The sequence below is a fragment of the Marmota monax genome, unplaced genomic scaffold (genome assembly GCF_021218885.2).
Source record: "Marmota monax isolate L192 unplaced genomic scaffold, Marmota_monax_Labrador192_F-V1.1 WCK01_AAM20220418_F8-fsc00029, whole genome shotgun sequence".
Taxonomy (NCBI): Eukaryota; Metazoa; Chordata; class Mammalia; order Rodentia; family Sciuridae; genus Marmota; species Marmota monax.
This window is the reverse complement of record NW_026693024.1, coordinates 11,964,782-12,036,870: the sequence shown is the minus strand read 5'-3', so window position 1 is coordinate 12,036,870 and position 72,089 is coordinate 11,964,782. Positions and strand designations below refer to the sequence as shown.

The following is a 72,089-nucleotide window of genomic DNA, read 5'->3' as shown; positions in this document are numbered from 1 at the left end:
GGAAACAACCTCACACAAGTCTTTTTTTTTTTTTTTATGTGGGCCCTTTAGCAAACCAAATAATAAAAACTTGACCAAAAGAAGAAGAAGAAGAAGAAGAAGAAGAAGAGGAGGAGGAGGAAGTTGGGAGTTGAATATTATAACTGTAGAGAAGTCTCACAGAACCCAAAGTCAGGAATGCAACTGGAGTTCTGGAAGGAAGTGAAACCTGCAGCTGACAGAAGCCAGGAAGTGCTTGTGTCCATCTCTGCTTCTCCTTCCTCTATCTCCTCTTGGTGGCTTTCTCTCTGAAGACCACCTTATTCTGGTCTTCAATCCACAGATTGGGCTCCAGCTGCAGCCACATGAAGAGATTAATTTTACTCTTGGACCAGATTTTGAAATTCCTGGGAGAGATCATAATTGACCCAGTTAAGTCCGGTTGCCAGAACTTGAACAATCGTGTGTGACCTCAGAACAATATTATCTACTGTATATTTGGCTGCCTGGAGACGGCTTCTGTGGTTTTTCTTGTAACAGGATATTTAAAAGTAATGTCGAAATGCTCAGTTTTGTGACCTTCCCTAAATTTCAACAGAGGCAAGGGAAGAACTAAGCAAACAAAGTAAACTAAAAGTGACGAGAGATAACCAAAATAACTTTGTTCCTTATAATCACTTCCTTGAGCTGTGCTTCTTCAACATTGAAATCCATTGTGAAATATGCAATTGCCACAGAAGAAGAGTCTTTATGAGTCTGGCAGATACTTTAGAAATAGATCTCAGCTGGAAGTATGATTTGAATATTGTTTACATTTAAAATTTATGTTGTCAAAAAACACGATCACAAAAGTCATAAGATAGGTTGCAATAAAAGTTAATATTAACATGATGAAAACAAAAGTATTTGAGTCTCAAGAAGTCTCAAAAAATAAAAATTGCATGCAAATTAATATTTGCTTAAAAAAATACATGACACATGTTTTATGACGTCACATTCAGAAGATAAGGAAGACTACTCCAAAATGTCATTTTCATAATTTCTGAGTTGTGTGGTCATGGATGATTTTTATTTATTTTTGTATTATTTTTGGAGCTGTCATTAATGAGAAACTATTAAATTTATAATTTAAAAGTATTATTTTATAAAAAGAGAAAGAATTACCCTGACGTAGAAATATCACTATATTAGTGGAAACAGTACTTTGATTGGCTGATACTACATTTCCAATGTGTAAACAGAAAACGATATCACACCAGACTACTATACTAGATAGAAGGAATGCTGGAAAACCTCCAAACTCCTGATGAGTAAGCCTTTTCCTTTTAAATACCCAATTTTTTTTCCAGCACCTTTTATTGAAAAGATTTTCCTTTGCCTCAGTGGATTTCTTTGTTGCTTCTGTTGAGGTTGATTGACTCTATGAATATGAGTCTATTTCTGGGCTCTCTATTAATTCGTTAATTCTTATTATAGTCCCACGCTGTCTTGATTAATGTAGCTTTAGTATTCAGAGAGCATAAATCTATTCTAGCATAATCTATAATAAATCTATAATAGCATAAATCTATTCTATTCAGATAGCATAAATCTTCAGTTGTCATCATTTTTCAAGCCTCTGTGGTTCTTCTAATCTATGAACATGGTATATATCCATTTATTTTAATTTTCATCACTTTTCTTTCAGCAGTACTTTCAAATTTTTAGTATGAAAGTCTCATATGCTTTTGCTTCATTTGTTTCTAAGCATGTTGTTCTCCTAAATGTTACTACAAATGGAGTTTTAAAAATTTCCCAATTGTTTGCTGTTAAAATCAATTGATTTCAGAACATTGCTTGTGTATCCTGTGACATTGTCAAATCTGTTCATTAGCAAAGAACAACTGATTGCAGAACATTGATTGTGTATCCTGTGACATTGTCAAATATGCTCATTAGTTGCACAAGTAGCTCATAGGCTCCTTAGAATTCTTACATGAACTGGGGCTGGGGCTCAGTGGTAGAGTGCTCGCCTAGCACGCATGAGGCACTGGGTTCGATCCTCAGCACCATCATCACCCTAAGTATGTATGAAGACACAAAGGATGTGACTCTACTTTGTGTACAACCAGAGATATGAAAAATTGTGCTCTATATGTGTACTATGAATCGTAATGCATTCTGTTGTCATATATAATAAATTTAAAAATTTTTAAAAATATATGATTGGAATATTACAGGGGAAAAATGAGAATTCTTACATGAACACAAACTTTACTCCTTACTTCACCTTATTGTCCTATCGCACTGACTAGGACCTCCATTCCAACACTAAAGGGGACATCTTTCCCCTGTGTCTAACTTGGAGGGACTACAATGACTCCTTCATCATTGAGTGTTGTACTAACCAGGTTTTTGAAGATGTCCTTAATCAGGTCAAAGTAGCTCCCTTCTATTCCTAGTTTGCTTAGATGTTCATTTTTTGTTGTTGTTTATTTATCATGGGCAAGTTTTTTGTGTTTTTTTTTTTTTTGCCAGATATGTTTTATGCATTAAGAAGATCCTGTGGAGCTGGGGTTGTGGCTCAGTGGTAGAGGGCTTGGTTATTAGCACATGTGAGGCCCTGGGTTCCATCCTCAGCACATGAAGATAAATAAATAAAATAAAGGTATTGTGTCCATTTACAACTAAAAAAAATATTTTTTAAAAAAATAAGGTCCTGTGGTGTTGTTCCTTTGTCAATATGAGGAGACACACGGACTGACTTTCAGATGTGAAACACCTTGCATTCCTGGGATAAAGCTCTACTTTGTCATGGTTTATCATTCTTATACCATATCGTTAGATTCAATTTGCCGGTATTTCTGTGTTTGGTATCTATGATACCAAGGACACAGCTTTGTAATTTTCTTTTTCAAATCAATAAAACTCACTTTTTATTAAGATTAAAATACATTGCTCAAAGTTTCTTTTCTCATCAAAAACAGCAGCAATAATTTCTGTATTACTCTCATAAAAACAACAAAATTCTCCGGCTGGGGTTGTGGCTCAGTGGTAGAACACTTGCATAGCACTTGGGAAGCACTGGGTTCGATCCTCAGCACCACATAAAAATAAATAAAATAAATGTTGTGTCCATCTACAACTAAAAAATAAAAATGAAAAACAAAACAACAAAATCTCATTTTTCCCCAAGAAAATTTTTATAAATCGAAACAAGACAATGGGTATGGTTATGGAAAGAAAACAGTGAAAAAGGCTGCCAACATCCTTGCCTCTGATTCTGTTTTGACCATGAAACAGAACTGTTCACTGCATACCTTCTAGAAAGCCTGCAACTCCAATACGGTAAAAACTGAGCAAATGAACAGAAACAACAAACAGACATGGAACGACTTTGGATTGCTCTCTACTCAAACCTCAGTCTCTTCGAAGTCACTTAATGGAGCCAAAATCTGGACTACAGCCTCTGTTTGGTTAGGTCAGTTTCGGCTTCTTGTTGGTAATTTCCTTCACCACCCATTACAGATTGTTAACAACGTACCAGATCACCTACAGGCTCATGGCTAAACCTGCCCTTTATGCTGATGTTTTATAAGATAGATTCCTTTCCCCATAGCTCCCCAATACTCCTTCAAAGAACTGGTCATTTAATACCTGATAATTATATTCATGACATTGTGTTTAAAATGAATTAACTAGAATGTCCCCAAAGTGCCCACAGTAGGCGTTACACAGAAATGGAATATTCTTTTAAATCTGTCTTCTGAAAAGAAAGGTGTTCAAAGAGCTAAAGTTCCACTAGAAGACATTTATCACAACATCGTCAACACTTAATGCATTCGGTGGGAGGCCCATAGACAAATATTAAGTGGCCTTACAGCTCTACACATCAAACCCAAAGAGAAAACCTACTTCCATCCATTCTCTGAAGTATGTTCAGTAGTTTCTAAAGCATTTGTGGGAAACTCTGGCTTACACGTATGGTTTGATGTATGTGTCGACCATGAAATAAAGATCACATTTATATCAAAATTTATGTTAAGTTACTTGACCCCCAGTCTATTGAAGTCTTTCTTCATCATGTTTTGAAATGCTTTTGTCCACTTTCGTAGCTTTCTTTCTTAAACTTCATCAAGGAAGAAGACACAAGACCTTTAGTAATAAGAAAGAAAACTCAAAGAGAGACACGTGGGACCTTGAGACATGGCAGATGGAAGCTCCATCTTGTCCTCTTTGCTTCAACCTGGTGGGTGCTCTGCAGTGAAGGTTGCAGAGAATGTGTCAGGTTGGGAGAAGTCACTTTGGTACATATTGATGTGACCTTGTAGGAGTCATTCTATGACTGTTTTAAGAAAATGTCCCTAAGGTCCTGAATGTGCTTTATTATTGGAACCGATATTCTAGATTCTCTTTGCTGAGCCCTCAGGAATTTCTTAGGAAGTTTCATTTCAATATGAAGTTTCATTGCCTAGTCCTGATTTCTCAAATCAGAATTTACAATAAACACCTGATTGTGATCAATGAGAATTCATTTTGAACACAATGCTATTAGAATAATTACCAGGTATTAATAACTATCAGGTATTAATTTCTACCCCTTCGTGTATTGCAGCTCTTAGGATCTGGTTTCAAAGAAATCATCATAGGTGTGGCCTTGGAGAGTTTTTTCCCAAAGGCTATGTTTTAAAAATTGGACACTTTTATGGAACAACAATGATCAAAATTAAATCAAAATCTCCTAATGCCTTACAGACAATAAAAGCTCATTGAACTGTATTCATTTAACATTCATGTCATCCGTTTCATCATCTGTCTTAGTCCATTTTCTGTGGCTATAGCAAAATACCTGAGGCTGGACACTTTATGAAGCAAAGAGATTAATTTATTTTACAGTTCTGAAGGTTAAAAAGCATGGCACCAGCATCTTTTTGGTTTTGGTGGGGGCCTCATGGCAGATGGCATCACAATGGCAGGAGCACAGTGGAAGAGGGTTTTAGGGGAGGTGCCAGGATCCCTTATGACAGCCCATTCTCAAAGATATAAATCAGTGTCACAAGACCTGCTTTAATCCATCCTGAGGTTACTGCCCCATGACCTAATTGCCTCTTACTAGGCCCCGCCTCTTAAAGGATCCACCATCTCAACAACTGCACACTGGGACCAAATTATTTGCAAACCATCACGCCATTTAAACACAAAACAAGCACTTGCTGGAGTTCTATAAACATTTCAAAAGCAGCACACCTGCCTATACATCAAATTTTGGACAGTTCGTTTGCCTTTTTCTTCATTGTTCTGGAAGAGGACGTAAATTATATTGTGGAGTACCAAAGCAATTCTGTTTGATAGAAAAAGAACAGACATTTTTAATTTCTCTCAAAACAGTAAATACCCCCATGACAGAGAACTAAGTTTGATAAATACATGCTTAAGGCAGACTGTGTATGTACCTTGGGGTTATTTCTCTAAAAGTCTGGTTACCATGACTTTCATTCTGGGCAAAAGTCCACTAGACATAATCTAAGCCAAACCACACCAGCATCCCCCATTCATTCCCTGCTTCTCAGTTATTACAGTGTGAAATTTCACAGTCAAAATTCCTGCCTTGGTTTCAGAAGGCAGGGAGCCCACCTTCCTCTCCCTGGTGCTATAAAACAAGTGCACGACTCACGTTTTGCTTTTTCTACAAGCTCCTTCTTGCCCTTCTGCTTCCCGCTATGTAATCAGTGTGAGGTTCTCAGCAGATGCCAGTGCCACACACTCAGTCTCCCCAACCTGCTGAACTGTGGGCCAAGATCAACCTCTTTCCTGTATAAATTACCCATCCTCAAGACTTCTGTTATAACAACAGCAAACAAACCAGTACATGCGCGTGTCATTTGACTGCTTCTTGCCGATGGAACCCTTGTAGACCTCTGGTGCCTATTTCTGTGGTGCTTTCGGATTCAGTGATGTGTTGACAGCTCTCATCCCAAAACTCTCTCACAACAGCCTCACCAGCTTGGACCAGCAATGCTGAACATTTGGGAGAGAAAATAGAATTGGAGGGGATTTGGGCAACCTCGTGTTCATTTGGATGTATGTCTTATAAGAACCAAACTGCAAATAAAGATTTTAAGTAATCACAAAATCATAGAATTTGCAGGGAAATGGATGGCATTAGAGCAAATTATGCTAAGTGAAGCTAGCCAATCCCTAAAAAACAAATGCCAAATGTCTTCTTTGATATAAGGAGAGCAACTAAGATCAGAGTAGGGACGAAGAGCAGGAGAAAAAGATTAACATTTAACAGGGATGAGAGGTGGGAGGGAAAGGGAGAGAGAAGGGAAATTGCATGGTAATGGAAGGAGACCCTCAGGGTTATACAGTGGAGGGGGTAGAGAGAGAGGAGGGGAGGGGAGGGGAGAGGTGGGGAGGGGGGAGGGGGGAGGATGCTTTCATTCTCTTTGCCTTACCCTATATTGTCTTCCTGTACATTGTATTTATTGTTCAGGGAATGTGTCAGGTCCCTCTAAATTTTTAATTTATTAGCATAAAGCTCTTTATAATATCTGTAGGATCTGTAATATAGTCACGTATTTATTCTCATTTTTTTTCCTGATTAGGGTCGATGTAGGCTTTATCAACTCAGCTGTCTTACCAAAGAAACCCCTTAAGTGTTTTATATGTGTAAACTTTCTCTATCATCTTTTTTTGTTTTCTATTTCATCCATTTCTCCTTTTTATTTCCTTACCTCTACTTACTTTGTATTTACTCTTCTTTCTCTAAGTCTTACTGTGCACACTAAAGTTATTGAGTGTGCACCTATCCTAAGCTAACATTTAAAAGCTATATATTTTTCTCTCTTATTTTAGCTTTACTTTACCCCATAAATTTTGATACTATACATGTTCACTGTTACTCAGTTTAAAAATATTGTCTAATGTGTCTTGTGATTTTTTTTTGATACATGAATTCTCCACAAGAGTGTATTTAGTTTCCATGTGTAGAATTTCCCCCCCCCGCCCCGCCCAGATGGCTCATTATTCTTGGTTTTTAATTTAATTCCACTGTTATCACAAAACATAGTCTGTATTCTTTTAATCTTTTCAAATGGATTAAACCTTGTTTTATGGTCCAGCATATGTTTTCTCTTGGTAAACATTACCTGGGAACTTGAAAAATTATTCTGCAATTGTTGGGTGTAGTTTTCTATAAATCTCAATTAGGTAAAGAAGAGTGATAGTGTTATTTAGGGTTTTTTTTTTTTAATGTTTCAGTTGCTGAGGGATTAGTGTTAAAAATCTCCAAGTATCACTGGGGATTTGTCTCTTTTTTTCTTTAACTGTTAACTTTTTCATCTCATGTGTTTTGACCCTCTTTTAAGAGGCACATATACATGTATAGTTCCCGGTCTTTTTGTAAATAGATCCTTTCGTATTATAGCACGTCTGTCTGCATGTCTGGTTATACTATTTGACTTGCATCTCTGGTATCTGATGTTAAGGCAGCCACTCCAGTTTTCTTAGACTGTCTGTAGGGTATACCTTTTACTATCCTCTACTTTCAACATATATGTATTTACATGTTTCCATTTCATCGTGCGGGGATACTATGTTAGGCCTTCTTCTATCTATTCTGAGAATTTCTGAGTTCTGATTGGAGCACTGGGTTCATTTACATTTAACCTCAATACTGATATGTTTGAGTTGTGATCAACCATTTTATTAGTGTTTTTGATGGTCTCACCTGGTTTGTGTTAGCTCGTTTCTCTGCTCCTACTTCCTTAGTTTATCTTGGCTTAATTGGATCTTTTCGAGAACTCCTTTTTAATGGATTCTGGCTTCTTCATGATCCCACTTGGTATTGTCTACGTGGTTGCTTTAGTGATCACCATATACACCCTTAATTTCTCACAATCTACTTAGACTTAATATCAGACGGCTTCATGTCAAGTATGACTGTGTTTCAGAAAATGTTCTTTGGTTGGCATATGAACTTTATCTCTAAATATCATCAATCTCATAATAAAGTGTGGGATTTAAAGCAAATGAAAGTTTTCTCTTTAAAGTAACACTAAATTTTTTTAATTAAAAAATAGTTACATTTATTTATAACAAACTAGGAAAAATAAAGAATATTTTATACTTGGCCACATATTTCTCATCTTTGGCACTTCATTTTTTTTTCTCTAAAGGTTGGTTTATCCACCTGGCATTAGTACCTTTCTTCTAAAGAACTTGTTTTGCATTTCTTTTTTTTTTTTTTTTTTTTGGACTGCAGGTCTGATGATAAAAGTCATCTTTACATCTTTATTTCCGTTTCTCTGAAGATGACAATTTTGCCTTCAATTCCTGAATGTTATTTTTCACTGCATTGAATCAACTGTTTCCTCCTTTCACCATTTTAGAAATGTGATTCCACTGGGGTCTTGTGTCCTTTGTTTCTGACAAGAAACCATTATTAATTCATTTCATTCCACTTAATCCGTGGCTAATCTGTAATTGCTTTCAAAGTTTCTCTTTACCTAGGTTTTCAGAAGTTTGACTCCGATTGTATTTAGATGTGATTTTTTTGGTGTGTGTTTTCATGCTTGGGGTTCATCTGATTTTTTATACCTATTAATGTATGCCTGTCAGCAAATTTGGGGAAATCGTCACCATTATTTCCTCAATTTTTTTTCTCTCTTTTTCTGAGACTAGAATCACACAAGTTAGAACTTTCCACATTGCTCGTAGAGCTCACCAAGATGCATTTCTTCCTTATTCTTTTCCTTTCTATGTTTTAGATTATATATTTTCTATTGTTCTACCTTCAAATGTATTGATATTTTTCTCATTTCAATTCACTATTAAAGTCATCTCATAAATTTTTGATTTAAAATACTTTATTTTTCATTTTGGGGGATTTTAATTTGATTCTCACTCATACTTTTGAGTCACCCACTAAAATTTCCTGTTTGTTCCTCCATTATGAACACGTCCTGGAGATGGTGATAACAGCTGCTTTTAAATCTCTGTGCTAATTCTAACTTCCGGGTCATCTCACTTATTTACCATATGTGACTAGGACTCGGGCAACATGTTTCTGTTTCTTCATAAGCCTAGTGGTTAGGAAGCACTTGGGCACATGGTAGGGATGTGGAACTCTGCAGTGAAGAGTATGATCCCTTTGCTTACTTGTCTTTGTTTTGAAGCAGGCAGTTGATTTGACTTCAGTTCCGACGCTGATTTTTCCTGCAGTAGAACAGCTCAACATTCAGTTTGGTTCTCCTGGACCTAGTAGGTGTGTTCAGAGGCCTCCTGTGGTTTGTCCCTTGGAATGAGCCAGGGATTTTGAGCAGGTTTATGTAGAGTCCTCCTCTTCCCATCCTGCCGGGGGCTTTCACCTCCCAGGAGTTGCTTCCTCACTTCCAGCTGCCACCATGTCCCAAATTCTGGCCTATAGCTCTCAGAGCCAGTAAGACTATTAAAATTGTACCCACAGAGAAGCTGTGACTAGGGCCTATCTTCAGACAAACAGTGACATCCAAACAGGAAAATTATGCTGTGCCATTTCCTTCTTTTAAGAGTGAATTCACTCCCAGCTTCCTTTCGTTCTTCTAGATGCCTTCACATAATTTTATTTTATATTTCTCATGGAGTTTATATTTGTTGTCTGAGAGTGAGTTGGCCTCATAGAAGCTTCTTCTCCACTACTGGAAACCCATATGCATTAACTTTTTGTTCACCAAGAAATCACTGTTTCTTCTTTTTTCCAGTAATCCCATGCAGAGGTGGTCTGCTATTTATATTAAGTAAAGTTTTCCATATTCCACACTGTAAAATGTATTAGTTTACTTGTTTACCACATGTTTCTGAGGCTCTTCTATGTTCTAAGCATTGGACACATAAAAAGGAAGCAGATGTATCTGTGCCCCTGCTGGGCTCAAGGCTACGCTAGGCATTAGAATCATGACTCTAGGCATTAGAGTCATGACTCACCATGTGTGGGCATTTAAAATTAAATTTAAGTTAAATAAAAATAAGTGAGACTTAAAAGTCAGCTCCCCAGGCACAGTAGCCCTGTTTCAAGTGCTCAATGGATAGCCCCATGTGGCTATTGGCTACTAGTGCACAGCACACGAGAACATTTCCAATATCCAAAAAGTTCTAATGGATTGGGTTGGTTAGGAGAAGAGACAAATAAGAAAAATTACCACAAAACATAGTATAATAACATCTAAAGTAGAGTTACACACAAGGAATGGCACCTGAATAAAAGTGATAACTTCTAACTGTTGTTACAGAGATCCTAATGGGAGATGATATTTAAGTTGGATTTGCTCAGTCAACCTAGGGCATACAAGCAGTATGTCAGTAAGACTTAAAACAGATCAGGGACTTCACAACCACCCTGACCCTCATATTTCTATTTTAGGCACTGGATGGGAAAATCATTCTCTGATTTGGTACCACGGGTAGAGCAGCATTTTACAGGGAAGTCTTGAGTTTGTTAGGGCCATATTGAATTTGAGATGCTTGTTGAGTGCTTGACGAAGCTGGGTGTATAGTTTTTGAGCCTGGAGAAGGGAGTATTGAGCTGGAAATGCAGATTCGGTGGCATCATGTATTTTAGGTGGTCATTAAATTTGTTAGCATCTTTTAGTTGCTCTAGAGAATATAGAGAAGCAAAAACAAAGCCAGCCCCTTTTGACTATTGGGTACATATCAGAGATCTGCACTCTACCTGCCAATTGGAAAAACAAGTGATTATAATTCACCTGAGAATCCAAGAGACCTAGATTTTGATCCTTGCTCTACCACTTGACTGCATGACCTGAAGCAAGTCACTTATTTCCCTAAACTCATCTCATCTTTCAAAGGGGGAACAATAAGGCAATTTCATGGGGTTTTGTGAGAATTGCATTTTAAAATATTGGTGTGCCTGACATAAGCCAAGTCCCCAACAAACATAATATATTTAGTATTGTTGTTCTTACTAAAATTAATGCCATCTTACTTGGCCTTCATAATAAACTTGCTGTTTTTCATATAACTGCAAGTGTTGAGACTCACCTAAGGCTTCAAGTTGACAGGTGGGATGACCCAGAGTCAGAATCCAGGTGTTCTGATTTATTTCCAGGGCTCCTACCATAAAACTGCTGTGTAGTAGTTTCTTACATGAATTTGAAATGTGGTCTTAGTTATTTATATTCTCTGTTGTTATTGTTAAAGACAAACCAAGCAACCCCAGACATGACTTCAAAGCAACTGTACAATCAAATTTCCAAATTTCAATACATGTGGCCTCTCACTTTGCCAAGATAGGTAGTGCTGTGGAAGTAACATCTGTCTATCAACAGATGTGATTACCCACTGCTTTGAGACAACTGCAAATAATAAATCTCATGTGTCAAAATATCAACCAGGAACTACAAAAATGTCCTTCTCCACTCACTTTGGATAGGCAACCTATATTTACCTTTAAATATCTTGCTAAAACTGAAGGTCTTGATATATAAATATAGTGGAAAAAAAAAGTGCCACCCACCACCCACCAATTTCAAAGGCTAGTTGTGAGTGATTAAAAGAGCTTTATGTCTCTGTAAAGAGTTATGGGAACATAATTAGCATTCTAACTGCTGCCTTCTGTTTCTTTTCGTGTCTTGACAGTTCTTGTCATAACTCCCTTAGCTGGTGCCTTAGTAGAAATAGTAAGCAGAATTCAGCTTTAAAATCATCCAGCTCCCCTATTTAAACCTGCAGGCAATTTGTTCTGATGGAATTTTATTTATTTAGCACACATTTATTGGTTCTTTGTTATCTACCAGATACCTTTGTTATGGGCCAGGCTATATGAGCAATGACCAAACAAGACTCCATTTTGCCCTGAGACTCCACGTCATGTAAGAAATGCTTCTCATATGGAAAGCCCGGCCTCTGTACCCATCAACAGTTGTTTAGCAGAGCATGTTTGGCAACACAAAATGGCAATGCTTATACAATGTAAAAGTGCTCTTTCTTTGGTTCCCATTTTTCTTGGACAATGTACCTTGTCAGAGATTGATTGTTTAGATGTTAGTAATCATTCTTTAACTTGTACACAACAAGGGACATTTCGGCCCACTCCCTTCTCTGCTTCTGATTTTAGATCTCATGACGTTTGTTTACGGTTTTGAATGACAGCAACAGCCACTTATGCTGTAATATGGTTTGGACTATAAAAGGTATACTCAATCCCCAGGAGGGGGTGGAAGGGTGTAGACTTGCAGCCTGCCCCTTGGCCTGCCAGCGGGTGGACCTGGACCACAGGCTGATGAATAAAGTTTCCGCCTCCTGCTTTAAGATCGACTCGGTGATTTATTCAATCTCACCTTTGCACTGTTAGAAAGTGAGGGACCCAGAACTGAAAAAATGTGATCCCTTTCTTTAGTGAGTTCATAGTCTAATACACATACTCTGCAGGGAGATAAACGCAATAGTTTTCTAGTCAATGAATGTCAAAGTTACATGTTGACATTAGCCTAGGCATTCTTCAAAAAAGAGGTAAAATTTGAGTGTGATATTAGAGGTATGGAATTCTTAAATGTCATTATATTGAACCTTTTGTGACTTATGCATTTCAAGGTATGTAAGTATTCCATAAATATAAAGAGATTGAACTCTATTTAGTAGTTTTGCTTTTCCATGGGTACAAGTTGGCAATTCTGATATATCCTTCTATGAAGCCTAGAGTTAATTAAAATTTATATATATATATATATATATATATATATATATATATATATAGAGAGAGAGAGAGAGAGAGAGAGAGAGAGAGAGAGAGACATATAAAATAATGAGATTATATATAAATTATAAAATATATATATGAGCTAATGAGAGACTGAGAAACAGGCTTCACACTATTGAGAAGGGGGTCACATATGAAAATGTGTCAAGTGGCAGTATACCTGTGGTATTTGATTGTAATATGCAATGTTAATATAAACTAAAGGCTTTAAATAGTAGAATGTACTCTAATTCTTTAAATTTAATTTTCCAGAAAACCAAAAACACAATTTCCATTATCACATAAACTGCAAACTCCACTTAAAACTGTAAAATTGTAACTTTTTAAAAAGCCCATCAGAGAAATAACTTTGCTTCAGAGCCTGGAATTTAAAGAAGAGCCATTGTAAGGAATCAAGCACTGAACTCCTTGAGGCAATGCACAAAAGAAGGAGAAGTTAGAGGCCAGACAAGCAGACTGAGAAGAAAGTTTGGAGCAGACAAGATATTTGAATAAATAATAAAAAGAATGAAAGACTTCAAATATGTGCCCAAGAAGTACTGAGAACCCAAGCAGGATAAATGTAAGAAAAGAAATTCTACCTACACAAATAATACTCAAACTGTTGGAAACCAAACAAAGAGAAAATTTTGAAGGGAGCCCAAATAAGAATTCTGGTGGGTTCCTTATTTGAATGGATGCAACCCAGAAGACAATAGAGTAACATCCTTAAAGCCTTGGAATAAAAAAAAAAAAAACTATCAACCTATAATTCTGTATCTTTCAAAAATAAAGTCAAACAAATATTGTTTTAAACATAAATAAAGAGTGAATTATCAGCAGACCAGTGCTAAAAACTAAATAAGTAATTTAGCAGAAAGAATGTACTAGAAACTCAGCAATACCTAAAGAAATGAAGATTATGGAAGTGCTAAAAAAAAAGGTGAATATAAGTGACATGATTAATTTAATAATTGCTGTAAAGGATCACTAAATGGCTACAGTGAAAGTAGCAGCCAGGTGTTTGCAGAATATTTAAAATTAAAATTTAATATTTAAAATTTTAAATTAAAATTTGTGAAGACAGTAGCACAAAGGATGGGAAGGAGGACTTGTGAGTATATAGTTGTGAGTTGTGAGACCCTTAACTGCCTGTGGAGTAGTTTAAGGTGGACTGTCAATAATTAAATATACATACATATTAGCCATCTTTGGGCAATCATTAAAAAGTTATAATAGGAATACAAAAAATAAGCAATTGTAGAAATGAAAGAGGATCAAAAAAATACTTCATTAAACCAGGATTGTTGGCACAGGCCTATAATCCCAGCAGCTTGGGAGGTGAGGCAGGAGGATCATGAGTTCAAAGCCAGCCTCAGCAAAAGTGAGGCGCTAAGCAACTCAGTTAGACGCTGTCTCTAAATAAGATACAAACAGGGGTGGGGATGTGGCTCAGTGCTTGAGTGCCCCTGAGTTCAGTACCAAGTATCTTTCTCTACCAATAATAATAATAATAATAATAATAATAATAATAATTCATTAGTGTAAAAACATAAGTAATGGGGGAGAGGAACCAAGACTAAAGAGAATAAATATAAAACAAATAGCAGGAGGGTAGATTTAAATCTAACCCATATCAATAATTGCATAAAATTACCACATTAAAATTCAAAGATAGTCAGATTTTTTTAGGAAGCAAGACAAATACTTACTTGGTGGGGGATAACATGATCATGAAGGTGGTTTATTCAAAGCAAGACTTGTCCATTGCACCTCAGGTGTACTAACTCTTGCAATTTTTTCACTTCTGGGCAACAAGCCCAGAATTTGTGCTGTTGGGAATCATGCATTCATGCTTTCTCTCAAGATCAAAAAAAAAAAAAAATTAAAAAGTGAGGTCTTATGCCGTCTGCAAAATAAGTCCTTTATAAATACAAAGGCAAAAATATGCTTAAAGTGATAAAGAGGATATAGCATAATGATAATGAGGTAAATTCATAAAAGGATAAAAAGCTTAAGTGTGCATGAAGCTAAAAATACTTCAAGATACATAAAATGAAAACTGCTAGATCTGAAAGAATTAAACAAATGAACAACTATAGTTAAAGACTTTAATGCCCGTCTCTCAGTAATCAAACAAGTAAATAGAAAATACAACATTTTTAAACAGGTTGGCCTAATGGCAATGTATAGACCATTCAATCAAATAATATTAGAATATGTACTATCTTCGAATGCCTATAGTACATTCATCAAGAAAGACTATACTCTCGGTCTTAGAGCAAACCTAAAAAATTTAAGTAGAATCAAGTCACACAAAATATCATCTCTGATTATAGCAGAATTAAACTAGAAATCAATAACAGAAAGATATATCGAAAAAATTTCTAAGAATTTAGAGACTAACATGTAACAGATAAATCAAAGAAAATATTGAAATAGAAATTGGAAAATATTTTAAATTAAAATAAAAAATAGCATTGAATTGTTTTAATTAGCTAAAAATGAATATCAACATTTATGAGACATAGCTAAAGAAGTACTTAAAAAGAAAATTTATAGCTTGTTAGAAAAGAAGACTCTCATTTCAATGATCTCAATTTCCATATTAAATTTTATCCATAAAAAGTTTGAAGAAAGTAAATCATAAATCCTGGAATAAACCAACTAGAAAACAATAAACCATATAGAAAACAGGAAAATAATAGAGGAAAAATAAATGAGAAAAACAAGGAAAAAAGATAAAGATAAGTCTTCTAATCACACTGATAAGGATAAAAAGAAAGAAGACACAAATTGCCAACGTCAGAAATAAAACAGGGACATCATTACAGACACCATGGACATTATAAGGAGAGCCATGTGTGGTGATGCCCATGCCTAGAATTTCGTGACTCAGGAGGCTGAAGCAGGAGGATCCTAAGTTCCAAGCCAACCTGGGAAACTTAGTGAGACCCTGTCTCAAAATAAAAAGTTTGGGGATGTAGCTCAGTTGTACAGTGCTAGACTAGCATGAGGTACTGAATTCAATCCTCAATGCTGAAAAAAGAAAAAAGATAGTAAGGGGTATATTATAGACAACTTTATGCAAATAAATTTGATAACTTATATGAAGTATACAAATTTCTAAAAAGTCTCAAACTACCAATTTTTGATTAAAATAAATAGACAACATGGTCCTATAATCTAGTAAATAAATTGAGTTTGTAGTACCAACCTTTCCACAAAACTGATAAATTCCGCCCGATTAAGGAAGAAATATTACAAATACTATACAAACTATTCCAGAAAAATAGCAGAGAAGGACACAACTCTCTGTTGTTTATCAGACTAGCTTTACTCTGTAACAAAATCAGACAAATACACTACAGGGAAAAAATACAGACCTAAATCCCTCATAAGCATAACACCAAAATTCTTAACAAGCATTTAAAAATCAACCCTTTCAATTTGTGAAAAGGATAATACATGCTGGGCAAATGGGATTTTTCCTAGCAATATAGGGTTGGCACAATATTAGAAAATTAATCAATGTAATCTGATATATTAACAGATTATGATTATCTCAGTAGATGAAGAAAAATAATTTTTCAAAATTTAACATCTATGCATAATTTTAAAACTATGTAATACTTGGCAATCTAAGAGCAGGAGAAATTTTTTATAATCAGATACGGAGCATCTACACCAAACATAAAGTCTTCATAATTAATGATGAATATTGAAAGCTTTCTTTTTACAATTGAGGAAAAAAAAAAAAACAAGATCTGTGTACTTTTCACTCTTAATCAGCTTTTTACCAGTCCTTAGCTAGTGCAATAAGGCAAGAAAAAGAAAATGGCATACAGATTGGGAAGAAAGCACTTACAAATGGCATTGTTTACACAGAAAATTCCATAGAATCTATAAAAAATTGATACCAAAACAAGTATATATTGTGATGATTCACTCCATCCTTCTCCAGAGAAACCAATAGCCATTTACTTAAATGATGCCCGCTTGAGCAAGGGGAAGGTCCACTGCACACAAGCTTTGAATTGACTTTGGTATCTAGAGACCCAAAGCATCATGGAATCCTTGTTAGACTAGAGGATTATAGGAGTCGGGAAATGAAAAGGTTTCTGGCTAAAGTCTGATACACACTGGGCCCACTAAATTTATGGACTCATTCAGGGGCCATTGCCCCATTTTTTGTATAATGGGTTTGGATATAATTGCAGTGACAATTGGAGTGATCCCACTTCCCCGCATTGCTTTCTTGGTCTATGAGTCCAGTGCTATCGTAGTAGCACTGTGAAGGTGAAACTTTTGAAATTGTCTTCTTACCAAGATAATCAACGCAAAACAGAGATTGGTGTTCCCTATCTTATCCTTTTTTTAATAGCTAATCTCCCACTACAGGAACTGGATGGACCATAGAGAATGACCGTGAACTACTACAAGTCCAACCAAGTGTTGGTCTTGATTGTAGCTGCCATGCCAGCAGCAGGACCATTGTTAGAGCACATTCCTAAGATTTCAGGTGCGTGTGGTGCTCCATATATACTGTGTATGGTACCTACATCATGGGTGCAGCCTTTCCTGTTCAGATTAGAAGAAAAGATCAGTTTGCATTCGTGTGGCACAGACTATAATAATCATTTCCTGTTTTTCTTCAGAGCTTTGCTAATGGAGCCACCCCCTGTCATAAAGAGTCTGAAGTGATCTGGACCATCTGAACCCAGTGAACCTCACACTCATCCATTGCCTCAGTGACGTCATCAAGTTCATGGTCCAGGAGAAACAAGAGGAAGCTTGTGTGCTAGAAGCCTTGGTAAAACACATGTGCTCCAGAGAGGAGAAGATAAACTGTGAAGATGAGAGACCTGGAATGCAGTGGCCAGGTTCATGCTGAGATGCCCAACTCAAAGCCAAAGGTAGTTATTGCAAACCTCTCTTTGAGTTCTGGAAGCAACCCATGCCACCCCTTAAAATGCTGTTCTAGTCCATGAATTAGGTAACATGCTGGCTGCCAGCTTTGCATGGTACCTTAAACACTAACGGGCTCTGTAGGAAATGTAGGTCATAAGACAGGTCCACAACCATGAGAGGTGAGCGAGAAGGAGGGAAGATTCATTGGGAAGAGCCTGAAAGTTTAGTACTGGTTTAGCATTTGGTCTTTTGGGATTGACTAACTTCACTTAGCATTGTATTCTCCAACTCCATCCATTTACCTGCAAATGCCATGATTTTATTCTCTTTTTTATTTTTAATTAATTTTTAAATTTATATATGATGGTGGAATGCATTACAATTCTTATTACAAATATAGAGCACAATTTTTCATATCTCTGGTTGTATACAAAGTACATCCACACCAATTTGTGTCTTCATGCATGTACTTTGGATAATGATGTCCATAATATTCCACCACCATTTCTAACTCCATGCCCCCCTTCTTCCCCCTCCCACCCATCTGCCCTATCTAGAGTTCATCTATTCCTCTCATGCTCCCCCTCCCTACCCCACTATGAATCAGCCTCCTTATATCAGAGAAAACATTCGACATTTGGGATTGGCTAACTTCACTTAGCATTATCTTCTCTAACTCCATCCATTTACCTGCAAATGCCATGATTTTATTCTCTTTTATTGCTGAGTAATATTCCATTGTATATATATGCCACCTTTTTTATCCATTCATCTATTGAAGGGCATCTAGGTTGGTTCCACAGTTTAGCTATTGTGAATTGTGCTGCTATAAAGATTGATGTGGCTGTGTCCCTGTAGTATGATGCTTTTAAGTCCCTTTGGGAATAGATCAAGGAGTGGGATAGTTCCGTCAAATGGTGGTTCCATTACCAGTTTTCCAAGGATTCTCCACACTGCTTTCTATATTGGCTCCCTCAGTTTGCAGTCCCACCAACAGTGTTTGAATGTACCTTTTTCCCCACATCTTCACCAACACTTATTGTTGTTTGTCTTCATAATAGCTACCATTCTGACTGGAGTGAGATGAAATCTTAGAGTAGTTTTGATTTGCATTTCTCTAATTGCTAGAGATGTTGAACCTTTTTTTATATATTTATTGATTGATTATATATCTTCTTCTGAGAAGTGTCAAAAAAACTAGGGATAACAGGAACATATCTCAACATCATAAAAGCTATCTATGCTAAGCCCCAGGCCAACATCATTCCAAATGGAGAAAAACTGAAAGCATTCCTTCTAAAAACTGGAATAAGACAGGGATGCCCTCTTTCACCACTTCTATTTAACATAGTTCTTGAAACATTGGCCAGAGCAATTAGACAGACAAAAGAAATTAAAGGAATACACAGAGGAAAGGAAGGACTCAAATTGGCACTATTTGCTGATGATATGATTCTATACCTAGAAGACCCTAAAAAATTCCACCAGAAAACTTCTAGAAGTAGTAAATGAATTCAGCAAAGTAGCAGGGTATAAAATCAACATCCCAAAATCAAAGGCATTTCTGTATACCAGCGATAAATCCTCTGAAAGAGAAACGAGGAAAACTACCCCATTTACAATAGCCTCAAAAAATAAAAAATAAAAAAAATAAAATACTTGGGAATCAACAAAAGAAGTGAAAGATCTCTACAATGAAAACTACAGAATGCTAAAGAAAGAGATTAAAGAAGACCTCAGAAGACAGAAAGATCTACCTTGTTCTTGGATAGTCTTTCCTTCTTAGAAGTTGATTTTCTCAGGTATTTTATCACAGTGACTAATAATAGGGTGCTATCATTAGGTAGAAGACAGAGATGCCACTAAATAACCTACAATGCACAGAGTAGGCTTCTTGACAAAGAATCATCTGGCCTGGAATGTCAATAATACTAAGGCTGAAAATCCTGTATTGATGACACTTTAGATACTTTATTAGACAATGCTCTAATATGATATAGAAAGGGAATTTAAAGAAGAGTTTTAATTTCCCTTGACCTCCTTCACTTAAATGTAAAAGTGTTCTAATTATAGTAGAAACTTCATTTAGTTTTGTGGAGAATTAAATAAAACAATTGTGGTTGATTGTATTTTTATGAAGATCGCCCACCCAAACAGATATCCCATCTACATCTTTCTCCTCCTATGTGCCACTGACATTTCTGTCTTAAGGGTGGGGTTATGTTCCCTTTCTGTGACCTTGGGTGGCTCTCCATACCTGGCCATGACAGCAGATCACAGCTGAAGTGACAGCTCATGATTTCTGAGACTGGGTCACAAAAAGCAAGACAGTTTCCTCCTGGCTCACCTGAGGAAGAAGTCTGGCTACCCCAGACTTGTTCCTTAAATAGCAGTGGTACCTATCTTACAAAGGGACCCATACAGGAGGAGGCGCTGGCTGTTCCTACCCCAGCTTGTCCAATATTACCAGTTCAACCACCAGGCAGGGAGACCCAAGGCTTGGAGATAATCCAGGCACCATCTGTCTGCAACCTCATCACAAAGAAACACCATCTAGAACAACCCAACTGAACCACCCCAAGGTCCCTGGCCCACAGACACCACGGGTGATAACAAATGATATTGAGTTTTAAAAACCTACATTTGGGGATGATTTGTTGCACAGCAATGGACACTAAAACAAAAATATACATGGTCCTTAGGACAAGTCTGACAAGTTTCTTCAACAGTCTCTATTTGGGGGTGTTTTAGTACTTTGTAAGTTTTATATTTTGAAATAGTGTTTGAAACTAATATTTAGTATTTTGAACTTAGGAATTTAGTTAGTATTCAGTACTATGTTTGCATACCCTAGAGGGCAAACCATGCATACATAGAGAGCCATCTCTGTATGTGGAGGTGTAGTTTTCCAATGGCAACACCAGGCGGAGCCAGACTCTAATTTATCTCCGTACCTTTCAGAAGGTCACTTTGACAGATAAGATTTCAGAACCAAATGCTAGCATACATAAGGATGATGTTTTAGAAATGCTCCAATAAATTCCCAAACACCAGAAAGGTTTTTATGCATCAGAAATGTGTATTCTGATGGATAAATCTGCCCCAGGCTGGGTGTGCAGGTAAGAGACAAGAAAATCCTTCCCCCCCCCCCTCCATTTTAAACGCAGTAGAGCAGGTTATATTTTCTTTAATCCTTGAAAAGGAGAAGGGATCTGTAAACCTGTAATTTCTAAACAATGCTGTACTTAATCTTTGCCCTGTCTACAGACATGGCAGATGCAATCTGTGTTGCAGCTGGCTTTTCACAGTGTGAGAACTCTGCATATTCATATTTATATTCACATTTATTTATATTATATTTATGTATGATGATAATATTGATCCTATCAGTAGAATCCCAGATAACACTCATAATCATCTTGATAGAATCCAACATAACATTCATCCTACCATTCGAGCTTAAAAGTATTTTAAGTTTCCATTTTTTCTCGTTCTGTTCTTCGTTTTGTGTACACAGGGATTTAATGGTCCAGTGACTGGGAAAATGGTCCGTAATTCCGATGGCAGGAAATCTGGGAACCAAATTGCTTACAATGAATTAATTGCATGAACAAACCACATGGTAAGTCTCCACTTTTCGAACAGATTCAAAGCAGACTTTACCCATAATCCTGTGCGGTAACCTGAGGAGGCTGGCCAGCTGCACTTAGGATGACAGGCAGCCAGCCTCCGTGGGACTCCCGAAGTCTGCAGCTTCTACCCCTGGATGGCTGGTGGACAAGGGGGCTTGAATATACCAGCAATCTTGAGAATAAAAGAGGCTTTGTGGTCAGCTTATCTGATTGGAAGGTCAGACTATGAGATCAAGACTCCACAGCCTGGTGAAGTGTAAATCAAAGGGGACAGCTGGTGGCCTGAACTCTGAAGAGTTGATTCTTTGACTCAGTCCCTACCCTGGCGGACCTTCCCTCTTGCTGATGAGCCACAGGGTAAATGGAGGGAGAAGTGCAAACTCAAAGCCCATCAATCCTATGATAGAAGTAGAACAGAACAAAGCCACACACAAAGGTCTGTCGAGTCAGCAGACTCAGGCTCCTGCCCAACCTGTGTCTATAAGTGATGAGACTGATTTCCACGTTTAACTTATGGCAAGGTCCCCGTCACTGATTCTCACGACATGTATACATAACGTCTTTTTCTGTGACACACGAGTAGTAGCAAAGGCTGTCCTCTGTGGCTTGACCACAAATTGCAGACTGTGAGTACCTCAGAACATCTCTGATCCTCTCCAGCTAGTTCTTGAAATTCCCAGGGAGTAACATATGTATGTTCCTAAGATTCCTCCAGCTCCCAGAAACAGACTTGAGGACCTGAAGTGGCAACAGTGACCAGCCCTTACATTTTTCAAGGGCTCTTTGTCTGGGTCCCTTAGGTCACTGATAAAGGCAGCCACATTTTCAGGGCACTGTTAGGATGTGCCTTAGCACTCCCTATGCGTGGCTGCTCCCCCAACCCAGGCTCTCAGCAAGCTGTCAGTACAGGTGGCTGGACTTGGCTGAGGCAGGGGAAGCAGGCTGGGCCTCACCAGTTCTTACAGGCTGTCTTCTCCGGGCTCATCTTTGACGTTCTTTCTCAAGTGTATTAGGGTCTGGTCAGGCATTCAGTGGTGTGAGTGGCCATCTTACCTCTCACATTGTCCAAAAGTGACAAAGACCATGTTCTGTGGCTTCAGTCTGTGCACCCTTACCTGTGGGTGACTCCCTTCACCTAGCCCATTCATTCCTCAGGCAATTGAACTTCACAGTGAGCCCACCCTGTTGGCCTCTCCCATCCCCTAGTCATGCTCAACACAAATGACTTCATCATGGACACACAGGAGCTTGGTTTCACAGGTGAAAGACTTTGAATAATTACTTTTTATAATAATTTTATCTGGAATGGATTAGTACTTTTTCAAATTGATGTGTTTCCAAGGAAGGAAGACCCTGGATAGAGTTTTCCAGGAAGAAAACCCTTGTGGGGTAGAGACAGGTAGCTGAGGTTGGAGATGATAGATAAAGCAGAGGCACTGCTCAGGCCTCTAAACCCTTCTAGAACAATGTGTCATAGTGCACAACCTCTTCCCTCTATCCGCCACTGTTAATGTCCCCAGAGGCAAGCCAACCCCATCTCATTCCTCACATCTAGACTTCTGTTTCGTTCCCTGAGCTATGCCCTTCTCCAATAACTTTGCAAAATGCAGACTTGAAAAATGATTCCATCATGCATATAATTTCTCTAAACACAACAGAGGGTACTAATGAGCAGGATCAGACATTGACCACCTGAAAGTGGACAGTTTGCCCAGGAACCTTGCAATCTTCTTTACCTTGTCTACCCCACCCCTTCTTTACATTTCTTTCCGCTTCACTTTGAGCCCCCAACTGAACTTAGCTTTACTGTGCCCTCTGATGAAGTGGGACCTGTCTAGTGGATCTTCATTAAACCTGCCCAATGACCTTCTCACACTCTAATGACATGGGTAGACTGGCTCTGGTAGGTGAGTAGATATTTGCTTGGAAGTTGGCAAAGGAGGAGGAAAAGGGAAATGCAGTGGCATTTTCTAGAAGATTCTGTCCTTTGTGGTTGTAATTTTGAGGAGAAACTGGAAAAGCTCTTCCTAGACCACATGTGAATGCTGACCAAATACTAAAGTATCAAACACTAAGAACTCAAGTGACCTCCTGTTTTGGTGTGCTCTCCCTAAAGGGACCATTTCTACTTTGTAGAACAATGTGCCCATAAATAAAGATAGAACAGAGCAAAAGTCTCTACTCACTCCAGGCCCCTGATCCCCTGCCTCCCGGTAATGCATCTTAATTATCACCATCTGGAGAGAAGTTTCCTTTCTTGTTTGCCTAATCAGGAGATCCGGCAGCTGGAATTCCAGATTGGAATCCTGCAGTGTGGAATGGCAGAGGTATTTGGAAATAGGGTGGTAGTAGTGTCTCTTGAATTATTCTAAAGAGGTCATTCTCACTCTTTCTATGCTTTGTACATCACTATTCCCAGTTTTTCTAGAAATATTTATGAGAACCGAATCCCATACCTAAATGATCCCTCACAACACTGCCTTCCCCTCCCCAAAACCGGGGGCCTATTGATCCCTACACCATCAGACTTGGTTAGTCTCCAAAGCAACCTTGGATTGCTTAAGCAATTTTAAACCCCAAACCTACAAACCTGTAGCTTAGGATTTGATGAGTGAGCAATGACCCCAATTCCTGGCTGCTGTTTTACACCCTGAAATGCTGTTATTACCATGTGACTGGGATAGCGTCACATGGTATCCACGGAGCTATCCACAGAGGTCTTACATCCATAATAATAGCTGCCGTCTACAGAATATATTAAAGGGCAATCCTTCAACCCTTACAAGAAGCACTTTTACCATCTTCGTAAGACCCGAAATTTAATTTCATAACTTCCTGAAGTGAATGTCAGTCTGGAAGAAAGACAAGCATTCTGGAATTACACTGGGGTAGATTATGATTCTGCCTCAGGAATTATGCTTGGAGCCACAGTGTGGGCTTCAGCCTCAATACCTTTTTTGAACTTCTACCTCGTCATCTATACGGTTCCATTTTTTCTATTTTTGGAAGCCAAATGCGCCCAGTGGCCCTAGGTACCAGGTGCAGCTTGCCTGGCCTTCCACACGTCATTTGCTGCACGGTCCTATCGCAGTGCTTTCCTTCTCTGGGGATACCTGACTGCTGAAGGCAGCCCCCTGACAACATCTCTGAGCCTTTACTCTTGGAAGCTTCCCTTGGATAAAGAAGAGAAGGAATCTCATAATATTTCTTGTTTTCTTCCTGAAACCTCCACTGTCAGTCCTACCTCTGACTGTGCTCCCTGCTCTGGGCAAGTCAAGGACTAGTTCCTGACCCCATTCTCCCTCATCTTTCTCAAAAATCAGGGCCAAACCTTATGACTCCAAAGGTCAGCTCCAAGCATTTGTCATTCTGGAAGCTATTTATCATTAAAATTTCACAGTTTGGGTAGAAATTAAACTATAATATATAAAGAGGGAGGCTGAAAGTCCATTCTTGCTATTTAATATGCAATGTACAGAGATGGCAAATGACAGCAGGGAGGCCAGGGCCACATAGCATTTTTGTTTAAGGACACAATTTTGGCTACTAACCATATCCTAAAGGAGTGCTGTGAGCCGTGCCATGCTCCTCATGGTTCTTTGTGAAAATCATAAGTAGACCATGGGCATAGAAGGCCTGTATGTCAATGGCTCTGCTATCCATGTTAGTGTGGTGTAGGTGGGCAACTTCTCTCTGCCACACTGGGGGGCTGCAACATGTGCCCTTGATGACTTTCCATAACACCCACACATACATACATGTACATACCATTCACATATACCATTCACACCCAGCAAACACATGCGCACACGCATATATGTATGACACACACCAAGCACACCACAGACACATCACATATATACACACATACTGCACACATGGGCACACACATCATATACACACAACCCCACCCACATCACACACACACATACACCATATTCATAGCACAACCATGTAGACACAACACAAAATCTTACACCACATATACACACCAAATCCATGTATACTATGTGCACATGCACACACTTTCCCCCTAGTTCATGATTCTTAATTCTCCTCTCTCACCTCTCCTGGCTGAAAAACAAAAAACAGAATCATTGCTGAAATAGAAAAATTTGATCTCTTTGGGAGCTATTACAACGGTGCTTCAAGGATAGTGGCAAGTGCTGCAGCAGATATTCCTCTAGTGGAGCCCAGGGAAGCTTCTGAAGCAATCCCAGAACTCCTTTACAGTCTGCTTGAGCAAATTCCCACACTTGTACAGTATTTGGTCCATAATCCCTGAATGTCAAAGCCAACACAACTCCCCAGTATATGTGCTGAGATATTATCTGGATTGACACTGAGTGAATTCATGACATCAACCAGTGGGTTCCCTCAAGAATTCCTCTTCAGACCTGATATCCTTGGGATAATGTACTCATTCATTGGACAACTACTAACTGATTTCCAATGTCAGGACATTTAGGGAGACGCACATCAGTGACTCAGACAGCCTCAGTCCTCAGGGACCAATCTTCCAGTTCTCTGGGTGCTGGGGAAGATGCAGTTGGTAGCCTATTTGGGCCACCTAAGCATCCATTGCCACCCCAGAAAATGTTTGTGCTGCAAGTACACGCAGCTTTTTGCTGGAGAAATTTTATTTTTTTTTCTGGTCAAGTGTGGTTGGTCTGAATGTCAAACAAAATGGAAATGTCCCAGATTGTTTTCCCTGGAAGCAACCCTCAGATAAATAACAAAAAAAGGCCCTGGAGAATAAATACCCTAGGTCAATATCCTTGACTTTGTTTGGGATAACTGTGTTTAACATTGTGTTCCAATGGGATTGAGCTCTCGTTCCTCATAGCAGTAAGTAAAGTGATAACAAATCTTTGATTGATTTTTCCCCTCCTTGCCTTACCAACTGTGCCCTCTATTGGTGATTTCTGGGATCACCTCTCAACTAAACTACTCACACTTGAATTTCAGAATCAGCTTCAGAGGAACTCCTACCAAGTCAAAAGCTAAAACATGCAGAGATAGTTATAATTCTAGAAGAAATGTGGCTGAAAATACTAGAGTGCTTCATTTAAATTCCTGAGCATTCACAGGAAGAGTGAAATACTTTCAGTTGGGAAATTAGTAAGGACTTCATGGGGGAAAGTATTTAAATGGGGAGTAATATTTGGGTATGCAATGAAGGTGCAAAAGATACCTTACATGGGCTGGTAAGCTGAGACGTGGGGTTGTAAGTGAGTATGCTCGAGACAACTAGGTCTTACGGAAACATTACAGTGAGGGGAAAAAATCAGCAAAGATCAGAACCTTTTATTTAGTTATCTAGTGCATTTCTGTCCAATAGAAAGTTCCATATTAATGGAAATGTTTTGAGCTGTGAAAAATGGCAGCCACTAGTTCATATTGGATACCAAGCCCTTGAAATATGGTTAGTTGCATCTACAAACCTGAACCTTTAATTAAATTTTAATTAAATAGTCCTATATAGCTAATGGCTACCATATTGAACAGTACATTTGCAGACATTGGGATATGACAAGATCAGAAATGTGCTTCAGGAGAAATAATCTGAAACTGATTACAAAGTACATTGTAGAAGAGGCACTTTAAAGATAGATGAGTTCCGAGGCAGAATAAATATGTGGGCTAGTGGGGTTTTTAAAATAAAACAAAATGAAAATATTTTCTTAACATAAAAAATATAAAACATAAAAAGAATTGACCTTGTTAAAAGTGAGAGGCAGTATGGGATTCTGCTCAGAGGACAAACCACTTTTCTGTCTTCCCACCCACAGAGGGCCCTGAGGAATCTCCCTGGGATTTGCAAGAACTACTTAGAACTCAGTTAACTACTAAGCTAGGACAAAGGGATTGATTGAGATGTTCCACCAGGGTGGTAGGAGCAAAGAAGAGGAATAAATCTGGGAGACCTTCTGGAAATCGAATCAATAGATTTTGTCATCTAATTGGGTATAAGGTCTTGAGCATCCATCTGCTTACTTGTTTGTCTAAACCCAAACCCTGTTGTTATCTGGAATTTCCACCCATTATACAATCATACCAACTATAATAGCTACCTCAAAAATAAAGTATCCTGAACTGACATAGAATTAATGTGCACAATGGGGCAGAGCTGGGAAGAGTCAGGGTTCACTCCCAGGTCCATGGATGCCAGAACTTTCCCTACAGTTTGCCTCCCCTTCTCCCATGATAACACAGTCACAGAAGCCAAGGCAGGAGTGGTCACTCAATGATTTTAAACACAGCAACAAAGTTGATAAAAGGAAGACGGATATTAAGTTAGAAGCTAATTTGAGTTGAGTTAAGAGAAGAAAGGTGGGTGGGTTCAGAAGTCAGGGTGCCAGGATTTCAGAGATTTAGGCTAAAGAGGAATGAAGGTGAGAAAGTGAAGGCATGAATACCAACTACTTCTTAATTTCTTGATACATGAAGGAAGGAGGTAGTGTACACTGGGAACACAGTCATGCACCATACAGCAAAGTTTCAGTCATGACAAGATCCCAAATGTGACAGTGGTCCCGTAGGATTATATTACCTACTGATGCAGCCATCTTGGTTTGTGTAAGGCATTGTATGATATTCACATAATAAAAACCTCTCCTAATGACACATTTCTGGGAACATATTCCAGTCATTAAGTGATGCATGATTGTACTCAGTTAGGTTCCTACTGTTTGATTTTCTGCTTCTGTGAAATCTTAGTGAACCATGAAGGACTCCATGTCCTTTCAAGGATGTCCTTGGTCATCATTTAGAACCACATGGTCTTACCACCAGACTGATAAGACCAGAGAGAGATGACTGATGGGGCCAGCCATCACCAGGCTATGCAATGGCTGATAAAGGGTCTGGTGGAAGAGCAGAGTGGTCCAACAGAGGCAGTTTGTGCAGTGACTGCTGACTGGCCAGCCCACTCAGGTCCACGTCCTAGAGTTGGAACTCAGAGACATCAGAGAGACCACGAGGCAGCAGGAGCAGTAGAGGCAGAAAAAAAGTGGAGGTCTCTGTCTGATGACGTCATTTGGAGTAGAGACCAATGGATTTCTTCCCTAAAGAAACAAGATGACCAGATTCATGGGGCTTCACGGTACCTCGAACAATGTTTTCTTTTCTACAGAGCTTTGCTGGAGGTGGCTTAAATCCTGTCTTGCTTCCTTCCCTTTGCATTCTATGAAAAAAAAAAACAAACAGGACAACAAATGAAAGAATCCAAGTGTGATTCTGTTTCTGGTAACCTGAAAGAATATGTGGGATTAGTCTTGAAGAGAGAGTAAAGTGGAAGGGTTAATGTCCTTGCAAAAAGTAATCCACGGGGCCAGGTTCTTAAAAAAGAGTTTCCAATGGCCACAAGTCCAATTAGGTCCATTTTTAGAATGCTATGGGAAGAACTGGGTCCTCTCCAAAATTCATGTGCTGACATTTTAACCCCTAGTCCCTCCGAATATGACTGTATTTAGAGATAGGGTCTTTAAAAGGTAACTCATGTAAAAGGAAGGAATACAGGGTGGGCTCTCACCCAATCTGGTTGGTATCTTTAAAGGAAGAGGAGATGACAATACAGATCCCTAGAGGAAAGACCATGTCAGGACACACGGAGAAGATGGCCATACCCAAGCCAAGGAGAGAGGTCTCAGGAGAAACCAATGCTGCCCTCACCAGAACTATGAGAAAAATAAAAGCAACAGAATATAGAAAAGATTTAGTCTAACCCTTCACTTGACTCTTGAAGACTTGACTCTTGAGTCCGGAATCATGCACCTTGTATCAGTACTAGGTTCAGGCCTCAGGGGGGGGTCCCGATTCCCAGCCCAGAAGCCTTCCCATCTGTCACGCCCCAAATCTGACTTGTGTGCGTTTTCAGGAGGGAGAGAGATGGATGAAGGAAAGATCAGACAGAGCACTGGAATATAATCCATCATGGGAAAGGAATGGATAGGAAAATTATTGTCAGATTCAATAGCTTCTCGTAAAACCCTATGACTCCTGGGCTACCTTATTCTTAATGACTTTTGGGTGTTTTGCATTCTTATCCCCATTCCTAGGTTTGTTCCTAACTGAGGAAAATTACTGGTTGCAGACATTCCAAAGTGACTTCAGCAAAATTAAATATGTGAACCAAAGTCAGACTAATGGGGCTGAACTTAACCAAGATCTTATTCTTTTCTTCAAAGTTTATAGCTCTGATCTGTTGATCCTTTTCCAGAGCCTCCTTTGATTAGAAAAAATCCAGGACAGCTGAGAAGTTTGTGAAGCAAAGGAGTTGTGTTTAAGTGTTTTATAATTAAATTTTATCTCCGTTTTAGTGTCTGTTGTTTTTTTGGGAACACGTGTACCTTATCGGGTATTAAGGTATTTATTTATTTTTAACACTAGGGCTTCACACTGCCAAACTAATTTTCTCTCTCAATCCGCTTTTAGTTTCAGGTGATAAGCTTTTAAAAGCACAGCTCTGTTAGTTCTAGGAGCCTTAGACTCACTGTCTTATGGTCTTCCTGTCCCCTACCACACTCCTGTTTCCTACCCCAGGCTGTCCTAAATCTCCAATTTCCCCTCTGAGTGGTTGTCTTCCATTTATTTCATTTGGAGATAAGGCCAGGCTTTTGCATCTGAGTGAAGCAGGGCTACCTGAGCTGCGTTTGTTGGGAAGTCTCTCTGGATAATCCAAAGTCACACAGGAAGGGGAAATTCCTGGAGACTCTTTCAGTCTGTCTGAGAAAACCCATCGTTTTCTTCATGATTCTGTGGATGAAATTCAAGCCTTTCCACCTGGTGTCATTAACACAGAGCCAGGTCTTGTGCTGGTGAACCTCGTAGCTTGGGCCCTAGATTCTGCCTGCCATAGACACCAACATATACATAGAGACCACCGATCTAGTCCACACGCATCATCTGTTACCCTTCTGTTTGTGACTGCTACAAACCAGAATGCTGGTGGCTCTGAGAACTGGGCTTTATGTTCACTCTCAATGAATGGAGAAAAGATAAAAAAAAAAAACAGGCCCGATTCATAAGGACCAGTAACACAAAAGGTAGTGTTCACTTGAAAACAGGATCCAAAAGAAAGCATCCTAATCCAGGTTTTTATGTTGGCACCATAGAGTATTTTCACTGCCAGCAAGGAGGCATTATATCAGGTTTAAAGGATGGGGACTTTTATTTTATTTATTTATTTATTTTTGGGTGGTTCTGGGAATGAAAACCACAACTTCACTCAGGCTGAGCACTACCGCACTACCAAGCTACATCTCGGCCCTTGTTGGCTTGTTGTTAACAAACCTTTAGAGCATGTTTTAAATTTAAGTTATGACCCTTTAGAGCATGTTTTAAATTTAAGTTATGACCCTTGAAATTTATCTCAGTTAGATGGTTACCAGCAGATGATGCACAAATTAAATAATAATAAGGTCTTGCAAATCAGCTTCTTAACAATAATAAACAAATGCAGGTTTATTTGTTTGTTTTTTTCCATTAAGAATACTCTTTTTTACTGAATTTCTTTTAAACTAACTATACCCAGACACAAAAGCAGTCCCTGCCACCCAATTCCTTATTAGTCTATGGCTTGCTCGCCAATAAGTGGAGCTATAAATTAAAGGAAGAAACTGCCTCCCCTGGCTTTTATTAATCGCAAGCCTTAGGGAAAGACAGGCAAAGTCCTCGTTGCTTCTATTTCCAATCACTTAAGCCTCTTTTGGAGAACTTTCTTCAATGCATGTCAACTTTCTGGAACTCTGGAGAGCATTCAGGGAACGAGAGAAGTGATAAATAGTTTGGAAATGAGGATCAAAAGGAAGGCATTAAGAGAACTTGGAATGTTTAGTCTAGAGCAAAGGAGAACTAGAGGGGACATACTTTTCCTAACTGTCATAAACAAGACGAGAGCCATTTTTCTTTTTCACCCAGGAGTAAGGAAGTAAGAAGATGTGAATAAAGGCAGATGCATTGGATTTGAATTTAATATAGTTTTTTCATTATTTTTTTAAAATAATGAAGTGCTTAGGAACTCAGAAATTTGTCCTGGAGTGAGACAGGTCAGTCCGGAGATGAAGAATGTGGCAATAACCATCATGGAGACAGGAGAATCAACCTCTTCCACACTCCAGAGATCCAGGAATACATTCTGTTGATTGCTAAAGTAGTAGGAATGTTTACCTCCAACTGCAGCTTAACACTCAACCACGGTGGTTAAATGCCTGTTGCAGGTGGGCACTGAAGCAGTCATTCCGGCTCACACAGAGGACTCCATACCTGAGAGCCATTCTAGTGCTTCACGCTGAGGACTGCATTTCACCTTTACGACAACCATATAAAGTGGGTGCTGTTTTTTCTCTATTTTTGCTAATGAGGAAATGGGGGAGGGAACTGTTTATTTGCTGGATGTCAAACCTTGAAGTTATAAATAAAAGAGCTAGGATTTGAACCTGTGTCCTCTGAGAACACCATGGTGAGACTAAAGTGCATGAGATTTATTAGGAGCAACACCTATGGAAAGTAAAGGTGAAGCAACAGGGGGCGAGTGGACAGGGAAATGCTTCAGACGGATAGGCAGCTGTGAAACCCGAGGATGGAGAGGGCGAAGGAAAGACTGGGGGTGAGCCAGGGGGACAGCTTCAGGTCGCTGCCCAGATCCTGGGTCAGGCCAATGGTTGGGGAGGTAGATCAATGGGAGAAACTGGCCTTGGGTGGAAGAGAGCTAGCCTAGGATCCCACACTGCTCAAGGGCTGCCAGGGAGTAGTCCAGGCTGTGCTTTTATACACCTGGCAGCCCAGTAGGACTGTTTGCAGCTGGCATCAATACAGACAGGGAAGCAATGCATGGTGCTGTGACGTCACTCTGACTGCCTCACCACCAGGCAGCCGGGATTTTCCAGCTCTGTTATATTCTTAGGGAACTACCAACAGTCAGCTGTTGACCAAAACCTCCTCAGCCATCCCCGCTCCAAGCTCTCTAACCCTCCTCTCAGGCATCTCCTTAAGCACAGCTGGTCACACTGCTTTATGGAATCCTCTTTCTTTTATTTTACACTCCCCAGCCTTTCTCTTACCTCTCTGCTCTCTGACAGTTCTTTATATTTCTGCCGCTGGGGTCTCCTCTTTGATTTATTAGAGTGCACCTTCCCCGGCTCCCTGCAGCGCTAGCTTCTCTTCTCTACCTACACTATCCCCTAGGGAAGTAATCACATCTGTAGGTGTGAGGCATCATTGGTCTGAAGCAGTTACTTGATTCTCCTCCTTTTCTTTTTCTTCTTTTATGTACTGGGAATTGAATCCAGGTCCTCAACCATGCTAGGTAAGCACTCTACCACTGAGTCACAATCCCAGCCCTTTGTAAAAATCATTTTATTTTGAGACAGGGTCTCATTCAGCTGGCCAGGTTGGCCTTGAACTGGCGATCCTCCTGCCTCGGCCTCCCAGGGAGCTGGGATTTCATTCCTCACCTGTCTTCTAAGCTCTCGACTTGAATAGCCAATTTTGTTAGTCAATATTTCTATCTGACCTCTCTAACAATATCTCAAAGACGCATCAGTTTTCTCCTGTCTTCCAACCTGTTTCCTCCCTAGTTGTCTCCATCTTGGCTAACAGCATCGACTCCCCACCCAGAAACTCAAGTCTTGATTTCTCTTTCCTGACCCAGCTGTGAGTCTGGTGGCTCCACCTTCTATATACATTTCAAATCCGTCTACTTCATCCATCTCCATCCCCATCAAACGACTCTCTCTGCACCCCCCTCATTTACTTGGATGACTGCTCTTGCCTCTGTGTCTCCGTGGCCACTGCCCCCGATCCATTCCCAAGCAGCAGCCAGCGAGATGTTTTAAAAATACAAATTGAGTCATGCCATTCTCATGCTTAAAACCATCCGGTTATTTCCTTTTCAAAAGCACTGAGAATAAAATGCACCACTTTCCCCAACTTTCAAGACTAGTTGGTGTGGCCTTTATTGAACCCATCTCACCTTGGACCTTTCTCCTCCCTTATTTCCTAGACCCTGCTCATGTGGCCATGTTTTTGCTCCCCATGATTCGCCATGATGCTTTCCACTCCGTGGTCCTTGCCTCTGATTTCCTGCTGCCCCTTTGCCTAGAAGGCTCCTCCTCAAGTGACGGGTTTTCACTTTTGTTCCTCGGGTTCCTCAGAGCAAACCTCTCTGATGACTGTTTCAAAGGGAGCTGTTGTCATCACCACGCCCACTTCATTTTCACAAATGCTGCTCCTGTCAGTCGTGATTATTGGCTTGTTTGCCTCCTCCTATTGTCATGTCTTCCTCCACAAAAACGTGAGCTCCAAAGAGCAGATACTGGCTTGGTCTTATTCACTGTGGCCCTAATCACTGCCGGTCCACCATGGATATTCAGTAAGCATTTGTTTAATGAACAGATGAATCGTTTTCAGATTATTTAAGCTATATTCGTTTCTCCTTGACTGTCTGACCGTCTACTCCTTGGTAAAGTATCCAACCATAGAGGGAGGAACATGTTTCATTTTCAACTTAAATATGTGTTCAAACATGTTTTCATTTTCAACTTATATATGTGTTCAACTTAACATATTGAAGGGAGATTGTTGTTCTATCTTAGCTCTTGCGTACTCTATCCCTTCATGGTGGCAAATGACGAGATATTAAGTTTTAAGAGCCATCAGACTTTCATTAGCAAACATTTCCTAACCTTTTCTGTTTTCTAGGTCTTTTCTGAATTTTATTTAATCTGAATTTAGAATGTAGTCATCTCTACGGAAGCCGTTGCTTGCATGTAATTTTCGATTGTGGAAATTCTAGAAATCCTACAAAATTAACATTTTTGTTTATTTCAAATACATTGGTTCCAAGACTATGTCATGCTAACTCCTCTTATTCTCAAGAATTACAAAATAAAGATGGTGATAAGGAATTCATTGCTACAGTGTCTTGGGATATGAAATTGTATCCATAAAAACACTGATGTAATACTATGAGCTCATAATATAAATGGATAGCAAATCATTTTGTGGCATATTAGATCATGAAGATATTTGGGTATAATTTTAGAGGAAAAAAATAAAGCAATGTTGCGACTAACAGGTGAGTGGCTTCAAACCACAACTGGGCAATCTTAAATCCTGATTTGAGGAAATGTTTGCCAAAGCTTTTTTAAAGTCAACACATAGAATAGTCTAGAAGATGGGAAAGAAGTACGTCTAAAACATCACAGGGGAAAAAAAATAGGTTAAATATAAAACATTGCTGATCAAGATAAATGATCCAATGGAAATTACTCTTATTGGAATAAAATACAGAAAGAGGAAGAGAAAGGAAGAGTTTAAGAGATGCCGGAGCTACTGTAAGTGTCTGAGATCAATCTCTTGAGCTATGCATTCAGGAACACAGCGATTAGTGTTGACTAACCATTTACTCTAAGCCTTTATACCTCACAGCCTGCTCAACCACAAAGCACGTGCCAACAGCAACCAGAGCTCAGCAAGGGACGGAGGGTCCACGTTGCCTGGAGAGGTTCAGGTCGACTTCTTGGAAAGAACAGGACTTTAGTGAAACCTTGCTGGATGCTTAGGGGTCTTGATACAGAAAGGTGGGAGCAGGAAGAGAGAGAGATGCACAAAAGCAAAAAAACACAAACAAATTAGATCACCTCACCTCCAGGAAAAAAGGCTTTCAAAGGTTTCCTGACTGAAATGGAACATGGAATACAGAGACAAAAATTTAATGGAATGGCCCCACGGTGGGCTTTGCCTGTTAATCTTCGGGTGGGTGGGCAGTAGAAGCAACTGGAAACATGAAGAAAGGGTGGCATGAAGGGGTGATGTTTTAGGAAGGGAAATACTTGCTTGTATCAGTCCTGTTGCAAAGAGGTAAGTCTGGATCTTGAATGTTCTCCAAAGGCTTGATCCCCAACCTACAGTGCTACGGGGAGGTGGTGGCAGCAGCTTTGTGAGGGGGAGCCTAATGGAGGCAAGTCAGGCCATGGGGATGTGTCCTTGAAGGGGATAGTGGGAATCTGGCCCCTTCCTCTCTCTCTCTATCACTTTCTGGCTGCCATGAGGTGAGTAGCTTTGCTCCATCATGTGCTCCCGCCGTGATGTTTGGTCTCTTCACAGGCCCAAGATCAGTGGAACCAAAGGACCACGAACTAAAACTCAGAACTTGGAAAATAAAACTTTCCTTCCTATAAGTTGCTTATCTCAGGTATTTTGTCACAGTAACAGAAAGTTAGCCTATTGGAGTCATTCCATAACGCTATTCCTACAATAAGGCTGTAAGATGAATCAAGATCTGTACTCCGAGGATCGTAATATTAATAGAGAGAAAGGAGTAACTCCAAGAGGCAGTTTTAAGGGCATGGAAACAGGAATGTACCAAAATTGTGTAAGATTCTTGCTTTACATGTATCATTTTCCTTAATTCTCAAAACAGCCTTTCCAAAATGTATTGTTTTTCCAGTTTCGAGATAACTGAGCTTAGTGACTTATTAAATAAATTACACAAGATCAAACAGTGGAACCAAGGTTAGGAACGGGCAGGTTGAGTGGGTGGTGGATTAAGGTGAATCAAAGTGTTCTCATTTCTTGACTTTGCAAGGCTGCATTTGCATTTTTATTGTGCTTTGTGCTCCCAGGTCTGAGAACCTCATGTTGATCTGTGTAAGATTATGTGTCAAAGACAAAGGCTGAGTAGCTAGCCCTGAAAACAGGATGCAACGGCCAGTTTGGGTTTGTATCCTTAAAACTCAGCATCTGGTTTGAGATAAATGAAAGGCGAGTTTCTGATACGAAATAAGTCTCAAAAAGACTGATAAAGAGCAATTGCCTGCTGGGTGAGGCAAGTTTACTCCACTAAGTTTGCTCTCAGTGTGTTCTTCGGGTAGCTGTGACCTCAAGCTGGAGACTGACCAGAGGTCTCCAGAGCAGAGGGAGCCCATGGAGTTCTAAACAGGATCCTTGTGCCCAGAGGAACAGGGTCACCCACTCGTGCAATTTAGAAGCAGCATGAAATAAACGTGGAGCACCAGGGTTAGAGAGCAAAGATGGGTTGGGAGTCGACACTATAGATCCAGATTTAAATCCAGATTTTTAAAACTAGGAAACTCTCTTTCTAAAGAGAAAAGCAAAGCTTGCAGTCTCGTTCCATTACCCACCGGTGCCTTTGAGCCATGAACTTTCCCCCACTTCTGAAACTTCTCTGGAAAATTCATTTCATGCTTGTCTACTCCAGTAACACCCTTGACTGAACTGTTACCAAACAGGAGACTTGGCTGAGGGAATGTGAGAAATCTCTTGATAGGTTGGAGCCAGTTGGCACCCTTGAGAGCCATGTGCTGTGACCTTCGCTTTACCTGTAATCTGGGACCATGACCTTCTCCCAGCAGAGGGGACTTTCTGATTATTCCTGTGCCAGGTGCCTGGGAAGCAGACACGGCACATGTGTCACATTCTTTGACACACTAAAAATGTCTGTTAGGCTGAGGGAGGGACACAGGGGCCCTGGCTTCAGAGCCCTGCATCCACCTGCGTCTGGGGGGCTGTCCTAGGAGACCGGCTTGGTAGCCCTCAAATCTCCCTGAGAGCCTCAATTTGGATTCTTTCCCTTATAAGACCAGGTCTCCACCAGCTAACTTACTGCTGCTAAGGCTGCCCTCAAACCAATGTGATAAGCATCCCTGTCTCCTTCACTGTACATTTTTTTCCCCAACTGTCTTTTTATGCATCCTTAGACGACCACCTTCCCATTTATAACAATGCTTCTTTCAGAATTCAGCTTTTCTCAAGTTCTCAGCCTCTTACCCTCAGAAAATGATCTAATTTCTTCCTCCCCCGAGAAAAGGTTTTCAGCAAAAACTTACCGAGCACTAATGCGAAGCAAGAAATGTGCGAAGTCGCTTGGCACAGAGGCACACACCTGTAATCCCAGGGACTCCGACGCTGAGGAGGAGGAGTGCAAGTTCAAGGCCAGGCTTGAGGACTTAACAAGACCCTGTCTCTCGATGAAAAATAGGAAGTGTGTAGGGGTGCAGTTCAGTGTAGAGTATCCCTGGGTTCAATTGCCAACACCACACACACACACACACACACACAAACACACACACAACATACACAAAAGAATTGTGTTTAGACCCTGGAATATAAAGACAAATACAATATCATCTTTGCCCTGGAGGGGTTTATGGCTGGGAAGAGGAAGATAGACACAAAGTCAAGGGAGGGTACTCAAAGGGCAAAGGTGGGTGGGGTGGGGGAAAGTCATCAGTTCCACCTAGGAGGGCAGGAAACGCCACATGAAGACCACTTGAGATATTAAAAAGTATTGGTAGAAAAATGATAGGTAAGAAGGTGATATGTTAATTAGCTTGACTTAATCATGCCTCACACTGTTTGCTCTACGTATTGTGCTCCGTAAAAGTGTACAATTATGATTTGTCTGTCAAAAATAATATCATGAATAGATTTTTTTAAAGTCCAGCTGGGGGATAAAAGCAGGAGGGACACCATGAAATGGGAGGGAGACCAAAGGAATGGAGAGGGGGAGGGGATGAGGGGCCAGGGACGAGGAAGGGCCGGAGACGAGAGGGGCAGGAACAGCAAACTTGGGTTGAGCAAACGATGCTGTGTGCATGCGTGAATTCCACCTTTATGTATCTCTGTAAAGTACCAGCATATAAAAGTAATAAATAGACAGGGGAAGGTCAGGAAGTGGAGAAAGGGGAACAGGGAGGGAGAGAGAAGGGGACAGAGGAGCAGGAGGTACTAGGGACTGAAATGGAACAAATCATATTTCATGCATGTGCAATTATGCCCAAGTGAGGCCCTCTGTTGTGTACAGCTATAATGCACCGATAAACAATGTGGGGGGAAATGTGACCTGGGACAAACTGCTGAAAGTCCCTTCCCCCTGATCCCTAAATCGTTTCGAGCTGTAAATAATCTGAACTGTTTTCTTCCTGTCTCATAAAAACGGTGTCTACTCTCTTCTCAGGCTAACACCTCACATGGCTCTTAAAATATCAGTTTTATCTTCCAATGTGAAAGTGAGGTAAAAAGAATGTCGGAAGAAATACAATCCGTCAACAAACATATGAGAAAGTGTTCATCATTTCTAGCAATTAGAGAAAGGCAAATCAAAACTACTCTAATATTTCATCTCACTCCAGTAGGATGGCAGTTATCAAGAATACAGGCAACAATAAGTGTTGGCAAGGATGTGGGGGAAAGGCACACTCATGCACTGCTGGTGGGCCTGCAAATTGGTGCAACCACTATGGAAAGCAGTATGGAGATTCCTTAGATAACTTGGAATGGAACCATCATTTGATCCAGCTATCCCACTCCTCGGTTTATATCCAAAGGACTTAAAATCAGCATGCAGTGACACAGCCACATCAGTGTTTATAGCAGCTCAATTTACAATAGCTAAACTAAGGATCAACCTAGGTGCTCTTCATGGGTGAATGGATAAAGAAACTGTAGTATATGTACACAATGGAATATAACTCAGCCTTAAAGAAGAATGAAATTATGTAAATGGATGGAACCAGAGGCTATCATGCTAAGCAAAATAAGCCGATCCCAAAAAATTAAAGGGCGAATGTTTTCTCTGAAATGTAGATGCTAATTCACAATGTGGAGGGTGGCAAGGGAAGAATAGAGGTACTTTGGATGAGTCAGAGGGGAGTGAAGGGAGGGGAGGGGGTACAGGGGTAGGAAGGACGGTAGAATGAATCGGACATTATTACCCTATGTGCGTATGTGATTACACAACCAGTTCTACATCACATGCAACCAGAAGAATAAGTTGTACTCCATTTATATATGCAGTGTCAAAATGCATTCTATTGTCGTGTATAACTAATTAGAACAAATTTTTTAAAAAAAGAATGGCAAAAATACTCTGAAACAATAACAGAAAATTTTAAGAGATAAAAAATTCTCTCTTGACTCAACCAACTTCTTAATAGTCCCACCATCATCCATTTTTTAAATTTATATGGCACAGAATGCATTAGGATTCCTTATTGCACATATACAGCACAATTTTTCATATCTCTGTGTATAAAGTATGTTCACACCAATTCATGTCTTCATACATGTACTTTGGATAATAATGTCCATCACATTCCATCATCATTTCTAACCCCTTGCCCCCTCCGCTCCCTTCCCACCCCTCTGTCCTATCTAGAGTTCGTCTATTCCTCCATGTTCCCCCTCCTTACCCCACTATGAATTAGCCATTTTATATCAAAGAAAACATCAGGCATTTGTTTTTTGGGGATTGGCTAACTTCACTTAGCATTATCTTCTCCAACTCCATCCATTTACCTGCAAATGCCATGATTTTATTCTCTTTTATTGCTGAGTAATATTCCATTGTGTATATATGCCACAATATCTTTTCCTGTATTTCTAAAGTAGCTGTGAGTTTAGTGGTGTGTTCTTCATCCATCCTTTGTCTATCCCCTGCCTCTGGGAACCGACTCCTTCCAATTTGGCATCTTGACCTTCTTTGCATTCACATCCTTCCTCACTCACATTTCATCTCCCTAAAACAAAGGAAGCTCAACTGTCTCCGTAGCCTTCACACACGTTCCTAGAAGTTCCCCAATGACCTACTGAGGAAGCCACCCCACTGTCCTTCTTTCTCCAGTCCCTAACCTGTCCACCTCTCCCAGAGCTCTTTCTACTTTTTTCTCTTCCTTGTGGAAGTTCCTCCTCCTCTGCCTGCCCTTTATAGACTAGTGACTCCCGGGGTCTTCCACACGGCCACGCTCTCTTGATACCCTGGAAGCTCCTCTGGGGCTCTCTCTCTGGCTTTGCATAGTCACGTCCAGATATCTTGCCTGAATTCAGTCTCACTTGCAACTTACCACTGGACCTCTTTACCCTAGAAGCTTCTAGCTCAACCCCTATAAGCCAGATTTCCATCCTAAGTCCTGGACTTCAGCCAACCATACCAAAAAAAGACGCTATCTTAATTTCCTACCTTCATTAGTCTTGTACATTCTTCCTGCAAAATGAATCCCAAGCCTGTCACTCATTTTCACCGCCTCTTTGTAAAATCAGACACGACTGTCTATACCCTGGTTCATTAGACAGACTCCTCATGAAGTTCCTGCTTTCAATTTCTTTCACGATACTTTTTCTCCCATGCTACGTCATAAATTATATTTCTCAAATGTAGTTATTGTCAAAAACTTCACTTCCATAATTAAAAATTGTTGATGGTCTTTCATTGTCTGCATTAAAATCCAAATGTCTTACCTAGCACTCAGGCAGTGTGGGATTTGCTCCCAATCTGCTTTTTCTAACTCGTTTCTTTCCTATGCGTTCCCCGTACATCCTCAGATGTAAGCACAGGCAGCTACTATAGGCTCCCCTACTGCCCACAAATGCCATGAATTCTGACAGTGCCAGGGACTTACCATGGTTTCCTCTTTTCCTGGAATGCCTTGTGCATTTGATGAAATTATATCCATGCTTCTAAGTCCAGCTCAAAGGCCACCCTCTCTGTGAAGTTCCCCAACCCTTGCTTTTTCCTGCCCCTTAGGAAATGAGTCACTCTCCCCTATGAGTCTGCAGACCAGAATGGTTCCAAAACCTGGCTGAGCACTGGAATCAACTGAGAAGTTTTGAGAAAATATTGATACCTGGGCCTTACCTCCCACATCACGCACCAGGACATCTGAGAATAAGCCTGTGCAGTAGTAATCTCTTTTTCAAAAATCTTTGGTGCTAAAATTTACAAAACATAAAGTTTACTGTCTTAACCATTTTTAAGTGTACAGTTCAGTAGTATCAAATATATCTATAATTTGTGAATCCATTTCCGGAACTCTTCTTCTTGCAAAACTAAAACTCTGTAGCCATTAAACAACTACTGCACATCCTCCCTCCCTGGAAACCATCATTCTGCTTTCTGTCTCTGATTCTAACTATGTTAAATATCTCATATAAATAGAATCTTGAGTATTTATCTTTGTGTTACTGGATTATTTCGCTCAGCTTAATGTCCTCTAGGCTCACTCATGTTTGTAACATGTATCAGAATTTCCTTCCTTTTGAAGACTGAGTAATATTCCATTATATCATAGACCACCTTTTGTTTTTCCACTTCTCCATCAATGCACACTTAGGTTGCTGTCATACTTCTGCTATTGTGGAATAATACTGTTATGAAGTTGAGTATACAAATATCTGTTCAAGACCTTCCTTTTAATTCTTTTAGATTGCTGTACCCAGAATTAGAATCCTTGGATTGTAAGGTAATTCTGTTTAATTTTTTGAGGACCCACCATACTGTTTTCCGTAGCACCTTTACCATTTCACATCCCCATCCACAGTGCACATGTCCTCTAATGTCCCCATATCCTCAGTACTTGGTATTTACTTTTTTGGTACCAGGGATTGAACCCAGGGGTGCTTAACCACTGAACCACATTCTCAGTCCTATTTTATATTTTATTTAGTGACAGGGTCTCACTGAGTTGCTTAGTGCCTGGCTTTTGCTGAGGCTGGCTTTGAACTGGCGATCCTCCTGCCTCAGCCTCCCAAGCCGCTAGGATTGCAGGCATGTGCCACTGTGCCCGGCAACATTTGTTATTCACTTAAAAAAATTGGTTTTTGATAGTAGCCATCCTGTTGAGTGTGAGTCATTAATAATTGTTTAAATAGGATCTCAGGTGCTTAGAATTTGTTCAAATCTTGATTCCTGGCCCACTCTCATCATTGACCACGCATGTGCCATTCTTAATTGACTCTTAATAGTATAACAAACATGTGTGAACCCACCACCTGATTTAAGAGTCCAAATATTAAAAGCAACTTGCTACCCATGTCACCTTCCTCTGTGACATCTATTTGCCCACACGAGAGACAACCACTTTATCCTGAAATTTTTGTCTTCATTTGAAAAACCATTCTATTATATATGTAAATGTATGGGTTCCTAAATCACATATTGTTTATCTTTGTTCTTTGAACTTTATTCATAAAACATACGTATGTCTCCAGGTATTGTCATTTTCCCAAAGCTCCAGGTGATGCCCATGCACAGGCTGGGGACAGCCACTATCAGGGCACTTTCTATGGGGCCTCTCTGCCAGCTCCTTGGGTCAGCCCTGTGGACCACCTGACTGGCCTTCCTTCAGCTCTGGCTCTAGGACTGACCTTTGGCTCAGGTTCTTACTAGGTGAGTCCCCAGCCCCGGGCTGCTGTCTGTTCACCCAGGGCATTCTGTTCTCATCTGGTCTTCAACCATCCTCTTAAAGCTCTTTCCCCATCCCTAACTGTGGATCTGCCATCTCCATCCTCTGCCCCTTTGTCAGTGTGCTCTTTGGTGCCCACCCCACGCCTATAGGAAGCACTTATTCTTAATAATGGCAAAGGAGAGCTAGCAATGGTGCAAAGGTTGGCAAATGGAAAACTACGTAGAGAAAAGGACAAATCAAAGCAAAATTTCCCTGGTATCTTTAGTCTCTGCCAACTGGGACGGCAGAACTGGGGCTCGTGAAGTCACAACATAGAAACAGGAATGCAGATCGTTGCTGGTGGGACTGCAATTTGGTGCCACCCCCCTGGAAAGCAGTATGGAGACTCCCCAAGAGCTAAGAATGGACTCACCACATGGCCAGCTCTTCCACTCCTCAGTAGATTTCTAAAAGATCTAAAATCAGTACACTACAGTGCTGCAGCCATGTCAATGTTTATAGCAACACAGTTCACAATAGCTAAGCTATGGAACCAACCAAGGTGTCCTCCAACAGATGACAGGATAAAGAAAAGGTGATACACATACACACACACACACACTGGAATATTACTCAGCCACAAAGAGGAATGAAATTATGGTATTTGTGGGTAAATGGATGGAACTAGAGACTATCATGCTAAGTGAAATAAGCCAATCCTAAAAGCAAAGGCCAAATGCTTTCTCTGATATGCAGAAGCTAATCCAGAATGGGGGGTGGGCAGGGTAGAGAAAGAAAGAGGGGAAAAAAGGGAGAGGAAATTTCATCAAGATAGAAGAAAGATCAGTACAGTAGACAAGGGGAGTTGAGGGGGAGGAAGGCAGATGGGAAAGGAAGACAGTGGAATGAATCTGACTGAACTTCCATATGTATATACATGAATTTAGCAGAGTGAATTCCAATATCAAGTATATCCATAAGACACTAATTTTAAAAAAACTATAAATATATTGCAGCAAGAGCAATAGAGGGATGGGGGAAGAGCTGGAGACTGAATTGGAGCAAATTATATTCCATGTTTTTGTGATTATGTCAAAATGTGTCCTAATGTTATATATAGCTAAAAAGAATTTGAAGAGTACACTATTTGGCTGGAGATGTAGCTCGGTGGTAGAGCCCTGGCCTGCACCAAGCCCAGCACTGCAAAAATAAATAAAAAATAAATAAAGATAGAAACACTATTAGTATCAAGAAAAGAAAGAAAGAATTGGAATGCAGTTAGTCCTTAACGTGTGGACCAGCCGATGTTGCCCCCGGATGAGCTGCTCCATCTCTGAGTCCGTGTTATTCGCCCTTCCCCTGCCACTCCCCTGGTGACCACGAGCCGTGTGCAGCAATGCAGACTAAATTGCATTTATTTAAAAAGGCTGCAGACAGTCCACAGGGAGAGCATGGCTGGCTTTATTCTGGGTTAGCCCGATTCAAGGACAAAGAATTACACTCTTGCTTGGCTCTTTGGTCTCTGGGGTCTCTGTCTGTGTCCCAGAAAAGCTGGGTTTCTTGGAAAGAACGAAGGAGATGAGAAAATGTGGTCTTTCCTGCTGTCATCTTGGGGAAATCACACAGGTACATAGAATGGAATCGGGGTGTCCCTTCTTGTTGTTCTTTGGCTGCGACATTGAAGCTCTTCTCCTTCCCAGTCAGAGTAGGAAGTCCGGACGGTTCTTCCACATCCTATGGATACAGAGACCCAACTGCTGAATAGGAGTCAAGTGTCCTCTCTGCCAATACATTAGGGTCTGGAAGTTAAGTCTGCTGAAAAAAAAAATCAAAAAACAAAGCACATTTGTAGGTGGAAAAACTCCTATTACCCACAATAAATTCTCTTTTGTGGCTCGAATGAAAAGTATTGTAACAGCTTATGTTTTGCCTCAAGAAATCAAAAAGGTTCTCATTTGAGAACCACTCCAACAGAAGTGGAGTTGACCACTAACCAGGGAGTTAATGAACCTGTCTTCTTGGAGGTTTAAATATATTAAGTGACGTTGAATCATCATTTGTAAAAATTTTAAACTTCTAATTCTTTTCCTTGAGTCAGTGAGTCCACCTGTCCGTCTGATCCTCAGGGATCTTCAACCATTAAGTGTCTGTACTTTTTGTAAGTTAGGTGGCACCAGAGCTCTCCCTCTCTGTGGCACACACTCGCGGGGAGGCACAAGTTTGCCCACACAGCTGGCTCTAAAAGAAACTCTGGCTTTTAAAATTGCTATTTTCTTTTTCTTTTAAATCATGGTCTTAATATTGAATCCAAAAGCTCAAGCAAACATGATGTCAGGGAGAGGCCCAGTAGGGCAGTTCGAGAAGATTAGATGTCTTCAAATTACATAAAAAGTGAGAGCAAGAGGCCTCTAAAGTCAACATTTAATAATCTGAGTCACACTCGTGGTTTTACTCCCTTGCTTAGAAAAACAGTATCATCACCGACTTGTCGTAAAACCTCCCAGGGGCGCACACTTCTGTGGGAGAGAGGCTCGCAGACCAGAGGGAAGCATCCGAGAGGGGTCCCAGGGCCCTTTGGACGTGTGCCAAGGCTGGAAGTCCTGAGGTCTCTGGAGGGCAATCTTCAATTTCTTCACACAGAGAAAAATATCTAAATAAGGTCAGCGTTAAATAATATTGTTCTTCAATGGTGTGTTAGTCATCTTTTTGTCACTATGATTAAAATACCCAACAAGAACAACTTAGAGGAAGAAAGGTTTATTTTGGCTCATGGTTTTTTAGAGGTTCAGTTCACGGTTGGCCAACTTCATCCCTCTGGGCTTGAAGTCAGGCACAGCATCATGGCGGAAGGGCATGAGGAAGGAAAGCTGCTCAGGTTATGTAGTTGAGAAGGACAGAGAGGGAGAGAGAGACAGACAGACAGATGGGGAGAAACCAGAGACAAGACACAGTGCCCAAAAGTATGTCCCCAGTGACTCACTTCCTCCAGCCATGCCCACCTGCCCACAATTACCACCCAGAGGTCCATTCAAAGTATTAATCCATCAAATGGATTAATCCACTGATGAGGTTACAACTGAGAATCTGATCATTTCACCTGTGAACATTCCACCCTGGATATCTTGTTTCTAACACATGAACTTTTATGGGAGGGGACACTTTATATCCAAACCATAAGGTTCTTTGTTCTGAGCAACAACGTAAAGGGTAAAAGAATAGATGTGCACCAACCCCCTAGCAGCAAAATTGGCTCTTGCCTGTTCAAAGTTAAGTTTCAGGCAGCACGTCCCCTGTTGTGGCTCCAGGACCAGTAGCACCTGTCGCTCTACACTTCTCAGGAATAGAAATTCTCAGCCACCTCCCCAGACTTGATGCATCAGAAACCCCGGGGAAAGGACCCAGGAGCAGGTGCTGAGCAAGTCCTACGGGCGATTCTGGTGCAGGTTCTAGTTTGATGACCACCGATTCCATATTCACTACGCAAAAGACCACCAGGTGTCTGAATATAAGCCAGCAATAGGGTGTTGCTTACGGAGGAGAGTACGGAGGAGAGAGGTGAACCACCAGGACTCTGGAGCTCATAAACCATATTCCTACCTTCAGGAAAGGGAGTGATGTGGACACAAATAATTTTTTTTTTTCCAGCTGAGGCCGATTGACATCAAAGCCATAAAAAACAACTCAGTGTCACAGAAAGGTAAAATAAACCCACTTAGATTACCATTTTCCTTCTTTACAATATGAAATACAGCATATTTACTTTTCTTTGTCTTTTTCAGTTAACATAAAACAAAGCCAGGAAAAATAGCACTGTTTTCTATTGTAGTTTAAAAGGATCCCAGATTCTACAGCAGAACTCATTTCCTTAAAGGGCAAAGACTTTCAGGACACCCCTTTTGTACCTAACTCACTCCTTAAAGAAGTCAAAAAGTCCATAAAGGCAAAAGGAAAAAGTTGCAAAAATAGCCCAGGAAGAAATATAAATGAGAGACAGAGAAAAAGATAGGAATATATAGTTGGCCTCTGCATCGGCAGCTCAGCACCCGTGATTATACAAACCATGGATGGAAAATTGTTTGTTTGTTTTTTAATTGCATCTGCTTCGAGCATTTACTGACCTCTTTTTTCTTGTTGTTATTCCCCAAACAATACAGTATAAGAATTATTTGCATAGCATTTCCATAGTAGTAGGTATTATAAGCCATCGAGAGGTGATTTAATGATACAGGAGCATGTACATAGGTCCTACGCAAGCACTGTGCTGTTTTAATAAGAGTCTCTGAGGATTTTGGTATCCTCAGTGACTGTACGTAGAGAGGAACACATCACAGTGTCAACAGAAGAAAATTACAGGGGTTAAAAAGCAAAAGGATGATACCTGAGACACAAGGAACTGAAGTGATTCACAAACTAGATGAGTAAGGCTCATGAACTTCAAGTCCCATCACCTAGCTACTAAGAGACAAAGCTTTTCACATCTGGAATCCCAGAAACTCTGGAGGCTGAGGCAGGAGGATCATGAGTTTGAGGCCAGCCTCAGCAACTTAGAGAAACCCTGTCTCTGAAAACAAAAAGATAAAAATAAATTCCCGGTTCCCCAAACAATCAAGCAAGCAAAGAAACAAAAGAAAACTTTTCCTTTAAAAAAATTAAATTCATGAAAATCTTTGTCCCCAAATTCTGGCCAAGTATCAAGAACCAAGAACTAGACTCTTAAGGACATGGGATTCTCTCTAATGGAGGGGACACCTTTGTTCCAGAAGAGATACTGGGATCTGTGCTGAGCTGCTTGCAAGGCAGTGAGCACTTGGGACAGGGTACCCAAGCCAAGGAGGATGGGTACCTGTGATGAATGGGGCAGATTCTTGTTATCAAGAGAAGAGAGGAAAAGGGAGATTTGGGTTCTTTAAAAATTTTCCACTTTGCTGAGAATATCTTTGAGTTTTAATTCACAGCAACTGCTTCACAGATATGGAAACATGGCTCAATGGAGCAAGGTCTGTGAATTCTCACCCTAAACCACAATCCACCGCTCACTTCTCAACCAGTCAGTATCCTGTTTCATGCTTGGTTCCATTTCTGAAATAAGAATATATATATATCCTAACATTACAGAGTGCATGATAATTAAGAAAAGCGGACCTGAGAACTTAGAGAGGCGAAGGCTTAGTAGGTACATTTTAGAATTCATGAAGAGTGTTCTGTAGCAATAACTGAATCCTTCAAGAGCCATTGTAGGCAGGGTTGGCCCAAGGGAAAATACGATCTGACCCAAACGACAGGAGACAAGCACCCACTCCCAAGGAGGGAACGGCTTATTCAAGAAAAGACATCTGAAAGCATAAACTACCTCGACACACAAAAAGAGACCTCTCAGGCACGTCTTCAGAGTCACAGAATTACTTACTTCCAGGTAAGGTCAGTTCTTCCAATTAACACTTCCATTCAGGAAAACACGAGTCTTCCACTTGGTATAGCTAGGGGCTGGACATTCATTTTGTCATCTCAGGCAAGAAATGAGAAAGAACAGTAAGAACTGGGGATATATAGCTCAATTGGTAGAGTGCTTGCCTCACATGCACAAGGCCCTGGGTTCAATCCCCAGCACCACACACATACAAAAAAATGTGGTTTAAGAAAGAACAGTAAAGAAAGAGCCACACCCTCATCCCCACTGGCTTTCATCAATCGGTAGGTTGGAGTGTCCAGTAATGTGTCTGACAATATATTTGGTGGGTGAGAGAGGTTACAGTCCATCTTACAGGAAGTTCCAAGCTTCTTAGGCTTGTCTGCACTCACCTTTCCTTGGATCTGAAGCATCATATCATTAATGTATGAGTAAGCGTCATACCAGGAAAACAAGTTGAGGAATTAAGCTTTTTGCTCAAAGACAGCATTACAGAGGAAGTCAAGGGATAGTGGGAAATCACATGGAAATATTTGTTTTCTGTACATAGGTTCAGACACAAGTTATCCCCACAAGGGCATAATCTGTCTTTCAATCTGTAGGTGGAAAATCCTTCTCTGCCTTCCCTTGAGAGGAGGAGAACTGGATTTGAACATATCTCTCTTTGGTGCACGTGGTACCTCCCTTGCACTTCTTCAAAGCTAAGAGCGCTGGGACAACGAGGAGATGCTTTCCCTTGGGTAACACTATCACATCAAGCATGATCTCTCTTGAATCAACAGAGTTCATAAGGATCATTCTCGTATCAGGACAGCTAAATGGACAAATAATATCTAGGCTTCCATGCAAGAATGTTTGATCAATAAAACACTGGAATTAGGGCATTTTCCATTAATCAAATTGCTTCACCATTAAAAAGCCGATCTAGGAATGAGGTAAAATTTCACGTGGCTGCCAATGACTTGTTACCCAGTGATGACCTTGGGTCAAGACGGAGAGAGCATATCCTGGGCTGACTTAGGCAGGACTTCAAAGCTGTGATATGATGAAGCTAAAAGAAAAGGGACCCAAGTAGCCCATGAATAGTGTCCTCGATCCTGGCATTTGGAGAGCCTTCTCCACTCAAGGTAAATACAAGGTTGATTGCACCGTTTGATTTCCAGCATACCACGTCTCTGGTATTTATGAGTACAGTCTGAAAGAATGAAAAGAGTGCAAAAGACAGAGGAGGCCATCCAGTTCCTAGGCACCTTTGTACACAAGAGAAAAAAGAAGTGGTAGTAAGTGCGCTTGTGCCAAATTCCACCATGAAGACACGTTCCTCTTTTGGAGATCACATTCTTTTCTTGCTTGATAAGAATCAGGAGAACTGAGGGTTATCGAATGCCTACTACGAGCTAAGCAATTTACAGACATTCCTTGTTAACTTTTCACAACCAAGTCAAGGAAATGCTGTTATTGTATCCATTTTCAGATTAAGAAACTGAAGTCAAGAAGATTAAGGGGGGAAAAAAACCCCTTCATTTGGTGGTACTGGACAGTTGGTGGCAGATTTAAATATGTTGTGTACAACGACAAAACCAGAATTCTTCCCATTATATGTGGTTGTTCTAGCAATGTCAACTGGGAGCTTTAATGTCCCCTCTTGCTGCTGATTATCAAAATGTAATAATTTTATGCACCCCCCCACACACACACACCCCACACAGACACACACCCCACACACATACACATTTGTGCTCAGCTCAGTGGTCAAGTGCAGGAACTCTGGAATGAAACCCAAATACTAACCCTGACTCTGCCCAGTGGACAAGGCACCCAGGCACTCTCTGACCCGGTTTCTATTTTGTGAAAGTTATACCAATAGTGTTCATATCCTGGCTCAGGAACGGTGGTGTCTGGAGGAACACTGACTCAATTTTATAAAGGGAAGAGTTATCCCAGTCTAGGATTAAAAATAAACCCAATGAAGATCTCCAAATTGTCATATTGTCCTCTTGCATTAGAATAAAAATTTACTAAAATTTTAAGAGTAAAGTAAAAACTGGGGTTGTGAATATTTTAAACATTATGCAAATATTAGTCCTAACTGATATATCAATAAGGGTACAATTTTTGAGTAATATTGTTTGTTCAGTGCTCCTGGAAATGTTTAGACAATGGAAATTTAGTGCCAAGGAGGTCAAGATTCAAATGTAAGTCTACTTATAGGACAGGTAGTTTTATTTCTGCTCCATGCCCAGGGATTCCCTAATCCCTATATAATGAGTATCATGGGCCATCCAGGCTCCCTGAATTAGAAAAAAAAAATGTATACTCTACAAAACACATGACTTACTGAGAATCAGGGAGTAGTTCAGTCATGAACTGGAATGTGATCCTTTTATTGTTGTGATTAAAAATTCTAATTTGACACTGATTCTCAGCATTTACAAAGGACGGGGTTCTGACCCATGGTGCAACGTGGATAAACCTGGAGGATTACCCTGTGTGAAATAAGCCTCTCACCAAAGGACAAACACTGCATGTTTTCACGTACAAGCGGTACCAGGACGCATAAAACTCACAGAAACAGTACGTAGGGTGGTGATTGTCAGGATCTAAGGGAAGCGGACGGTGACAAGTTGTCTCACAGGTACAGAGTTTTACAAGATGAAACAAATCTAGAGATCACTTACCCAGCGACATCAGTGTCCTCCACATGACGGACGTACACACGGTTAAGACGGTCAATTTTATGTTACATGTAGTTTGCGACAATTAAAGATCTTTAAAATACTGATTTCAATCAAACCAACTTGTGGCTGCCCTGGGGGCCACCAATTAGTGGAAGGGTGTCCTGTTGTTACTGATGTGTAAGATCCGAAGGAATTATCTATGCCTCTCCCTGTCAGTAGCCAGTCTGGGTGATGTGCTGCAGATGTGGTCTCTGCTCCCCAATCCAAACAAGAGTCTAGGCCACCCACCCTTGGCCTTTGGTTCTGTCCTCGGGGAGCTACAAATCTGACCCTTGAAAGAAGGGCTATGTGTGGGGAACATACATGTGTGCACCCCAAGGGGGCTGCCCTGATGGACCCCTTTGCCTACAGGCATCTGGATGGGCATGATAAAGTCTGCTGCACAGGGCAGTTGTACTGAATCTCACGGTTGTCAGATGTGGTGTTTTTGTTCCTGATGACATTGTTGGAGCTCTAGGCTGCATCCCAGCTGTCAGTTTTAGCATCCATGTATTTTCCTGGTATGCAAATGTCAACTTTGCAGTTTATAACTCTGGCCATTCCTCCAAGCAGGAAATGACTGAGTCCTTTGGTGAGTGGAATTTATTTAGATTTCTGGTTTCAACGCCTCAGGTTAAAATTGCTGCCAATTAATTCTTCTAAGGTATGTTTGAACTTCACAAGTGTATGGATTGAATATCTATGATTTTTTTTCTAGGTTGGAGAAAGGAGGAGAGAAGACAAACATCTTGAGTTTCAACACAAATGAGAGCCACAATCCAGTCCAGCATACTAGTTAATTAACAAATGATTATTCTCCAAAATAGTAACATAGTGCAAAAGGAATCTTCTTATTTAATAATAATTATTGCTTTATTGACACTTTAGCATTAATTCTTTGTTCTCCCCTCTATAGCCACTCAAATATTTCCCCATGCACATACATGTTGATGTGTGTGAGATAATGTGTGTGTTGTACCTATTGCAGAGTAAAAAGAATGGTAATTTGAAGTAACTACAGCGCTTGCCATTGAAAGAGTAGATATTTTGCCCTGATACCTATGTCACCTGTTACGACACTATTATTTTTAAAACACAGCTATCAAACAGCTCATAGTTCGCCACAGAAATCAAAATGCACAGTGACAGTCTTTATCCTACATGTCTCATGATTCAAATCCTCACGAAAAGTAGAGGCCACACTGAAGATCAAGTGCCACCTGTTACTGGGATGGGGCCAAGTGACCTCTGACCTGACTGTCACTAGGGAGTTTGGGTCACATCTGTGATTTCCATCAACACCCACCACCTTCCATGCAGAGCCCAGGGCAGATGTTGGTGAAATCAGGAAGCTGCTTTCAAAGGACAGATGAAAGGAACACTGGGATCAAACAGCTTAGCCCAGTGACTGATTCTCTACGCACAGTTCTAAGAAATGACCTGTCCTTGGCCTTTTAAAATGTTACTTCCAGAATCTCAACCTGTCAGGCAACTGGAGAGGAGCCACAGCAGGTGAGACCATGGGATGTGACCAGGGGGTCTGGACGGCAAAAACAAAGCCACTTCAGCCCCCAGGCTCGAAGCTACAGTAGGGACACTTCCAAGACTGGAGCCTTCACTAGGAGAACCTGGGGGCTGCTTCTCAGGCAACAGAACTGCAGAAACCAGAAGTGCCCTTGGCAGGAATGATTTCAGTTTTAATGAGAAGGGGAACAGGAGCTTCAAATGGGGTTTCCCTTTTAGGTTCTACTGTGAACAGGTGTTGGCTTTACTCAAGGAAAAATTTCACAGGGGTGATTTCATGCATAACCAAGAGCAATGATGCTTTGTTGTTTTTGTTTGTTTGCTTACTTTATAAGATCATTCCAGAGGCTTTGTACATGCATATTAAGTGTTTGTGTGTGAGTGTGTGTGTGTCCAGTTGCACAAAGTCACCGAAAAGTCCTGGTAACCATCTTCAGAGCCCATTCACTGATTTTCTTCTCCTTTATGTTCTGTTTCACAATCTGGGGAAGTGTGGCGTTCCCCCACTTCAACTCATACAGTGTCCCTTTCATTATGTTAATTTCTGTCCTTTCCAAGATTAACATTTGACCTGCCACCCCACTCATGTTGGCCAATGTTCCCAACCAACCATGTGCCCTGAATAACGGGATGAGACATGAGGACCTTGTCCATCTTTCCTGATAGCGTGGCTGTGTCTCTGGGAATTGTGTGTCATAACCAACTTGCTGGTCTCCGCCTTCACCAGAGCTTCACAATATCCTGTCTTTCCAAGAATGCCATCAGGGGGAAGGAAAAGTCAGCTCAGCTGATTTCACCCATTTTGCCTCCCCCTCCCCCAACCCACTCCTTGTCTTCCTTCTTTTTCATCCCGCCCTTCAATCTGCTGGATTCTCTAAGAGGCTGCACTGTGTTGTTACGTTGCAGATGGATTAACGGACGGATGAATGGATGAATGGACTGACGGATGGAGGTATGGATGGATATTTATTCTAGGGGTGGGCTTCCCCAGAAGCCCTCTGAGATAAGAATTCACACGTAAATAAGAAACTGGTAGAGGAATAGAGAAGTGAAGGAATAGAGAAAAGGGAAGTGAAGGCAACTATTCAAAGAGAATAGTCACCTAAGTTACCACTTAGCTAAATCCCACTGGGGCATTTGATGCCCCAGACCATGATGATCTGCCTGGCCACAGGCAGGCAGTGAAGGCAACCGATCGTGGACTTGAACCCTGGAGACGGAGAGATCTCAAGCTCATCTCAGAGCCATTGAATCAGAATGTAAAATTTTTTTTTTTTTTTTTTTTTTGGGGGGGTTGGCTTATTTTATTTTGCATGATGTTCTCTAGTTCCATCCATTTACCTGCAAATGCCATAATTTCTTTCTTATTTAAGGCTGAGTAATATTTCATTGTGTATATGTAAAACATTTTCTTTATCCATTCATCTGTTGAAGGGCATCTAGTTTGGTTTCACAGTTTAGCTATTGTGAATTGAACTGCTATAAACATTGATGTGACTGCCTCACTGTAGTATGCTGATTTTAAGTTCTTTGGGATAGCTGGGTCAAATGGTGGATCCATTCCAAGTTTTCTGAGGTATTTCCATGCTGCTTTCCATAGTGGTTGCATTAACTTTCAGTCCCACCAGCAATGTATGAGTGTACCTTTACCCTGCATCCTGGCCAACACTTATTATGTTTGTATTCTTGATAATTGCCATTTTGACTAGAGTGAGATGAAACCTTAGCGTAATTTTGATTTGCATTTCTCTAATTACTAAAGATATTGAACCTTTTTTCCTATGTTTGTTGATTGATCGTATTTTTTCTTCTGTGAATTGTCTGTTCAGCTCCTTAGCCCATTTATTGATTGGGTTATTTGTTTTTTTGGTTTAAGTTTTCTGAGTCCTTTAAATATCCTGTAGATTAGTGTCCTATCTGAGGTGCATGTGGTAAAGATTTCTTTCTTATTCTGTAGATTCTCTCATCATGTTATTGATTTTTCCTTTGCTGAGAAGAAGCTTTTTAGTTTGCCTTTTTACTTTTTATTCATTTATTTTAAAGAATTTAATATTTATTTATTTATTTTGGTACTAGGGATTGAACTCAGGGGCACTTGACCACTGAGTCACATCCCCAGCTCTATATTTTTTTTTTTTTTAATTTTTTATTGTTGGCTGTTCAAAACATTACATAGTTCTTGATATATCATATTTCACAATTTGATTCAAGTGGGTTATGAGCTCCCATTTTTACCCCATATACAGATTGCAGAATCACATCAGTTACACATCCATTGATTTACATATTGCCATACTAGTGTCTGTTGTATTCTGCTGCCTTTCCTATCCTCTACTATCCCCCCTCCCCTCCCCTCCCCTCCCATCCCCTCCCCTCCCCTCCCCTCCCCTCTTCTCTCTCTGCTCCCTCTACTGACATTCGTTTGTCCCCCTTATATTATTTTTCCCCTTCCCCTCACTTCCTCTTGTATGTACTTTTGTATAACTCTGAGGGTCTCCTTCCATTTCCATGCATTTTCCCTTCTCTCTCCCTTTCCCTCCCACCTCTCATCCCTGTTTAATGTTAATCTTCTTCTCATGCTCTTCGACCCTACTCTGTTCTTAGTTACTCTCCTTATATCAAAGAAGACATTTGGCATTTGTTTTTTAGGGATTGGCTAGCTTCACTTAGCATAATCTGCTCTAATGCCATCCATTTCCCTGTAAATTCTATGATTTTGTTATTTTTTAATGCAGAGTAATACTCCATTGTGTATAAATGCCACATTTTTTTTATCCATTCATCCATTGAAGGGCATCTAGGTTGGTTCCACAGTCTAGCTATTGTGAATTGTGCTGCTATGAACATAGATGTAGCAGTGTCCCTGTAGCATGCTCTTTTTAGGTCTTTAGGGAATAGACCGAGAAGGGGAATAGCTGGGTCAAATGGTGGCTCCATTCCCAGCTTTCCAAGAAATCTCCATACTGCTTTCCAAATTGGCTGCACCAATTTGCAGTCCCACCAGCAATGTACAAGTGTACCCTTTTCCCCACATCCTCGCCAGCACTTGTTGTTGTTTGACTTCATAATGGCTGCCAATCTAACTGGAGTGAGATGGTATCTTAGGGTGGTTTTGATTTGCATTTCTCTGACTGCTAGAGATGGTGAGCATTTTTTCATGTACTTGTTGATTGATTGCATGTCCTCCTCTGAGAAGTGTCTGTTCAGGTCCTTGGCCCATTTGTTGATTGGGTTGTTTGTTCTCTTATTGTCTAATTTTTTGAGTTCTTTGTATACTCTGGATATTAGGGCTCTATCTGAAGTGTGAGGAGTAAAGATTTGTTCCCAGGATGTAGGCTCTCTATTTACCTCTCTTATTGTATCTTTTGCTGAGAAAAAACTTTTTAGTTTGAGTAAGTCCCATTTGTTGATTCTAGTTATTAACTTTTGTGCTATGGGTGTCCTATTGAGGAATTTGGAGCCCGACCCCACAGTATGTAGATCGTAGCCAACTTTTTCTTCTATCAGACGGCGTGTCTCTGATTTGATATCAAGCTCCTTGATCCATTTTGAATTCACTTTTGTGCATGGCGAGAGAAAGGGATTCAGTTTCATTTTGTTGCATATGGATTTCCAGTTTTCCCAGCACCATTTGTTGAAGATGCTATCCTTCCTCCATTGCATGCTTTTAGCCCCTTTATCAAATATAAGGTAGTTGTAGTTTTGTGGATTGGTTTCTGTGTCCTCTATTCTGTACCATTGGTCCACCCGCCTGTTTTGGTACCAGTACCATGCTGTTTTTGTTACTATTGCTCTGTAGTATAGTTTGAAGTCTGGTATCGCTATACCGCCTGATTCACCCTTCCTGCTTAGCATTGTTTTTGCTATTCTGGGTCTTTTGTTTTTCCATATGAATTTCATGATTGCTTTCTCTATTTCTACAAGAAATGCCATTGGGATTTTGATTGGCATTGCATTAAACCTGTAGAGAACTTTTGGTAATATCGCCATTTTGATGATGTTAGTTCTGCCTATCCATGAACAGGGTATATTTTTCCATCTTCTAAGATCTTCTTCTATTTCTCTCTTTAGGGTTCTGTAGTTTTCATTGTATAAGTCTTTCACCTCTTTTGTTAGGTTGATTCCCAAGTATTTTATTTTTTTTGAAGATATTGTGAATGGAGTGGTTGTCCTCATTTCCATTTCAGAGGATTTGTCGCTGATATACAGGAATGCCTTTGATTTATGCGTGTTGATTTTATATCCTGCCACTTTGCTGAATTCATTTATTAGCTCTAATAGTTTCTTTGTAGACCCTTTTGGGTCTGCTAGGTATAGAATCATGTCATCTGCAAATAGTGATAATTTAAGTTCTTCTTTTCCTATTTTGATGCCTTTAATTTCTTTCGTCTGTCTAATTGCTCTGGCCAGTGTTTCGAGAACTATGTTGAACAGAAGTGGAGAGAGAGGGCATCCCTGTCTTGTTCCAGATTTTAGAGGGAATGCCTTCAATTTTTCTCCATTCAGAATGATGCTAGCCTGAGGCTTAGCATAGATTGCTTTTACAATATTGAGGTATGTTCCTGTTATCCCTAGTTTTTCTAGAGTTTTGAACATAAAGGGATGCTGTACTTTGTCGAATGCTTTTTCCGCATCTATCGAGATGATCATATGATTCTTATTTTTAAGTCTATTGATGTGGTGAATAACATTTATTGATTTCCGTATATTGAACCAGCCTTGCATCCCAGGGATGAATCCTACTTGGTCATGGTGCACAATTTTTTTGATAAGTTTTTGTATCCGAGTGGCCAGAATTTTATTGAGGATTTTTGCATCTAGGTTCATTAGCGATATTGGTCTGTAGTTTTCTTTCTTTGAAGTGTCTTTGTCTGGTTTAGGTATCAGGGTGATGTTGGCCTCGTAGAATGAATTTGGAAGTTCTCCCTCTTTTTCTATTTCCCGAAGTAGCTTGAAAAGTATTGGTATTAGTTCCTCTTTAAAGGTTTTGTAAAACTCTGCTGTATACCCATCCGGTCCTGGGCTTTTCTTAGCTGGTAGTCTTTTGATGGTTTCTTCTATTTCCTCAATTGATATTGGTCTGTTTAGGTTGTCTATATCCTCCTGACTCAATCTGGGCAGATCATATGACTTAAGAAATTTATCTATGCCTTCACTATCTTCTAATTTATTGGAGTATAAGGATTCAAAATAATTTTTGATTATCTTCTGTATTTCTGAAGTGTCTGTTGTGATATTGCCTTTTTCATCCCGTATGTTAGTAATTTGAGTTCTCTCTCTTCTTCTCTTCGCTAGCATGGCTAAGGGTCTGTCAATTTTGTTTATTTTTTCAAAGAACCAACTTTTAGTTTTGTCAATTTTTTCAATTGTTTCTTTTGTTTCGATTTCATTAATTTCAGCTCTGATTTTAATTATTTCTTGCCTTCTACTTCTTTTGCTGTTGTTTTGCTCTTCTTTTTCTAGGATTTTGAGATGAAGTATGAGATCATTTATTTGTTGGTTTTTTCTTTTTTTAAGGAATGAACTCCAAGCAATGAATTTTCCTCTTAGAACTGCTTTCAATGTGTCCCATAGATTCCGATATGTTGTGTCTGTGTTTTCATTAATCTCTAAGAATTTTTTAATTTCTTCCTTGATGTCTTCTATAACCCATTGATCATTCAGTAACCTATTGTTCATTCTCCAAGTGATGTTTTCTTTTCCCTTCCTTCTTTTATCGTTGATTTTCAGTTCCACAGAATGTAAAATTTTAACAGAATCCCCAAATGATCAAGTTTGTCAAGTACTGGGGTAGAATGTCTCAGTTACAGATTAAAGGACAAGAGAACTGTGCTAGGCGTCCAACTCCCCATTTGACATTAGTTGTGAGCTATTTTTGAAGGTTCTGGCTTTTCGACATGGCCTCTGTGTGGCCAGAGCATTCATGCTCCAGTGGCCAGAAAGAAAGTCCCCAAACAGAAAACAAAAGTTTTAGCAAAAAAGCAGCCTTCAGTCTGTAGAGTTACACTATAAGTCCAGCTGTGTCCCGATAAGTCATGAATCTGATGTTTAAACTGAGGTTATAGTGTAATGGTGATAACCAAAACCTTAATACTGATTGAATGTTAAAGACACATCAAATAGATGAAAGTAAGCAAGATTCAATCTAGGCTTATATTCTAAATAGTCAGTTACCTTAGCAGAGAAATACAATTATCACATTCACTTTAGAAGCCTTAAGATAAATATAACATTACTTTGTAGTTATTTCAGCCGATTTCAAGTAGACCATGAATGAGGTCAGGAAACAGGTTGCCTTGTTTCCTAGGCTTATTGTTAGTCCTGGTATTAGCTCTCAGGAGTGGTGGGAGCTACATGACTGACATCTTTCATTGCCATCACAAACCATGCACTACATTTATTCTGGAGCACATTCAAGAGCTGAAATTATAATGGAAAAAAAGACTTGACTCCTATTATAATGTTAAGCACTGGTAAAGACATTTGGATAGCATCCATAAAAATCTATGGCTATTCCCAGACACAATAAAGTAACTACACAAGAAAAGCAGTTTCCACCAAGATGTTAGTTTTTATATACTTACATTTCAAAAGTGTACCAAAGTGTTCTATAGCATACAAGGAAAAATGGGTTTATTAAAAAGGAATTCAAGATGTATCCAAAGTTTCTAAATCTGCTTAGAAAAAAAATCAAATAGCAATTTATTAGAAATATCAAATTAAAAATATAATTTTAAAGATTTTTATCCTTAGATAATATGACTGTAGAAAATGTGACTCCAGAACTTTCACACATGATAGAATGTATTAATTTGTGAGCTAAGATTGTAAATCCAATACTTGAACTTTATTTAATATAATGAAAAGTAAAAATAAATGAGCTAAGATTGTAAGTCCAATACTTGAACTTTATTTAATATAATGAAAAGTAAAAATAAATTAACTATACACCCTTTTATATATTTTTTTGTTTAATGTAACATCAAAATTTTTTTTGGGGGGGGGAAAGGACTACCGGGGATTGAACTCAGAGGCACTCCACCACTGAGCCACATCCCCAGCCCTAATTTGTATTTTATTTAGAGACAGGGTCTCACTGAATTGCTCAGTGCCTCGCTTTTGCTGAGGCTGGCTTTGAACTTATGATCTTGCTGCCTCAGCCTCCTGAGCCACTGAGATTATAGGTGTGTGCCACGACACCTGGCTCAAATGAATTTTTTTTAAATACATATATTTTTTAGTTGTTGATGGACCTTTATTTTATTTATTTATTTATTTATTTATTTATTTATTTATTTATATGTGGTGCTGAGAATCGAACCCAGTGCCTCACACATGCCAGGCAAGTGCTCTACCACTGAGCCACAACCTCAGCCCCTCAAATGAATTTTAAATACTCAAAATATTGAAAAACTACACCTACTAGTTATTCATTAACCAGCTTCCAAATTGAAAATGCTTTATTTGGAAAATGAAAATGCATATATTCTTATATCTATCTATCTCCTTAATATACATAACTAATAAAATCCTACAAAATGTATTCTCATGCCTCTTGTCTCTTCCTTTATCTCCCCTCGGTCTCTTTTCTCTCTGCCCTTTGGTTTCCCTCAGCAAAGGTAGTTTTACATCCATTAAATAAGTCTCTCCTGAGCTCAGAGAACTGAACATTTTCTGTGCTTTTCATCATATTAAAAAGTGGCTGCTTTACTATGAATGACAGTCTAGCAGGAATCTTGCTTTTGCTGCAGTTGCCTCTCTTCCTTCATTAGTATTTTGGGCTCTGGCAAAGCATTCAGGAAGAAGCTTGAGGCTTTAAGTCACTCATTTACTTCGAGTGTGAATGACAGACTCATTAATTTAAAAAAGCTCTGCCCATTTTGACCCTTCACTCCTTACTCTCTCCTCAACTTCAGTTTTTCCAAAAAATGGTTGGAAATACCCACTTGGTTAAGAGTTCTCTTCCTCGAAGAAATAAAATGATTTGTCCCTAGCCTAAGGCACGTGTAGGAATTAGCTCTGGAGACGCTGAGGCAAGAATACCCTAGCTAGGCTAGTTTGGCTCTCCAACATACAAAGGACTTGCTCTGGAATCCACTATTACTGCACCAATGTTCTGAATCTTGGGATGAGAATGAATCTGAGAATACCAAATCTACTTGTATCAAAAAAAGAAAAAGAAAAAAACGAAGTGGGTTTTAAACCAGTGAGAACAGCAAAAAGCCACAAAGCAAGTCACATAAGCAATTTCAAATGTTGTAGTTGTCCCAGGAAATAAGTAAAAAGAAACAAGTAAAATTAATTTTAATAGTATTTAGCCCAATGGGTACAAAATGTTTGCATTAACATGTTTCATTCTCTCTCTCTCTCTCCCTCTCTCTCTCTCTCTTTCTCTGTATTAAGTCTCTAAAATCAAGTGTGAATTTTACATTTATGGCACATTTTAAAGGCCCTGCAGCCACCACGCCAGGTTCACTTAGATCGGGACAATCTATTACATGAACCATATTGCCTTTAAAAAATTTGCAGGGTCTTTTACAGCCAGATCAAAAGCTATAACAGAAATCATGAAGCTGAAACTACATTTTTATTATGATGAGGTCTGAATTCTTTCATTTACATTTAGAACTCTAGCCATCAAACAAACTTTTCTCTAAGGATTATTTTATCACCCAATTTAATTCCCCACACTCTCATTCATCTAAACACGTCATGAACAGCACCCCCCCACACACACACACACACTCTCTTACTCTCTACAGTGTCCCATCCTTAACCCCTGAGAGCTGCTTAGGGAATTAGGAAACTATTTTAATTATGATTTGCTATTTGATACAAAAAAAAACCTAATATGCTCTGTTTGAAAATGTAATTGACCTAAGGTACAGAAAAGATCTCCATCAAAGCTCCATTTAGGTCTCTGTATGGCCAGAGGACTGACCCCAAGAAGCAAAATAGCTCTGTGATTTGAAAAAGCTCAATATGTCAGAACTTATTTTTCTGTGCTCTGGGCCTCTGGTCAAGTTTTGAAATTGGAAAAAAACAAAGTACGACCTGATTATCTCCATTAAAAAATTCACTGCAATCCATAAGAAAGCTACCAGAGCTAATAAATTGTTTTAGCAAGTTTGAAAGATCCAAGCTCAATATATAAAAATTGATTCTATTTCTATGAACTAGCAATGAACAATTCGAAATTGAAAATTAAGAAATCAACAACACCATTTACACTAGCAAAATGCTTAGGGAGAAATCTGACAAACGATGTACTGTGAAAATTATCAAATTTTGCTGAGAGAAATTAGAAATTAGAGGATCAAAATAAATGGAGAAATATATTTTGCTCATGGGTTAAGGGGTTCAATAGTATCAGGTTATCAATTTTCCCAAATTTATCTATAGTATCAATACAAATACAATCAAAATCCCAGAGGCTTATTTTTCCTTTTCTTTCTGTTTCTCTGCTGTTTGTCTGTCTGTCTTTATTTATTTATTTATTTATTTATTTATTTATTTATGGTAGAAAACCGGAAGCTGCTTCTAAAATTTATTTGGAGATTCAAATGTTCTAGAAAATTCAAAACAAAGAAGAACAAAATCAAACAGCAGTATTTGATCTTGAGATGTCAAGCATAACAAGTGGGGGTGAGCATAGGATAAAAAAAGGCTTAGTAGTAAGTTTTCCCAAAGTATCTTCAGATAAGAGGGTATGAAACACTTATGTGTTAGGATGCAGTAAAAGAGAAAAGAAATCGATGTGGTGGCGTATAGACTGAGAAGTACCAAATTGACAGAGCCCAATAAATATTCGCTGGGTATAATAAAATCAGTTGGGTGGTGATGAGTCTTGTTAGAAAAAAGAAAGCTGCTCTCAAAAATTCATAAATGAAATCTTATTCACTGATACATTATTTTATCCCACCCACTTCTAAAAAGACTTGAAGTAGCTAATAATGACCTAGGAAAACAGCCAAAGATGAATTACCTTCCATATATATTTTATACTCGCACACTCCTGCAATTCTTTGATTAGAGGGGAGATTATTGAGAGACTCCCATTGTACATTACTAAATAATGGGGGAAAAACCAAAGGGCTTATATATATTTACCACTGTCTAGACTTCTGACTTATTTTAGATCCATCTAATGCATGAAGTACAATGGGACATTTTCCAAGACCAGGAAGAGTAACGAGTAACTGGAGCTGTCGTCATGGTCCTTCTGATGTTCAGAAATTTCCCATGATTGTTCCAAGAAGGCAAACACTTGGGAACCACACTACAGGAAATGAAGGGTTTCATCTGAATGGCCACTGGCCACGCAGACCACAGTGTCATAAAATGTCTTACCGGGATGGTATCTCCTGCTCCAGCATCGTCCCTTCCTGAGGGAAGTTTGGTTCATTCTAGAGAAGAAATTGGGGACTGGGGATTTAGGAGAGATATTCTCTGTGTTTATGAAAAGTATTAGTAGCAACAAATGACTCCTGACAGAAGACCTTAGGTTACTACTTCAGGGATGCTATTGTTTTCGAGAGGAATCAGAAAAAAAATCTTTAATGTGTGAATCTTATATGTTGAGAAACGAAAGAAAAATTAATGATGCTGGACTCTGGGCGCCTTAAATATACTTCTGTGGGATAATGAAGATGAGTTTCCATTTTAATTTTTTAAATAAAAATAAAGGAGACAAACAAACACCATGTACTTTTTCCCCCTGCTGACGAGCATCATTGCCTTGCCCAGAATTTGGAATTTGGAAAACTAAGGGCTGACTGCATTTGAATTCTGACCTCATTTTTATGCTTCCTGTCATATTCTTTCTAAATACAGAGGACGTTTTTCTTCTGCCTCCCACTATTGTTCAAATCCCTAGTGCTTTTCACCAGGAACTTCATGATTTGAACCCTTGGTTATGTCTACATTTCTACATTTGCAGAAACGTGCAAACGTACACATATGTTGTATTTTCCTCTGATTTGGTCTTGAGGTCCCTGTCTGGAGAGTGGCTTTAAATCTCAGTCTGCCATAATGGGGCTCCAGGAGATTTGGTCACGGGTGTTTACAATGTGACTTTTTTATCCTGGCGGAAGGCCTAATGCCTAGGTGTCCTTCTCACAGAAACTTGTTTATACTGGCAGGAGCTTTTGTGGCTCTTGTCTGCCCTGTGTCCAGTTTACTCCCATCAAAATCACCACTCCCTAGACGAGCCCTGACCAGGAAAGAAATCGGGTTCAGGTGTGTCAGCCAGGTGAGACACAGAATAGGCAGCACAACAGAACTTAGGAAATACCAGATCCTGGAGAGAAGAGGGCATAGGCCTCATGGAGCCCAGAGGAAAGGGGAGCCACCCAAAACATGCCTGCTCAACCTGCAGGTGAGGAGCAAACAGAGACAGAGAGAGGGCAGGGGAACACCTGGGGGTGGAAGGCTTTATTGGGGTCTAGGATGTTACCTAAGCAGGTTTCCTGAGGGAAGTTCTAATGGTAGGCTTAGAGCAGGTATGCACAAGTTCTAGGTGGTCACACTATGACTGAGAGATGATCACTGAGGCATATCCACACAGTCCACATGGAGTGTAGGGGTCAGTGGACAGTCTTCCCATAGGCTGTATCTATCTGGTACCATATTCACACCCTACAAGAGAGCCATATGGAAATTATTTCAGGACTAAATATGGTCTAGGCTTCCAATAGACTCTGGGCCTTTGCCATGTTCCATTTTCTTAAAATACCATTTCACACAGTCTTTGTTTGGCTAACTTCCACTGATGCTCAGCCTAGTGGCCACTTTCTTAGAAAAATTCCTGATTGACTCTGCCAGTGATGATTAAGTCTTTTCATATGTTCCTCATGGAAACCCTCGCCTTTCAGAACACTTATTTCACTGTCGTTTTGGCCGATCCTGTTTTCTAAAGATGCTCATAGTTGTATCACCCACCCCACATACTCCTACCTTGCCTCTCCTTCATCAAGAGTTGGAGACAGACGTTGGAGGTCTCTTGTTCTACTCCTTTGGAGTCTAGACTGGTCTTTACTAACCCACAGAATGGGGTGCGCCCAGTGGTCTACGATTTCCAAGGCAGGATCAGAGAAAGACATGCAGCTCTTTCCTGCTTCTGTTGAAATGCTGGCTCTGACCAAAGCCAGTTACCCTTTTAGAATTCTAGTTACCCAAGGCTGTCATGGTGGACACATGCTGCAGGTGTTCCCAGCAACACCTCTGAAGGGCTCCCAGAAAACAGCCTGAAGAATTCAGCCAAGTGAATGGGGACATCTCCAGATAATCCCAGGTCCCTGCCATCAAGACACAACCAGGCCTTGAGTCTCCCAGATGAGCCCCAGACATTATGGAACCCTGTGTCCTGTGCAGGTCCTAAGATTCAGAGTCATGAGCATAGTATACATGGTTGGTTCAAGTTGCTAAGTTTGGGGATAATTTGTTACCCAGCACCAGGAACTGAAGTATTATTAGACAGTTGGATGTTTTACTAACCTAGGTGATAAGATCCCAAACTGTATAGCATAACAGCAGGGACTGTTTGCCATTAAAACTTTAGCAAACAGCCACATGCCCATTATGTAATAGAAATATAATAAATAATCCTAACTGAATGAATAGGCGAATGAGTGGATGGCTGCTTTCCCCCCTTTAGCATTGCATTTATCTACCTCTTCCTTCAGCTTAAGTTTGGTGACTTGGTCCCAGAGAGTTTGAGTGTGTCCAGGATATTGTTTTCTTGTCCCTAAGTGTCTACACAATGAATTCCTCCTGTTTTCTCTTGACCATTCCTTGCCCCAACGAAGTGACCAAGAGAAAGATCTGGTGTCATTTGGAACTTAGAAAACCCATCTGGTGTAGCTGCTGGAGTGGGACAGCAGGGGACTGCAGTGGTGGAGAGGGGTTGCTGTGGTTTAGATGGCAAATGACCCCAGCCACCCATGTGTTAAAGGCTTGGTTCTTGGTGGTGAACCTTTAGGAAGTGGGGCCTGGTGGGAGCTCCTCGTGTTATTGGAGGAAAGACCTTAAAGAGGACTGTGGGCTCCCGGGCTCATTCTTTCTCTCCTTCTGTTTTGATATGTCACCACTGAATGTCATCACTGGCTTTCTTTCCACACATGCAGCTGCGTTGCCATCCATGTCATGAGGTGACACAGATGAGGAGTGGCAATCCGACATGTGCCATGTCATTTGGACTTCAAGCCTCCAAAACTGTGAGCTAAACACTTTTTTCTTTACAAAGTTAGTTTCCTTGAGTATTCCATTATAGTCACACATACCTGACTTCACCAGGATGCAGAACTATTCACTAGAAAGGTTCTGCCTCTCTCTTTCTGCATATCCCCTGTTATAGTTTGGGTCTTTAATGTCCCCTGAAAAGTTTATGTGTTAGGCAAGGCAGCAATGTTCACAGGCGAAAAGATTGAATAATAAGAGCTGTAATCTCATCAGTGGGTTAATCCATTTGATGGATTAATAATTTGGATGGACTACTGGATGGTAACTCTAGGCAGGTGGGCATGGTTGGAGGAAGTAGGTCACTGTGGGGGAGGGGGTGTCTTGGAGACTATATCTTGTTGCTGTTCACGGACTCTCTGTCCTTCCCATGAACTGAAAACTTTCCTCCACATGCTGAAGACTTCTAAACCATAAGCCCCAATATATCCTGTCTCTCAGTTGCTCTTGTCAGGTATTTTGTTCAGAGCAATGAGAACCGACAAGCCCCCCCACCCACCAAATACACACACAAACTCCAGGACAGAGAACTTGAGAAGACCACAGAGACCACAGTCACACACACAAAGCATCGTGAACTCCATTCTCAAGGAGTGTCAGCTGGAGGGGTGGGGGAATGACAGTGAGGAGGGGCAATTCAGGTGCTGTGTTGTATGAGGTGATATTGCTGACTTTAAAAGTCTACACCATTTCCCCCTCTACCTCAAACCATTTTCCTTCCTTTACCTACATACATGCGTGTGTGTGTGTGCGTGTGTGTGTGTGTGCATGCACACACACAGCCCAGAGGAAGCCTCATTAGTGTCTTAATCACACCTGGTTCCATGCAGAATGCTAGAGGAATTACCCTAGTTACAGAGACAGAATAGGAATGAGAGTAAAAAATAAGAGGAGATGGGGGAAGAGTTATCTTTTATTTGGTATTTGCTGAATGTTATGAATTATGATAAGAATTTTTTTCCAGAATCTCATTTACTCTAAAACAGAAGCAATGCACAAGATACATATAGTGTCCAATTTATAGATGAGGAAACCAATGCTTAAAGAATTTAAGTAATGGCTGGGAGAGGAGGTGTATACCTGTAATCCCAGCAACTCAGGAGGCTGAGGCAGGAGGATCGTAAGTTCAAAGCCAGCCTCAGCAATTTAGCAAGGTCCTAAGCAACTTAGTGAGACCTTGATTCAATAAAACATAAAAAACATCTGGGGATATAGCTCAGAGGCTAAGCACCCCTGGGTTCAATCCCAGGTATCAAAACAAAAAACAAAAAAAAAATTTAAGTATCTTGCTCAAGATCACATAATATACATTAGGACCAGAATTTTTAGACAGGTCTGGCTGCCTCTAAATTCCATATTCTTTAATATTCAAGTAGGCTGTATTGGGTTTTGTTATCACCTATAAGTATCCAAATAGCCCAAAGAGATAAGTATTCAAACAGGTCTCTGACCTGGAGGGGTCACATTGGTTCTGATGTGATCAGAATTGAGCCCCCTACCTGAATTGGACCTCTCTCTCTCTCTCTCTCTCTCTCTCTCTCTCTCCCTCCCTCCCTCCTTCCTTGGAGGCCTACACACAGCAGGATCTCCTAACGACCTGGCGTCCAATGCTCCGGCCATTCCTTGAGGTTCAAGAATTCAGGCCAAGAGATTCCAACACAGTGCCTTGCACCATGGAAGAGATGGTGGAATCCTCCAGTTGATGGCTTTTAGCCATACATTGCTTCACGCCCAAGAATGCACTTGTTTATGGCAAAAGGAAAGTGACTTCCTAAGACCCATTCTGGTCAACCACATGCGTCTCACCCATCGTAGCAGCCACTGATTTGAGTTGGTTTTGTTAACCTCCCATGACACGGTGTGTACATAAGCTCTGTTTGCTAAGACAACACAGAGCCAGGGATTTCTTCAGTGTTTACAGTAAGTGATAAGAAAATGAAGTACCACAATCAAGTGCTCAGGCTCTCAACTCAGCTCCTCTCAGGTTACCAGGAATTCTCAGTGGCATTTCGTAGCTTCAGGAGTATGCATTCTTGAAATAAACCTTGGCCTGCTGGAAACACAACCAAGGCTCTGTAACTGCCACATTCCAGAACTGTAAAGCAAAGATTGACACCCCTCCACCCCTAACACGACTCCTTTGAATTGGTTTTTCTTTATTTTTCCAATCCAGCAACTATTTCCTGACCATCTGCTATTGCAGGGCACCCTGCTTGGCCACTTGGCCCTGTAGAGGACACCAAGAAGTAGGAAACATGGCCACTGCCTTTAGAATATTACAGACGGGCCAAAATCAGTAGTCAATCCGCAGGGTCCCCCATGGGAGGATTAGCTGGACCCTAGGACACTCCCAAGAGGAGTCTATTCCAACAGTCAGTTATGTACTTGATTTTGATTGTCCTTTTACTCTGATGGCTTAGTTCAGTATGACCTTTGGAGCTTCACTGTATAAACTACAGTGCAGATATAATTGGCCCTATATCCCAACTTTAACTAGCCTATAATACCTAGTGATTACAGAAAAGTTACATATTTCAACAGATTGCTTTCTCATTTACAGATCTTGGATCGGTCAGAACATAATTGCTCATAACATACGCAGGCCGGTTTTTAGTTCTCAAAGTCAGAATATATGGTCTAATATGTAATTATGATAAATGATAACTTACATATAAGTTACTGTGCTACTATAAAATGGTACTTGGACCCTTCAGTTTTAATATACATTATGTGGTTGTCCATCTCACTGGGGGAAAAAAAGCCACCAACTTTCTTTCTAAAACTTCTGCTCTTTAGGATATGATGTTCACTGAGAGCTGCTTGACTAAGCAGCAGAACTCAATTTCAGGCTGGAAAATTCAGACTCCTCAGTGGTGATCTTTTACATTTTCTCCAAAAGAGAAAAAGGAGACATGGCAGGAAGAAATGAATAAATAAACGAACCAAAACATGAGCTCCCATGAAAAGACAGAGGAGGGCATTAAAGAAAGAAGAGAAAAGGAATGAACAGGAAAAAGACTGACTGCTAAGGAAAAGAAAAAAATCTGACCAGTAGTCTGATTTAGTATAATCCATCGTGTCTTTGCTGGCATACCCAAAATAGGATATTCCACTTAGTTCCAAGCAAATGACTCCAAACACCAAAAGCAACGAGTGACTCAGAACATCAGTTGAATGGGCTCTCACACCAGATCCAAGTTATTAATAGAGTTGTTTCCTTTTCTGCTAATAATAGGTCAGAATATACAATGATGTTCCCCAGGGCCCCCCCCCCAATATATTTAGAAATAGAGTGGATTCTATTTTAATATGGTACTTACTCTGCTCTTATGATTATTTGTCATAGTTAAGTACAAAGAGCATTACAAAAGCACTTGCAAATCTGTCGAATCATGATGTTTAAAAGCAACGAGGTCTAATTGTGGTGTGATACAGAAGGAGTCAGGCAGTAAACCTGCTAAGGAGGATGGTGCATCTCATGGTCTTCTCTTAGTACTTTTCCAGTCCTTAAGAATTCATTGTCAACACGCCCCTCTGTGGTCCCCTATATAGTGGTGGTCACACCTTGTTAGATTCAACTTTATTGGATCTGTTCTTTATTTCTCTACCAATGCCTTTCTCACTTGACTTTGCTTGTAGTCCTTCACCACATAAAAATACCAGAACTAATAAGATGATTGGATGAAAAATGCAGAATAATAACCATGTAATATGTAATGTGCCACAAATGTGGCGTACGCATATTATGTATTATGGCAAAACCTTAGTAATTGCCTGTCTGGTTTGATTTTCAGCTGAGTAAAGGGAAAAATTCTGAGGCTGTGCTATCTTTTCCTCTATTTTATTATTATTATTATTATTATTATTATTATTATTATTACAAATATCCTTATTGGTCAGGGAACCACATAAATCCATCACTCCAGATTTATAGTTTGCAGAATTTCTGGAATTGGAAACTAACCTAAGGTGAAGCATTTACCCCAACTCAGCTTTCCATAGTTTTCATACTTTTTTCATCAGAAATGAATTTCAAGTTAACCTTTAGATAATAAGAAACAAGCGTTCCCTATGAAATTGTGGGGTAGCTAAACCCCAGGGTAGGGAGCGGTGTGACTCAGGGTGAGGACATGGTGTTCTCAATCATCCCATTAGCAGATGACTTTACACACAAGTGGCCTTCTTGGGTCTCGGAGCTTCGCTGGGGCTTCCCTAACCCAGAGGAGAAGGAGACAACATGATCTGGGGTGGGGAGTAGACGGGGAGGAAATAATGCTTCAGCAAAATTCTGGTATGTTCCTAATTCCTGCCTCCCCAGTTTTCTACCCACTGTGACTTCTGCCCCCCGACTGAAGTCTGAGGAGCACTGGATCACATGTCAATCCTCAGACTTCCACAAATTTCTATTGAGGGTGTGCCTCCAGGGCCAGAGGTCACAGCCTGAGCAGCCCACGCCTTTGTCTAGGGGTGATTGAGTCCAGTGGAGGAGGGTGTGTTCGTCTTCTAGAGTTGCCACAGTGAAGTGCCACACACTGAGTGGTTTAAACAACAGAGATGTGTTGCGTTACAGGCCTGGAGACTGAACGTCCAAAATCAAGGTATGGGCAGGGTTAGTTCCTTCTGAGGGCTGTGAGGGAGAATTTGTTCCATTCCTCTCTCCTGGCTTCTAGCAGCTGCCAAATGGCGTTCTCCCTTATCTTCACAGTCTCTTCTCTCTGAACATGTGTGTCTCTATGATCTTAACTCCATCATCTGAAAAGATCCTACTTCCAAATAAGGTCATGTTCCCAGGCACAGGGGGTCAGAACTTCAATGTCTTATGTTAGGGACACGATGCTTGTTTGTCCAAATGGAGAAATAGTTTGGAGTCTCTGATCCTCCATATTGAACTTCATGGCAGAGAGGATTCTGTGTTTTAAAGGATTGGGTCTGAATAGTTTTGTTTTTGACAGATCTAGTTAGCTCAGGCTGCTATAACAAAATAACCACAGACTGGGTAGTTTAAACAGCATTTATTTATCACAATTTTGGAGCCCGTGGAGTCTTAGATCAAGGTAGTGGCAGATTTGGCTACTGGTGAGGACTCACTTCCTGGTTTGTTCTCTGTGTCCCCAGTGAAAACAAGAGCACTAATCCAACCATGAGGGCTCCACCCCCATGACCTCACCTAGGTCCCACCTCCAAATATCATCATCTTGGTGATTAGAGGTTCAATATGTGAATTTGGGAAGTGGGGAGGAGGGCAGAATCATTCATCCATTGCAGTTTTCATTGTTATTAAGAGGATCAGTGAAAAGCAGCGTGCTGAGGTCCTTCCCGGACACCCATGGACTAGATCCCTGTAAATCACAAGGCTGCTCCCGTCAGTCAAACCTGTGATCAGTTAACAGGGCCCTAATAATGGCTGGCCACGCAATGTAAGTAACCCATCAAAGACAGTCCTTTATTATTTAGTCATGCAAACAGAGGCACATGGTTCCCCAGCACGGCTGTTAACAGCCACCACTAGACTCTGGAGAACTGTTGGATTTCTTCCCTGCTTTCGTGTGATTCATGGGCTGTGATTGCTCCATCTTTCTGGTCACCCGATGTCATGGAATCCCTCCCGCTACCCCCACAGAAGCCTATGACCTACTGCTAATTTAGGAGAGGAAACCTACCCCTCCTCAGGCTGCCTCTTTTGCCGAGAAGAGAAATCGTCATCCCTTGATGCCTTAAAATGCACATCTGCCCTTCAAATAGGAGCAAAACCTCTAGGGCTGAAAATTTTAATTGAGTCTAAACAAAATCCCTTGGAAATGTAGATCTCATTGGTTCCATAATCATCCATGTGTTTTTATAAATAAAACCTGAGTGCTCCTTTAAAATCGAATGGCTATTAGGAAGGAAGTCACTGATGTCACTTGCTTTTCTTTTAAGTCATCAAGAGCCTCCACTGCATGGTTTCCTTAAACCATAGGAAAAGATCAGCTTTATGCACCATTTGTCATCTTTTAGCATAATCCACATTGGTGGGAAGGAGGAGACTGGTTAGAAAAAGAAAAAGACACAGTGTACAAGTAATAAAATCTGTACCAGAGAACAAGGTCCGTACCAAAGTGATGTGGTTGACCACCCGTTGGCTTCTAGGATGGAGATTCCGGACCACTGAGCAACTGTGTTCCCTCTGCTTTGAGTCTGTCTGTCTGTTCTCAACCCCTGGCCTTGTGGTTTGTGGCTGAGCTAACTGCTGGGCCAGCACCAGGCCTCACCAGGGGCTAAAGGCACACACAGCTTAGCTTCCACCCCACCAGAGGGAGAGGAGAGCTGGTATTTCCCAGAGCAGCCTCTGGAATTCAGCACTGTCTCTAAACAGGAAGAAGAGATGTTTACAACTGCTGTCTGCTTTGGGGGCTGGGGTGTTTGGTAAGAGCGGAATTCTAAATTTGATGCAGAAAACAATCACCTGATATTTATAATAAGAACTAAATGTTTTCCTCTTCTTTCCACATGCAACCTTAGTTATTTAGAAAGGTCATTTACTGTTTTGATTCAAACTCTGCATGGAAAAAAATAAAGCATGCCTTCATTATTCAATCCAGGTCAGTTAATTCTATTGAATATCTTCTGGGGGTTACAAAGAACCATTCAAGCTAGTTGGACTCTACAAAGATCCTACAACCAGGCCCAGAAAGTTTATTCATGATGTTTCCTTCATCACTCCATCTCCCACACCTAACAGAGTTTATTTAGGAAACTCTTGGCATTCAACATTTGTCAAATAAGTGATTGAGATCAACATCT

The 72,089-nt window shown here is 40.2% G+C and overlaps 1 long non-coding RNA gene across 1 annotated transcript; it reads left to right on the top strand.

The window, feature by feature from the left end:
* The first annotated feature begins 17,091 nt into the window (after window positions 1–17,091).
* LOC124098503 (uncharacterized) lies at window positions 17,092–37,396 on the top strand. The gene is made up of 5 exons (XR_009227653.1): window positions 17,092–17,216; window positions 17,353–17,610; window positions 21,123–21,227; window positions 31,458–31,566; window positions 33,242–37,396. It is a non-coding gene; the product is annotated as an uncharacterized LOC124098503 (long non-coding RNA).
* The last annotated feature ends 34,693 nt before the right edge of the window (window positions 37,397–72,089 follow it).